Source organism: Sprattus sprattus (assembly GCF_963457725.1).
Source record: "Sprattus sprattus genome assembly, chromosome: 2".
Classification (NCBI taxonomy): domain Eukaryota; kingdom Metazoa; phylum Chordata; class Actinopteri; order Clupeiformes; family Clupeidae; genus Sprattus; species Sprattus sprattus.
The window spans coordinates 53,389,653-53,461,741 of record NC_137921.1 but is presented as its reverse complement, the minus strand read 5'-3'; the positions used below and the strand labels follow the sequence as shown (position 1 = coordinate 53,461,741).

The 72,089-nt window shown below is 39.8% G+C and overlaps 1 protein-coding gene and 1 pseudogene across 2 annotated transcripts; both read right to left on the bottom strand.

Moving 5' to 3' along the window:
* Positions 1 to 56,300: 56,300 nt before the first annotated feature.
* On the bottom strand, positions 56,301 to 61,347 carry LOC308382761 (cytochrome P450 2J2-like; annotated as a pseudogene). Its single transcript has 6 exons — positions 61,156 to 61,347; positions 58,413 to 58,550; positions 57,787 to 57,928; positions 57,295 to 57,482; positions 56,891 to 57,032; positions 56,301 to 56,476 (listed from the first exon to the last, which is right to left on the bottom strand). The product of its transcript is annotated as a cytochrome P450 2J2-like (transcript).
* A 4,815-nt stretch (positions 61,348 to 66,162) lies between these two features.
* Positions 66,163 to 71,525, bottom strand: LOC308360779 (cytochrome P450 2J2-like). The gene is made up of 9 exons (XM_080832893.1): positions 71,324 to 71,525; positions 70,708 to 70,870; positions 70,439 to 70,588; positions 69,687 to 69,844; positions 69,236 to 69,412; positions 68,639 to 68,777; positions 67,589 to 67,776; positions 67,203 to 67,344; positions 66,163 to 66,954 (listed from the first exon to the last, which is right to left on the bottom strand). Exons 1-9 carry the CDS (start codon positions 71,504 to 71,506, stop codon positions 66,779 to 66,781), a joined length of 1,476 nt encoding a protein of 491 aa, XP_080689019.1. The 5' UTR covers positions 71,507 to 71,525; the 3' UTR covers positions 66,163 to 66,778.
* Between the last annotated feature and the right edge of the window lie 564 nt (positions 71,526 to 72,089).

The following is a 72,089-nucleotide window of genomic DNA, read 5'->3' as shown; positions in this document are numbered from 1 at the left end:
CCCTTTTGACACTTGCGCTGGACGCAAGTGTGTTTTTTCCGCCGTTAAAATAGCAACTGCGCCATAGAGCCGCCCACACAGCTACTTGCGCTTGGCGCCGTCCTACTTGCGTTTCTGATCGGCAAGATAGGGCCCTTAGTGCATTAAGTCTAACAAGCTATATCTTACAATACACTTTAAGTAAAGCTGACTATGTAACCGCATTCATTCCAATATTGTTGCAGAGATGTTTCCTTTTACCAAGATAACAATTTCAATAATTCACTTAGCTCAGTAAGTCAGTATAACGAGACTCTGGAACTATTATGACTATGACCACAGAAAACACTGTACTATACAGATTTTGTTCTCAGATATCAGTCTGTGAGGCCCCTAAACAACATATGCGCACTCGGCCACTGCACTGCAGAGCAAGCACACTCTCGCAGTTCGTTCACGAAACGCATTCTAGTTAGTGTGCTTGCCCGAAGGGAAGCACAGTATTGTTATCGTCAAGTTTTCTTTATTTATTCCGTACGTTTTTCTTGCAGCTAACTACTCCTCGCCCGATTGAGCTAGAGACGCCATTCAAACACCAAAACGTCCGGCCCGATCCGGTGCAAGCTGCTATGACTTTTCGTGGCGATACTCTTTGCCACTCCTTTTTTATCCCTCTTTTTCATCCCCTTTTTCTCTCATTGACTAACATGGGGAAGGTTGAGCCATTGTTACGTCACGCACTCTAGCCAACTGACATTAGATCAGTTGACATAGGAGAAGCTCTCTTAAATGCCAGAAGTGGTTAGATAGAGAGTGCAAAATATTAAAACGAATGTAGTGGCAACAGTTTCAGGTACAGTTTATACACCCGCTCTAACAGTGTTAACCAGTATGTGAGTAACGTGGGTTTTATTAAGGCATAGCGTGTGTAATGTGTAGCTATTTCATTCCGTTTGTTAACCTTTCCGGCTGTCTGTATACCAGCAGCAGAGCGGAGCATTTCACTCCCCTGCAATCTCGGAATGAAATAGCTACACAATACACACGCTATGCTTTAATAAAATTCACGTTTTACGAGACACCAACAGAGGCACAACCGACAAGTCTTACCATTGAAGATCTTTGACGTTCGGTCTGAAACTTCATCCAGCCATCCAGGTTAATCCAAGTTGTTATGGAGAACGACAGTTGCATCAATCATCATCATTGCATCATGGAGAACGACAGTTGCATCAATCATATTTCATTAAAACTTCACACTTCTTACATTGGACATATCCACCAGCCTAATTAGAATCTGCATTGTCTACTGAGCAGAAAATTCTCCATACAGTAGATTTCCCTTCGTTTAGTATCATTTTAAACTTTCCAGATGACTGTGCCCTCGCTCGTCAAGTGATACGTGTCCAGAAACAAGGCTCCTTTGACTGGATAGCCAGAGCTAGCATAACTGCCATTGAAATCCAATGGTAATGCTACCTAGCTAGGTATGCTAATTGTCGGTATCCATCGTTAATCGTTAACCATCATGTCACTGGCTTTAATTTAAGAATGGCATGTTAGTAGTACATTTAGTAGTACATTTAATATCAGTACACTTGATTCATTACTGCTGATGTGTTACTTATATATGTTACTTATTAGCAGCTAGCTACCTAGCTAGCCACTGTGTTCCGATGTGTTTTCAGTTAGCGTTAGCGGCAAGCTAGCTGCTGTAATAGTTGAGTTGAGCTTCAGTTAAGACGCTGCGTACCGTACTTCATCATCACATTCGATTATTTATTACAAACAAATTCGAATTCAGCTGTAGGCATGAGATCTGTATCTTGGAGACTAATTGCATCCACAATGTAAGTACTGCAAGCTAGACTACTATGCAGTTGACACAACACAGGAGGTCCCTGGGCCTGAGAAGGGAAGGGAATGAGTTTAATGTGGCTATAATATGGAATTTTAAATGTGCCTAAAACTAGACTAAATTGTAATGAGTTTTCGAAAACTAGACTGAAACTAAGAAGGATAACTATGACTAAATGTGACTAAAACTAATATGCATTTTTGTCTTAAGACTGAATCTAAAAATAGCTGCCAAAATGAACACTGAGATAGGGGACCCCTTAATCTGCAATTCATGGTTGCTAGCTCTAATCAGATGTACTACCTAGGCTTATAAGAGAAGACTAACTTTGTATGGCAACGAACACCAATAACTAGAACTAATTTGACAGACTATAAACCAATGTGATACACGTGCTCTCTATCTATACAGTAAAAGTGTTGCTTACGTTTGATACTACACAGATAACTCTAACTGCATTAAGTCTAACATATAGGCCTATCTTACAATAAACTTTAAGTAAAGCTGGCTATGTAACCGCATTCATTCTAATATTGTTGCAGAGATGTTTCCTTTTACCAAGATAGCAATTTCAACAATTCACTTAGCTCAGTAAGTCAGTATAACGAAACTCTGAGATACCCTCATATGTCTAAACGTCAGTGGAGCCAAAATATAATGGTTGAGCTTGGTTGCTTGCTAAAATATATTGGAAGAAGGCCCCACTACACTGATTGAGTAGATGTAAATACCTGTTAATTCATAGGCACTTGTTCTCTCTGTCACAGAGCAAGCACACTCTCGCAGTTCGTTCACGAAACGCATTCTAGTTTATTAGTGTGCTTGCCCGAAGGGAAGCACAGTATTGTTATCGTCAAGTTTTCTTTATTTCTTTATTTATTTATTTATTCCGTACGTTTTTCTTGCAGCTAACTACTCCTCGCCCGATTGAGCTAGAGACGCCATTCAAACACCAAAACGTCCGGCCCGATCCGGTGCAAGCTGCTATGACTTTTCGTGGCGGTACTCCTTGTCACTCCTTTTTTATTCCATTTTTTCATCCCCCTTTTCTCTCATTGACTAACATGGGGAAGGTTGAGCCATTGTGACGTCACCCGCTCTATCAGTCGTTCTCCATTCAACTGTAGGAATATTAAGAGACACCTTCCAGGGCTCTACAGTGCGAGTATTTCACTCGCATAAATAGGTACGTGCAAACTTGAAAAATAATTTACAAGCACAGTGTGCGAGTGACAGACAGTTGTCAATACGGCGCCAAAAAGTGAAGCATTCCATTGATTTCACATGGAAACAACTGACAGGGTCGCGACTCCAGGGTTTTCGACGGGACCTGCGACGGGACCAACAGCAGCAGCAGCATAATCATCATCTGGATTTACTGACATTTTCGGTATATATAAACACATAATATCAATTGGTAACTGGTGTGTTGTATCCTGTTTATGTCTGATACTTTATAAACATTTATGTTTTACGTTAACTTATTACACTAGGCAGCAGTATTGTGAAGTAGAGCTAGAAATGGCTTTGCTAGCTCCCATATTGTAGCTCACACCAGCAACTGCTCAATTTAGGACAGAAAGGAGTTTGGTAAATTAGCTTGTAACTGTCAATGATAACTAGTTATTAGAATATATTAGCCAACGTTAAGTTGACTTCAAAGGGGCAGTCGAGTGTTTAGGTTGTGTCAGCTAGCTTGGAAAGCTAGCTAATAATTTTTGATTGAAGCTTCACGTTAGCCTCTGTAAACGTTTAGCTAGCTAACGTTAGCTAACTATGAGGTATCATATCCCAAGTAACTTGTTGTGACCGATAGCGTGAGTTAACATTAACCCGTGTCCTGGGAGTAATGATTCATGAGAGACCTTGAATCATTAGGTTAACTGAAAAACGTTTGAGGATGTACACACAGCGTAGCTGTTGTAGTGTGCTCAGTTTTCGAAAACTAGACTGAAACTAAGAAGGATAACTATGACTAAATGTGACTAAAACTAATATGCACTGAATCTAAAATAGCTGCTGAATCTAAAATAGCTGCCAAAATGAACACTGAGATGTATTAATTTTGGCAGCTATTTTGGATTCAGTCTTAAGACAAAAATGCATATTAGTTTTAGTCACATTTAGTCATAGTTATCCTTCTTAGTTTCAGAAGAGGTTTTTCATGGTTGCTAGCTCTAATCAGATGTACTATAGGCTTATAAGAGAAGACTAACTTTTTATGCCAACGAACACCAATAACTAGAACTAATTTGACAGACTATAAACCAATGTGATACACGTGCTCTCTAGCTATACAGTAAAAGTGTTGCTTACGTTTGATACTAGACCTACAGTCTAACTCTAACTGCATTAAGTCTAACATATAGGCCTATCTTACAATAAACTTTAAGTAAAGCTGGCTATGTAACCGCATTCATTCCAATATTGTTGTAGAGATGTTTCCTTTTACCAAGATAACAATTTCAACAATTCACTTAGCTCAGTAAGTCAGTATAACGAGACTCTGGAACTATTAGGCTATGACCAAATGTAACACACTAGACCCTTTCACAATAAACAAGCAAACAAACAAACAAAAACAGAACAACAAAGATACCCTCATATGTCTAAACGTCAGTGGAGCCAAAATATAATGGTTGAGCTTGGTTGCTTGCTAAAATATATTGGAAGAAGGCCCCACTACACTGATTGAGTAGATGTAAATACATGTTAATTCATTGGCACTTGTTCTCTCTGTCACAGAGCAAGCACACTCTCGCAGTTCGTTCACGAAACGCATTCTAGTTTATTTATTTATTCCGTACGTTTTTCTTGCAGCTAACTACTCCTCGCCCGATTGAGCTAGAGACGCCATTCAAACACCAAAACGTCCGGCCCGATCCGGTGCAAGCTGCTATGACTTTTCGTGGCGGTACCCCATGCCACTCCTTTTTTATCCCTCTTTTTCATCCCCTTTTTTCTCCATAGACTTGCATGGCAGAGGTCTCTGCCATTATGACGTCATAATAGGGTCATTAAACTGGCTTGCAGCTGTGCTTCTCACTGACACCTCCGCCAAATCCAAGGAACCGCATTTTCTCTGTCCCTCTCAATTCAACTTTGAAAAAGAATAAGAGGAACCGTATTTCTCTGTCCCTCTCAATTCAACTTTGAGAAAGAATAAGAGTAACTAGAATGCGTTTCGTGAACGAACTGCGAGAGTGTGCTTGCTCTGTTGTGGCCATGACCGAGAGAACAAGTGCCTTGGAATTGGGGCAGGTGTCAGCTCTCCAGCTCTCCCTGCTGGATGAGCATGCACAAATGAGTATGCACAAATGAGTATGCATGAGTGAGTATGCATGAGTGAGTATGCATGAGTGAGTAAACATGAGTGAGTATGCACGAGTGAGTATGCACGAGTGAGTATGCATGAGTGAGTAAACATGAGTGAGTATGCACGAGTGAGTAAACATGAGTGAGTATGCATGAGTGAGTAAACATGAGTGAGTACGCATGAGTGAGTACGCATGAGTGAGTAAACATGAGTGAGTAAACATGAGTGAGTAAACATGAGTGAGTATGCATGAGTGAGTAAACATGAGTGAGTAAACATGAGTGAGTATGCACAAGTGAGTAAACATGAGTGAGTATGCATGAGTGAGTATGCATGAGTGAGTATGCATGAGTGAGTAAACATGAGTGAGTATGCACGAGTGAGTAAACATGAGTGAGTATGCATGAGTGAGTATGCATGAGTGAGTAAACATGAGTGGGTATGCATGAGTGAGTAAACATGAGTGAGTATGCATGAGTGAGTAAACATGAGTGAGTATGCATGAGTGAGTAAACATGAGTGAGTATGCATGAGTGAGTAAACATGAGTGAGTACGCATGAGTGAGTAAACATGAGTGAGTAAACATGAGTGAGTATGCATGAGTAAGTATGCATGAGTGAGTATGCATGAGTGAGTATGCACGAGTGAGTAAACATGAGTGAGTATGCATGAGTGAGTAGAGCCCTGGTATGGAAGGTGTCTCTTAATATTCCTAGTTATACAGTTGAATGGAGAGGGACAGAGAGAGAAGAGGAACCGTGCGCAGGTGTCAGTGAGAGTTGTCAGTGAATCACAGGTGCAAGCCAGTTTAATGAACCTATTATGATGTCATAATGCCTCAAAGTTCTGCCATGCAAGTCTATGGAGAAAAAAGGTGATGGAAAAAGAGGAATAAAAAAGGAGTGGCAAGGAGTACCGCCACGAAAAGTCATAGCAGCTTGCACCGGATCGGGCCGGACGTTTTGGTGTTCGAACGGCGTCTCTATCTCAATCGGGCGAGGAGTAGTTAGCTGCAAGAAAAACTACTAGAATAAAAAAAATAGTAAAAAACGAAGAACAATAGTGTGCTTCCCTTCGGGCAAGCACACTAACTACAGTTTCTAACCTAGCTACCGTATTTCCACTTCGTTAAGGTGAGTTGAATGGCAGCATTTTCAGTGTACTGACTGAAATTTTAATGGTAGCAGCTAACATATAAATTAACGTTACGTTAACGTTGGAGACGCCATTTTCCTTAATTCAAGTTGTGAAGTAAACCTTTGAAGTAATTCATGAATTTAGTTGTGTGGATATAGTGAGCTAAGGCTTGTATTCCCACTACGGTAACGTTAGCTATCCTAGCTGTGTTAAGCAGCTGTAACATCTGAGTACGGGGCTAAAGGCTAACTAACACTACGTAACGGGAGTATCCACTGGCAGTTTCAGCTAGCCGTAACGGGGGATAATTTTCCTTAATTCAAGTTGTTAAGTAAACCTGTGAAGTAATTCATGAATTTAGTTGTGTGGATATAGTGCGCTAATGCTTGTATTCCTACTACGGTAACGTGAGCTATCCTAGCTGTGCGGGGCTATGCAAAAGTTGCTTATACTGAAAGAATGGTTAACTTGTGGCCGATAGCGTGAGTTAACATTAACCCGTGTCCTGGGAGTAATGATTCATGAGAGACCTTGAATCATTAGGTTAACTGAAAAACGTTTGAAGATGTACCTGGACACATCGTAGCTGTTGTAGTGTGCTCAGTTTTCGAAAACTAGACTGAAACTAAGAAGGATAACTATGACTAAATGTGACTAAAACTAATATGCACTGAATCTAAAATAGCTGCCAAAATGAACACTGAGATGTATTAATTTTGGCAGCTATTTTAGATTCAGTCTTAAGACAAAAATGCATATTAGTTTTAGTCACATTTAGTCATAGTTATCCTTCTTAGTTTCAGAAGAGGTTTTTCATGGTTGCTAGCTCTAATCAGATGTACTATAGGCTTATAAGAGAAGACTAACTTTTTATGCCAACGAACACCAATAACTAGAACTAATTTGACAGACTATAAACCAATGTGATACACGTGCTCTCTATCTATACAGTAAAAGTGTTGCTTACGTTAGATACTAGACCTACAGTCTAACTCTTAGTGCATTAAGTCTAACAAGCTATATCTTACAATACACTTTAAGTAAAGCTGACTATGTAACCGCATTCATTCCAATATTGTTGCAGAGATGTTTCCTTTTACCAAGATAACAATTTCAACTAGAAAATGTATTTCCTGAAGGAAATACCAGTGCATGAAATGCAAAAGTTAGGAAAGGAAGAAGAAAAGAAAGAAGAGTGAAAGAAGGAAAGAAGAGTGGAAGAAGGAAAGAAGAAAGGATAGAAGAGTGAAGAAAGGAGAGAAGAGAGGATGAAGGAAAGAAGAGTGAAAGAAGAAAAGAAAGAAGAGTGAAGAAAGGAAAGAAGAGTGGAAGAAGAAAAGAAAGAAGAGTGAAGAAAGGAAAGAAGAGTGAAAGAAGGAAATAATAGTTGAAGAAGGAAAGAAGAAAAGGAAAGAAGATTGAAAGAAGGAAAGAAGAAAGGAGAGTGAAGAAAGGAAAGAAAAGTGAAAGAAGGAAAGAAGAGTGGAAGAAGGAAAGATGAGTGGAAGAAGGAAAGAAGTGAAAGAGAAAAAGAGAGTGAAAATATTGAAAAAAGGAGATAAAAATGGAGTGAAGAAGAGAGATTGAGTGTGAGAGAAAGTAGACTGAGAGGGATAGAGAGAAAGATGGAGAGATGGAGAGAAAAAAAGTAGAGAATGGAAGGTGTCTTAATGTTCCTAGTTACAGTTAAATTGAGAGGGACAGAGAAGAGGTTCCTTTGATTTGGCGCAGCTGTCAGTGAAGCACAGGTGCAAGCCAGTTTAAAGACCCTATTATGATGTCATAATGGCCCAATGTAAGTCAATGGGAAAATTTCGATTCGTTTTTATTTAATATCTTAAAAAGTATAAAGTTTAGAAAAGTGAAAAATACATAGCATAAGTGTCCTTTACAAGACCTACGCGACAAAGTTTGAACGAAGTTTCTACGTTAAGCGGTTCGGGCTGAATTAATCGCAGAAAAAGGTAACAAGAAGAAGAAGAAGAAGAAGATGAAGCCTAGGAATAACAATACAGGGCATTTCATGCACTGTAATAATTCACTTAGCTCAGTAAGTCAGTATAACGAAACTCTGGAACTATTATGACTATGACCACAGAAAACACAGTACTATACAGATTTTGTTCTCAGATATCAGTCTGTGAGGCCCCTCAACAACATATGCGCACTCGGCCACTGCACTGCAGAGCAAGCACACTCTCGCAGTTCGTTCACGAAACGCATTCTAGTTCTTTCTCAAAGTTGAATTGAGAGGGACAGAGAAATACGGTTCCTCTTATTCTTTTTCAAAGTTGAATTGAGAGGGACAGAGAAAATGCGGTTCCTCCGATTTGGCGGAGGTGTCAGTGAGAAGCACAGCTGCAAGCCAGTTTAATGACCCTATTATGATGTCATAATGGCAGAGCGCTCTGCCATGCAAGTCTATGGAGAAAAAAGGGGATGAAAAAGAGGAATAAAAAAGGAGTGGCAAGGGGTACCGCCACGAAAAGTCATAGCAGCTTGAACCGGATCGGGCCGGACGTTTTGGTGTTTGAATGGCGTCTCTAGCTCAATCGGGCGAGGAGTAGTTAGCTGCAAGAAAAACGTACGGAATGAATAAATAAACTAGAATGCGTTTCGTGAACGAACTGCGAGAGTGTGCTTGCTCTGTGACAGAGAGAACAAGTGCCTATGAATTAACATGTATTTACATCTACTCAATCAGTGTATTGGGGCCTTCTTCCAATATATTTTAGAAAGAAACCAAGCTCAACCATTATTTTTTGGCTCCACTGACGTTTAGACATATGAGGGCATCTCAGAGTTTCGTTATACTGACTTACTGAGCTAAGTGAATTGTTGAAATTGTTATCTTGGTAAAAGGAAACATCTCTGCAACAATATTGGAATGAATGCGGTTACATAGCCAGCTTTACTTAAAGTTTATTGTAAGATAGGCCTATATGTTAGACTTAATGCAGTTAGAGTTAGACTGTAGGTCTAGTATCAAACGTAAGCAACACTTTTACTGTATAGCTAGAGAGCACGTGTATCACATTGGTTTATAGTCTGTCAAATTAGTTCTAGTTATTGGTGTTCGTTGGCATAAAAAGTTAGTCTTCTCTTATAAGCCTATAGTACATCTGATTAGAGCTAGCAACCATGAAAAACCTCTTCTGAAACTAAGAAGGATAACTATGACTAAATGTGACTAAAACTAATATGCATTTTTGTCTTAAGACTGAATCTAAAATAGCTGCCAAAATTAATACATCTCAGTGTTCATTTTGGCAGCTATTTTAGATTCAGCAGCTATTTTAGATTCAGTGCATATTAGTTTTAGTCACATTTAGTCATAGTTATCCTTCTTAGTTTCAGTCTAGTTTTCGAAAACTGAGCACACTACAACAGCTACGCTGTGTGTACATCCTCAAACGTTTTTCAGTTAACCATGATTCAAGGTCTCTCATGAATCATTACTCCCAGGACACGGGTTAATGTTAACTCACGCTATCGGTCACAACAAGTTACTTGGGATATGCTACCTCATAGTTAGCTAACGTTAGCTAGCTAAACGTTTACAGAGGCTAACGTGAAGCTTCAATCAAAAATTATTAGCTAGCTTTCCAAGCTAGCTGACACAACCTAAACAATCGACTGCCCCTTTGAAGTCAACTTAACGTTGGCTAATATATTCTAATAACTAGTTATCATTGACAGTTACAAGCTAATTTACCAAACTCCTTTCTGTCCTAAATTGAGCAGTTGCTGGTGTGAGCTACAATATGGGAGCTAGCAAAGCCATTTCTAGCTCTACTTCACAATACTGCTGCCTAGTGTAATAAGTTAACGTAAAACATAAATGTTTATAAAGTATCAGACATAAACAGGATACAACACACCAGTTACCAATTGATATTATGTGTTTATATATACCGAAAATGTCAGTAAATCCAGATGATGATTATGCTGCTGCTGCTGTTGGTCCCGTCGCAGGTCCCGTCGAAAACCCTGGAGTCGCGACCCTGTCAGTTGTTTCCATGTGAAATCAATGGAATGCTTCACTTTTTTGCGCCGTATTGACAACTGTCTGTTACTCGCACACTGTGCTTGTACATTATTTTTCAAGTTTGCACGTACCTATTTATGCGAGTGAAATACTCGCACTGTAGAGCCCTGGAAGGTGTCTCTTAATATTCCTACAGTTGAATGGAGAACGACTGATAGAGCGGGTGACGTCACAATGGCTCAACCTTCCCCATGTTAGTCAATGAGAGAAAAAGGGGATGAAAAAATGGAATAAAAAAGGAGTGACAAGGAGTACCGCCACGAAAAGTCATAGCAGCTTGCACCGGATCGGGCCGGACGTTTTGGTGTTTGAATGGCGTCTCTAGCTCAATCGGGCGAGGAGTAGTTAGCTGCAAGAAAAACGTACGGAATAAATAAATAAACTAGAAAATGCATTTCCTGAAGGAAATACCAGTGCATGAAATGCAAAGGTTAAGAAAGGAAGAAGAAAAGAAAGAAGAGTGAAAGAAGGAAAGAAGAAAGGAAAGAAGAGTGTAAGAAGGAAAGAAGAGTGAAGAAAGGAAAGAAAAGTGGAAGAAGGAAAGAAGAGTGGATGAAGGAAAAAAGAAAGGCAAGAAGAGTGGAAGAAGGAAAGACAAAAGGAAAGAAGAGTGAAGAAAGGAGAGAAGAGTGGAAGAGGGAAAGAAGAAAGGAAAGAAGAGTGAAAGAAGGAAAGAAGAAAAGAAAGAAGAGTGAAGAAAGGAAAGAAGAGTGGAAGAAGGAAAGAAGAAAAGAAAGAAGAGTGAAATAATGAAAGAAGAAAGGAAAGAAGAGTGAAGGAAGGAAAGAAGAGTGGAAGAAGGAAATAAGGAAAGAAAGAAGAGTGACAGAAGGAAAGAAGAAAGGAAAGAAGAGTGTAAGAAGGAAAGAAGAGTGAAGAAAGGAAAGAAAAGTGGAAGAAGGAAAGAAGAGTGGATGAAGGAAAAAAGAAAGGCAAGAAGAGTGGAAGAAGGAAAGAAAAATGGAAGAAGAAAATAAGAAAGGAAAGAAGAGTGGAAGAAGGAAAGAAGAGTGAACAAGAGTGGCTCTGGATGAAGAGATAAAGAGAGAGTGAAAATATTGAAAAAAGGAGATAAAAATGGAGTGAAGAAGAGAGATTGAGTGTGAGAGAAAGTTGACAGAGAGAAAGATGGAGAGATGGAGAGAAAAAAAATAGAGAATGGATGGTGTCTTAATGTTCCTAGTTACAGTTAAATTGAGAGGGACAGAGAGAGAAGAGGTTCTTTGGATTTGGCACAGGTGTCAGTGAAGCATACTAAGGCAGAAGGCAGTAACTTCTATGTTAAAGCTCAGTGGTATGATAACAATGGAATAATGACCCTATTAATTAATCAGTAGTAATACTATTTCATTTATCACAATTACCAATACAATGATTATACACACACACACACACACACACACACACACACACACACCATTGAATTATCACATTAAGCACATAAAACAATGAACTTGAATTGTCACATGAAACACATAAAACATCTATGTCAGTCCATTGGGGTGTGTGTGTGTGTGTGTGTGTGTGTGTGTGAGACTGAGAGAGAGAGAGAGAGAGAGAGAGAGAGAGAGAGAGAGAACGATAGAGAATGAGGCCCATTTTCCCCCTCCACATGCCCCCGCTCGCCAAGCGAAGTTACCCGATTTAGATGCACCTTTTTCGGACTAGCCACAGGCACTGGGTGGGGGAATAGCCCGATAGCTTAGCATATCTGCCATGCAATTCTAATGGTAATGCTACCTAGCTTGGTATGCTAACTGTCGGTAGCCTATACATCGTGAAATCAACCAAAATACTGATGTCACTGGCTTTAATTTGATAATGGCATGTTAGTAGTACATTTAATATCAGTACATTTGTTTAATTACTGCTGATATTTTACAAATACGTCAAAAACTCATTTTTGACCAAACTTGAAGTTACGGTCTTTTGCCTTAGCACGGCAGAGAGTAAAGCACAGGTGCAAGCCAGTTTAAAGACCCTATTATGATGTCATAATGGCCCAATGTAAGTCAATGGGAGAAATTTATATTCGTTTTTCTTTAATATCTTAAAAAGTATAAAGTTTAGAAAAGTGAAAAATACATAGCATAAGTGTCGTTTACAAGACCTACGCGACAAAGTTTGAATGAAGTTTCTACGTTAAGCGGTTCGGGCTGAATTAATCGCAGAAAAAGGTAACAAGAATAAGAAGAAGAAGAAGCCTAGGAATAACAATACAGGGCATTTCATGCACTGTAATAAAGAAAACTTGACGATAACAATACTGTGCTTCCCTTCGGGCAAGCACACTAACTAGAATGCGTTTCGTGAACGAACTGCGAGAGTGTGCTTGCTCTGTTGCGGCCATGACCGAGAGAACAAGTGCCTTGGAATTGGGGCAGGTGTCAGCTCTCAAGCTCTCCCTGCTGGATGAGCATGCACAAATGAGTATGCACAAATGAGTATGCATGAGTGAGTATGCATGAGTGAGTATGCATGAGTGAGTAAACATGAGTGAGTATGCACGAGTGAGTATGCATGAGTGAGTATGCATGAGTGAGTATGCATGAGTGAGTAAACATGAGTGAGTATGCACGAGTGAGTAAACATGAGTGAGTATGCATGATTGAGTAAACATGAGTGAGTACGCATGAGTGAGTACGCATGAGTGAGTAAACATGAGTGAGTAAACATGAGTGAGTATGCATGAGTAAGTATGCATGAGTGAGTATGCACGAGTGAGTATGCATGAGTGAGTATGCACGAGTGAGTAAACATGAGTGAGTATGCATGAGTGAGTAGAGCCCTGGTATGGAAGGTGTCTCTTAATATTCCTAGTTATACAGTTGAATGGAGAGGGACAGAGAGAGAAGAGGAACCGTGCGCAGGTGTCAGTGAGAGTTGTCAGTGAATCACAGGTGCAAGCCAGTTTAATGAGCCTATTATGATGTCATAATGCCTCAAAGTTCTGCCATGCAAGTCTATGGAGAAAAAAGGTGATGGAAAAAGAGGAATAAAAAAGGAGTGGCAAGGAGTACCGCCACGAAAAGTCATAGCAGCTTGCACCGGATCGGGCCGGACGTTTTGGTGTTTGAACGGCGTCTCTATCTCAATCGGGCGAGGAGTAGTTAGCTGCAAGAAAAACTACTAGAATAAAACTAGAAAATGCATTTCCTGAAGGAAATACCAGTGCATGAAATGCAAAGGTTAAGAAAGGAAGAAGAAAAGAAAGAAGAGTGAAAGAAGGAAAGAAGAAAGGAAAGAAGAGTGGAAGAAGGAAAGACAAAAGGAAAGAAGAGTGAAGAAAGGAGAGAAGAGCGGAAGAAGGAAAGAAGAGTGAAAGAAGAAAAGAAAGAAGAGTGAAGAAAGGAAAGAAGAGTGGAAGAAGGAAATAAGAAAAGAAAGAAGAGTGAAAGAAGGAAAGAACAAAGGAAAGAAGAGTGAAAGAAGAAAATAAGAAAGGAAAGAAGAGTGGAAGAAGGAAAGAAGAGTGAACAAGAGTGGCTCTGGATGAAGAGATAAAGAGAGAGTGAAAATATTGAAAAAAGGAGATAAAAATGGAGTGAAGAAGAGAGATTGAGTGTGAGAGAAAGTTGACCGAGAGAGAAAGATGGAGAGATGGAGAGAAAAAAAAGTAGAGAATGGATGGTGTCTTAATGTTCCTAGTTACAGTTAAATTGAGAGGGACAGGGAGAGTAGAGGTTCCTTTGATTTGGTGCAGCTGTCAGTGAAGCACAGGTGCAAGCCAGTTTAAAGACCCTATTATGATGTCATAATGGCCCAATGTAAGTCAATGGGAGAAATTTATATTTGTTTTTCTTTAATATCTTAAAAAGTATAAAGTTTAGAAAAGTGAAAAATACATAGCATAATTGTCGTTTACAAGACCTACGCGTCAAAGTTTGAATGAAGTTTCTACGTTAAGCGGTTCGGGCTGAATTAATCGCAGAAAAAGGTAACAAGAATAACTAGAAAATGCATTTCCTGAAGGAAATACCAGTGCATGAAATGCAAAAGTTAAGAAAGAACGAATAAAAGAAAAGTGAAAGAAGGAAGGAAGAAAGGAAAGAACAGTAAAAGAAGGAAAGAAGAGTTGAAGAAGGAAAGAAGAAAGGAAAGAAGAGTGAAGAAAGGAAGAAGAGTGGAAGAAGGGAAGAAGAAAGGAAAGAAGAGTGAAGAAAGGAAATTAGAGTGGAAGAAGGAAAGAAGAGTGGAAGAAGGAAAGAAGAAAAGAAAAAGGTAAGAAGAGTGGAAGAAGGGAAGAAGAAAGGAAAGAAGAGTGGAAGAAGGAAAGAAGAAAGTAAAGAAGAGTAGAAAGAAGGAAAGAAGAAAGGAAAGAAGAGAGGAAGAAACAAAGTAAGGAAAGAAGAGTGAACAAGAGTGGCTCTGGATAAAGACAGTAAAGAGAGAGTGAAAATATTGAAAGAAGGAGAAAAAAAGAGTGAAGCAGAGAGATGGAGTGTGAGAGAAAGTAGAGTGAGAGTGATAGAGAGAAAAAAAAGTAGAGTATGGAAGGTGTCTATTAATATTCCTAGTTATACAGTTGAATGGAGAGGTACAGAGAGAAGAGGACCCTTGGAGGCTTGCCGCAGGTGTCAGTGAAGCACAGGTGCAAGCCAGTTTAATTACCCTATTATGATGTCATAATGGCCCAATGTAAGTCAATGGGAAAATTTAGATTCGTTTTTCTTTAATAACTTAAAAAGTATAAAGTTTAGAAAAGTGAAAAATACATAGCATAAGTGTCCTTTACAAGACCTACGCGACAAAGTTTGAATGAAGTTTCTACGTTTAGCGGTTCGGGCTGAATTAATCGCAGAAAAAGGTAACAAGAATAAGAAGAAGAAGAAGCCTAGGAATAACAATACAGGGCATTTCATGCACTGTAACTAGAAAATGCATTTCCTGAAGGAAATACCAGTGCATGAAATGCAAAGGTTAAGAAAGGAAGAAGAAAAGAAAGGAGAGTGAAAGAAGGAAAGAAGAAAGGAAAGAAGAGTGTAAGAAGGAAAGAAGAGTGAAGAAAGGAAAGAAAAGTGGAAGAAGGAAAGAAGAGTGGATGAAGGAAAAAAGAAAGGCAAGAAGAGTGGAAGAAGGAAAGACAAAAGGAAAGAAGAGTGAAGAAAGGAGAGAAGAGTGGAAGAGGGAAAGAAGAAAGGAAAGAAGAGTGAAAGAAGGAAAGAAGAAAAGAAAGAAGAGTGAAGAAAGGAAAGAAGAGTGGAAGAAGGAAAGAAGAAAAGAAAGAAGAGTGAAATAATGAAAGAAGAAAGGAAAGAAGAGTGAAGGAAGGAAAGAAGAGTGGAAGAAGGGAATAAGGAAAGAAAGAAGAGTGAAAGAAGGAAAGAAGAGTGTAAGAAGGAAAGAAGAGTGAAGAAAGGAAAGAAAAGTGGAAGAAGGAAAGAAGAGTGGATGAAGGAAAAAAGAAAGGCAAGAAGAGTGAAAGAAGGAAAGAAAAATGGAAGAAGAAAATAAGAAAGGAAAGAAGAGTGGAAGAAGGAAAGAAGAGTGAACAAGAGTGGCTCTGGATGAAGAGATAAAGAGAGAGTGAAAATATTGAAAAAAGGAGATAAAAATGGAGTGAAGAAGAGAGATTGAGTGTGAGAGAAAGTTGACAGAGAGAAAGATGGAGAGATGGAGAGAAAAAAAAATAGAGAATGGATGGTGTCTTAATGTTCCTAGTTACAGTTAAATTGAGAGGGACAGAGAGAGAAGAGGTTCTTTGGATTTGGCACAGGTGTCAGTGAAGCATACTAAGGCAGAAGGCAGTAACTTCTATGTTAAAGCTCAGTGGTATGATAACAATGGAATAATGACCCTATTAATTAATCAGTAGTAATACTATTTCATTTATCACAATTACCAATACAATGATTATCACACACACACACACACACACACACACACACACACACACACACACACACCATTGAATTATCACATTAAGCACATACAACAATGAACTTGAATTGTCACATGAAACACATAAAACATCTATGTCAGTCCATTGGGGTGTGTGTGTGTGTGTGTGTGTGTGTGTGTGTGTGAGAGAGAGAGAGAGAGAGAGAGAGAGAGAGAGAGAGAGAGAGAGAGAGAGAGAACGATAGAGAATGAGGCCCATTTTCCCCCTCCACATGCCCCCGCTCGCCAAGCGAAGTTACCCGATTTAGATGCACCTTTTTCGGACTAGCCACAGGCACTGGGTGGGGGAATAGCCCGATAGCTTAGCATATCTGCCATGCAATTCTAATGGTAATGCTACCTAGCTTGGTATGCTAACTGTCGGTAGCCTATACATCGTGAAATCAACCAAAATACTGATGTCACTGGCTTTAATTTGATAATGGCATGTTAGTAGTACATTTAATATCAGTACATTTGTTTAATTACAGTGCATGAAATGCCCTGTATTGTTATTCCTAGGCTTCTTCTTCTTCTTCTTCTTCTTCTTCTTCTTCTTATTCTTGTTACCTTTTTCTGCGATTAATTCAGCCCGAACCGCTTAACGTAGAAACTTCATTCAAACTTTGTCGCGTAGGTCTTGTAAACGACACTTATGCTATGTATTTTTCACTTTTCTAAACTTTATACTTTTTAAGATATTAAATAAAAACGAATCGAAATTTTCCCATTGACTTACATTGGGCCATTATGACGTCATAGTAGGGTCTTTAAACTGGCTTGCACCTGTGCTTTACTGACAGCTGCGCCAAATAGCCAACTGTCCGTTGGCACTTTACAATTGAAGTCTCATTCTGGCTGTGCTGCTGCCTCTTGCGGGAGTCCAAACAGGTACGTTTTAAATCAACCTTTAATTAAATTAAAATGATGCGCGAATTTTATTCTGAGTTGTGTTGTGCAGTAGGCCTATGTTGTACGTCGTTTAATGGAGAAAGCGACCTAGACATTTACACAAAGCTTTTCAGTCATTAGAGAAAGCTAGCATCAGTCAGGCAACCTATTCAAACAGGACAGGCATGTTATCTTCTGACTGTTGGTATTGTGTTAAAGTAACACAATGCAACAATTATACGTCATGATTAGGGTTAGGATAATCAGTTTAACCTAAAAATAACAGCTTGAAAAAAATTGGGGCGCTACAATGACTCTTAATATGGAGAATTGCATCCGCGCCATTGCTATGCAGGGTCTATAGGCACATAACTTCGTTTTGTAGTTTTGCCGCCCAACTTTCCACTGTCTGCTGAACTAGTAAGCTTATTTGCCATCTTGCTTTGTCTTGTGTTGCACTTGCTTGACTGTGTAAGGACAGTTGTTGAATAACTAGTTTGTAATAATGTCAAAGTCAGCACATTTCAAGAGATTTCGTCAGTTTTAGCTGATAGCATATAGCTAGCGTATAGCTATTGATCCGTTGTGCTGCTTTAATTCGTGTTTGCCAGCTTGTTACAGATACAAAAAAGACATTATGGTATTAATGCTAACTCAAAATTGTGGTTGCAACATTAGCTGACATTTTATGCCATCTTTCAGAAGTGTAGTGTTACTACACAGTGGTAGTCATGCTCCGTCTCTGCTCCAGGTAGCAGGTGAGCAGGCTGGTTTAGTAGGGACAGAGAGAGAGCGGGGCCAGCGACAGGTTGCTGCTCGGTTCTGCCTGCCCCACCAGTGGCAGCTGCTGATCTTTCAAAGAGGGGGAGCTCATTTTTTGCGTACATCATACGAATATTAGCATTGTCTGCCATCGTGTGTAGTTTGTTACCTGGCTCGTTCACACTTACGACCAGTGGCGATTTCTTTAAAGCTTGGCTTCCCCTAATAGGTGGTGGGCCGAGGTGCGATTTCGTGCATTTTAACGTTTCCTGGATATGGAGAAGCCATGTTTTTGTAAATATGTTCTACGTTTGTATTCACGTTTAGACAAAAATTGTTGCCACTTGCAGTTATTGCTTATTAAGTCGTTATCGATAACTTTATTCCCGAGGCAAATGGAGAGGGCAGCTACACTTTGGGTCCGATAATCGTGACGTTTTGTCGTTGTTATCCAATCGCGTTCTTGGAATTGCTCCAGTGAAGTTAATGATCAGTCCAACAACACTGTTTACATCTTTGTCCATGTAGTGTGAATTGTGGAATATATGGGTCATTTTTAGACGTTTTTGATTCAGTTTTCAAATCGAGGTGATAGCGGCTTTTTCTTGTTAAACAAAGGGTATTGTAATCTTAAAAACAAAAAGACATTGCTCTGTGGGGAGCCTTTTCATAATGTTGTCAGACACTGGTAATGATATGAGCCTGTCAGTGACACAAAAAGCACCTCCAGTGGATATACCTTCACAGTGAGCAATCGTAATCGTAGCAATCATTTTGGATATTGAAAAGGACAGCTGCCTGCATGTTTACTCTACTTCTTATATGTCAATTACATCTTGTAATGTTTCATGCAACTCTTGTTTCAGACATCTGACATCACTGCACATAGACAAACTGCAGCTTTAAAGGGCCTTCCCTTGTATCTCCGTGAGAGTCAGGAGAAGCTCTTCAGGAACTGTGAGTGGCTATGAATAGAAATTGTAAATATGTTATTATACTGTATTTATAGTGCTGTATTTAACGTTGTCTTCAACCATAACCTCTCTGTCCTCCTGGTTCCCTAACCATGTCCAGAGTGTCTTCTGTAGTTTCACTGTCCTGCCCTTGACTTGATGTAGCCTAATTGATGTCATATGATGTGTGTATGAGGGTTACATTTTTGATTGTGGTGTATGGGATGGAAATAGTTAATATGTCAAACTCATAATTAATTCTATTTGGAAAAAAAATGTTTATACAATATTTTGAGTTATTTTAGATTAAGAGCTTATTCTGATTCACAGTATTTTAATTACTAATGTCTTGCAATTCATGTTTTGGTGTTTTCTGTCTGTCAACACAAGGACACTGACCCAGAAGAGGGACAGACGAAAGGCCTCATTGTGGGTATCCTCACTGTGTTGGAGGATGATAGCAGAGCAGTCTCTAAAAGTGTCAGGAATGTTGCTCTTGTGTTGGAAGAAGAGATTGTCCTCCAAGATCTCCCTTACCTGCCAACTGCATTTGCCTACCTTGTTGGACTGATCTATACATTAAACCTTAGTTACCCAAAGGATTTGAAATACACCTTTGAAACTGTCCAAAAGGTCATAATGGAACTGGGGTCGGACCTCTCTGCAACGGTCAGATCCCTAAAAAACAAACTTCTTCAGTGAAGTAAAGTGTTGGATCTGGAATTGTTCCCTTCTGTCCATCCAACACCATGTTAATTAATCAACTGTTGTGTATTCTCGATCTCCCACTTTACATTTACTTGGATCTGGAATTGTTCCCTTCTGTCCATCCAACTCCATGTTAATTAATCAACTGTTGTGTATCTCGATCTCCCACTTTACATTTATTTTGCATCTTATTTTGTTTAGTTTTTTCTGAAACATTTTTTTTTTGGTTGGTTTTTCTGAAACATGTTACATGGTCTCGATAGTTTGCATTTACTTGCCCCTTTTGGAAGGGATTTGATACAGTATAAATAAAACAAATGTTTTGAATGTATATGTTGCGTCTGTAATTATCTATACATTTGATTAGAAGTTCCTGGTTATAAATTATAAAGTTGAGTTACATTATAAACTATTGCAGTGTGCGATTTTAAATTCCTCTTAAATTATTCTGCTATACTAACTAAACCCATTTAAAGTGAATTCTGTATAAGAACTCATTACAATGTAAAATTATAAATTACTACAATTTACAGGACAGTTAGCTGAAGTGAGGATTAAAAGTTATTACAACGTTAAATAATAAGTTAGTACAATTTAGGGGAGAGTTAGCAGAAGTAAGGATTAAAAGTTATTACAATGTTAAATAATAAGTAAGTACAATTTAGGGGAAAGTTAGCACAAGTAAGGATTAAATGTTATTACAATGTTAAATAATAAGTAAGTACAATTTAGGGGAGAGTTGGCACAAGTAAGGATTAAATGTTATTACAATGTAAAATTATGAGTTAGTAGAACTTACTCTTGAGTTGACCAAAATCAGAATTCAGAGTTGAGCAAACTCAAAAGCAAAACTTAAAATTTTACTGAAGTTTGTTGCCTTAAAATTTTGAGTTCACCCAACTTTTTTTTTTTTTTTTACAGTGATAGGAACATTAAGACACCTTCCATTCTCTACTTTTTTTCTCTCCATCTCTCCATCTTTCTCTCTATCCCTCTCAGTCTACTTTCTCTCACACTCAATCTCTCTTCTTCACTCCATTTTTATCTCCTTTTTTCAATATTTTCACTCTTTTTCTCTTTCACTCTTCTTTCCTTCTTCCACCTTCTTTCCTTCTTTCACTTTTCTTTCCTTCACTCTCCTTTCTTCTTTCCTTCTTTCACTCTTCTTTCCTTTTCTTCTTTCCTTCAACTATTATTTCCTTCTTTCACTCTTCTTTCCTTTCTTCACTCTTCTTTCTTTTCTTCTTCCACTCCTCTTTCCTTTCTTCACTCTTCTTTCTTTTCTTCTTTCCTTCTTTCACTCTTCTTTCCTTCATCCTCTCTTCTCTCCTTTCTTCACTCTTCTTTCCTTTCTTCTTTCCTTCTTTCACTCTTCTTTCTTTTCTTCTTCCTTTCCTAACTTTTGCATTTCATGCACTGGTATTTCCTTCAGGAAATGCATTTTCTAGTTACAGTGCATGAAATGCCCTGTATTGTTATTCCTAGGCTTCTTCTTCTTCTTCTTCTTCTTCTTCTTCTTCTTCTTCTTATTCTTGTTACCTTTTTCTGCGATTAATTCAGCGCGAACCACTTAGCGTAGAAACTTCATTCAAACTTTGTCGCGTAGGTCTTGTAAACGACACTTATGCTATGTATTTTTCACTTTTCTAAACTTTATACTTTTTAAGATATTAAAGAAAAACGAATATAAATTTCTCCCATTGACTTACATTGGGCCATTATGACATCATAATAGGGTCTTTAAACTGGCTTGCACCTGTGCTTTACTCTGCCGTGCTAAGGCAAAAGACCGTAACTTCAAGTTTGGTCAAAAATGAGTTTTTGACGTATTTGTAAAATATCAGCAGTAATTAAACAAATGTACTGATATTAAATGTACTACTAACATGCCATTATCAAATTAAAGCCAGTGACATCAGTATTTTGGTTGATTTCACGATGTATAGGCTACCGACAGTTAGCATACCAAGCTAGGTAGCATTACCATTAGAATTGCATGGCAGATATGCTAAGCTATCGGGCTATTCCCCCACCCAGTGCCTGTGGCTAGTCCGAAAAAGGTGCATCTAAATCGGGTAACTTCGCTTGGCGAGCGGGGGCATGTGGAGGGGGAAAATGGGCCTCATTCTCTATCGTTCTCTCTCTCTCTCTCTCTCGCTCTCTCACACACACACACACACACACACACACACACACACACACACACACACACACACACACACACACACACACACACACACCCCAATGGACTGACATAGATGTTTTATGTATTTCATGTGACAATTCAAGTTCATTGTTTTATGTGCTTAATGTGATAATTCAATGGTGTGTGTGTGTGTGTGTGTGTGTGTGTGTGTGTGTGTGTGTGTGTGTGTGTGTGTGTGTGTGATAATCATTGTATTGGTAATTGTGATAAATGAAATAGTATTACTACTGATTAATTAATAGGGTCATTATTCAATTGTTATCATACCACTGAGCTTTAACATAGAAGTTACTGCCTTCTGCCTTAGTATGCTTCACTGACACCTGTGCCAAATCCAAAGAACCTCTTCTCTCTCTGTCCCTCTCAATTTAACTGTAACTAGGAACATTAAGACACCATCCATTCTCTATTTTTTTTTCTCTCCATCTCTCCATCTTTCTCTCTGTCAACTTTCTCTCACACTCAATCTCTCTTCTTCACTCCATTTTTATCTCCTTTTTTCAATATTTTCACTCTCTCTTTATCTCTTCATCCAGAGCCACTCTTTTTCACTCTTCTTTCCTTCTTCCACTCTTCTTTCCTTTCTTATTTTCTTCTTCCATTTTTCTTTCCTTCTTCCACTCTTCTTGCCTTTCTTTTTTCCTTCATCCACTCTTCTTTCCTTCTTCCACTTTTCTTTCCTTTCTTCACTCTTCTTTCCTTCTTACACTCTTCTTTCCTTTCTTCTTTCCTTCTTTCACTCTTCTTTCTTTCCTTATTTCCTTCTTCCACTCTTCTTTCCTTCCTTCACTCTTCTTTCCTTTCTTCTTTCATTATTTCACTCTTCTTTCTTTTCTTCTTTCCTTCTTCCACTCTTCTTTCCTTTCTTCACTCTTCTTTCTTTTCTTCTTTCCTTCTTTCACTCTTCTTTCCTTTCTTCTTTCCCTCTTCCACTCTTCTCTCCTTTCTTCACTCTTCTTTCCTTTTGTCTTTCCTTCTTCCACTCTTCTTGCCTTTCTTTTTTCCTTCATCCACTCTTCTTTCCTTCTTCCACTTTTCTTTCCTTTCTTCACTCTTCTTTCCTTCTTACACTCTTCTTTCCTTTCTTCTTTCCTTCTTTCACTCTTCTTTCTTTTCTTCTTCCTTTCTTAACCTTTGCATTTCATGCACTGGTATTTCCTTCAGGAAATGCATTTTCTAGTTCTTCTTATTATTACAGTGCATGAAATGCCCTGTATTGTTATTCCTAGGCTTCTTCTTCTTCTTCTTCTTCTTGTTACCTTTTTCTGCGATTAATTCAGCCCGAACCGCTTAACGTAGAAACTTCATTCAAACTTTGTCGCGTAGGTCTTGTAAACGACACTTATGCTATGTATTTTTCACTTTTCTAAACTTTATACTTTTTAAGATATTAAAGAAAAACAAATATAAATTTCTCCTATTGACTTACATTGGGCCCTTATGACATCATAATAGGGTCTTTAAACTGGCTTGCACCTGTGCTTTACTGACACCTGCGCCAAATCCAAGGAACCTCTTCTCTCTCTGTCCCTCTCAATTTAACTGTAACTAGGAACATTAAGACACCTTCCATTCTCTACTTTTTTTTCTCTCCATCTTTCTCACTATCCCTCTCAGTCTACTTTCTCTCACACTCCATCTCTCTTCTTCACTTAATTTTATCGCCTTTTTTCAATATTTTCACTCTCTCTTTATACAGAGCACTCTTGTTCACATTTTTCTTTCCTTCTACCACTCTTCTTTCCTTCTTCCATTTTTCTTTCCTTTTTCCACTCTTCTTTCTGTTCTTTTTTCCTTCTTCCACTCTTCTTTCCTTCTTCCACTTTTCTTTCCTTTTTTTCTTTCCTTCTTCCACTCTTCTTTCCTTCTTTCACTCTTCTGTCTTCTCTTCTTTCACTCTTCTCTCCTTTCTTCACTCTTCTTTCCTTTCTTCTTTCCTTCTTCCACTCTTCTTTCCTTCTATCACTATTCATTCCTTTCTTCTTTCCTTCTTCCACTCTTCTTTCCTTCTTTCACTCTTCTTTCCTTCTTCAACTCTTCTTTTCTTTTTTCTATCCTTCTTTCACTCTTCTTTCTTTCCTTCTTTCCTTCTTCCACTCTTCTTTCCTTTCTTCACTCTTCTTTCTTTTCTCTTTCCTTCTTTCACTCTTCTTTCCTTCGTCCACTCTTCTTTCCTTTTTTCACTCTTCTTTCTTTTCTTCTTTCCTTCTTCCCTTCTTTTTATCTTATTTCCTTCTTTCACTCTTCTTTCCTTCGTCCACTCTTCTTTCCTTTTTTCACTCTTCTTTCTTTTCTTCTTTCCTTCTTCCCTTCTTTTTATCTTATTTCCTTGTTTCGCTCCTTCTTTCACTCTTCTTTCTTTTCTTCTTCCTTTCTTAACTTTTGCATTTCATGCACTGGTATTTCCTTCAGGAAATGCATTTTCTAGTTCTTGTTACCTTTTTCTGCGATTAATTCAGCCCGAACCGCTTAACGTAGAAACTTCATTCAAACTTTGTCGCGTAGGTCTTGTAAATGACACTTATGCTATGTATTTTTCACTTTTCTAAACTTTATACTTGTTAAGATATTAAAGAAAAACGAATATAAATTTCTCCCATTGACTTACATTGGGCCATTATGACATCATAATAGGGTCTTTAAACTGGCTTGCACCTGTGCTTTACTCTGCCGTGCTAAGGCAAAAGACCGTAACTTCAAGTTTGGTCAAAAATGAGTTTTTGACGTATTTGTAAAATATCAGCAGTAATTAAACAAATGTACTGATATTAAATGTACTACTAACATGCCATTATCAAATTAAAGCCAGTGACATCAGTATTTTGGTTGATTTCACGATGTATAGGCTACCGACAGTTAGCATACCAAGCTAGGTAGCATTACCATTAGAATTGCATGGCAGATATGCTAAGCTATCGGGCTATTCCCCCACCCAGTGCCTGTGGCTAGTCCGAAAAAGGTGCATCTAAATCGGGTAACTTCGCTTGGCGAGCGGGGGCATGTGGAGGGGGAAAATGGGCCTCATTCTCTATCGTTCTCTCTCTCTCTCTCTCTCTCTCTCTCTCTCTCTCTCTCTCTCTCTCTCTCTCTCTCTCTCTCTCTCTCTCTCTCTCTCTCTCTCTCTCTCTCTCTCTCTCTCTCTCTCTCTCTCTCTCTCTCTCTCTCTCTCTCTCTCTCACACACACACACACACACACACACACACACACACACACACACACACACACACACACACACACATACACCCCAATGGACTGACATAGATGTTTTATGTGTTTCATGTGACAATTCAAGTTCATTGTTTTATGTGCTTAATGTGATAATTCAATGGTGTGTGTGTGTGTGTGTGTGTGTGTGTGTGTGTGTGATAATCATTGTATTGGTAATTGTGATAAATGAAATAGTATTACTACTGATTAATTAATAGGGTCATTATTCCATTGTTATCATACCACTGAGCTTTAACATAGAAGTTACTGCCTTCTGCCTTAGTATGCTTCACTGACACCTGTGCCAAATCCAAAGAACCTCTTCTCTCTCTGTCCCTCTCAATTTAACTGTAACTAGGAACATTAAGACACCATCCATTCTCTATTTTTTTTTCTCTCCATCTCTCCATCTTTCTCTCTGTCAACTTTCTCTCACACTCAATCTCTCTTCTTTACTCCATTTTTATCTCCTTTTTTCAATATTTTCACTCTCTCTTTATCTCTTCATCCAGAGCCACTCTTGTTCACTCTTCTTTCCTTCTTCCACTCTTCTTTCCTTTCTTATTTTCTTCTTCCATTTTTCTTTCCTTCTTCCACTCTTCTTGCCTTTCTTTTTTCCTTCATCCACTCTTCTTTCCTTCTTCCACTTTTCTTTCCTTTCTTCACTCTTCTTTCCTTCTTACACTCTTCTTTCCTTTCTTCTTTCCTTCTTTCACTCTTCTTTTTTTCCTTATTTCCTTCTTCCACTCTTCTTTCCTTCCTTCACTCTTCTTTCCTTTCTTCTTTCATTATTTCACTCTTCTTTCCTTCTTCCACTCTTCTTTCCTTTCTTCACTCTTCTTTCTTTTCTTCTTTCCTTCTTTCACTCTTCTTTCCTTTCTTCTTTCCCTCTTCCACTCTTCTCTCCTTTCTTCACTCTTCTTTCCTTTTGTCTTTCCTTCTTCCACTCTTCTTGCCTTTCTTTTTTCCTTCATCCACTCTTCTTTCCTTCTTCCACTTTTCTTTCCTTTCTTCACTCTTCTTTCCTTCTTACACTCTTCTTTCCTTTCTTCTTTCCTTCTTTCACTCTTCTTTCTTTTCTTCTTCCTTTCTTAACCTTTGCATTTCATGCACTGGTATTTCCTTCAGGAAATGCATTTTCTAGTTACAGTGCATGAAATGCCCTGTATTGTTATTCCTAGGCTTCTTCTTCTTCTTCTTCTTCTTCTTCTTCTTCTTCTTCTTCTTCTTATTCTTGTTACCTTTTTCTGCGATTAATTCAGCCCGAACCGCTTAACGTAGAAACTCCATTCAAACTTTGTCGCGTAGGTCTTGTAAACGACACTTATGCTATGTATTTTTCACTTTTCTAAACTTTATACTTTTTAAGATATTAAATAAAAACGAATCGAAATTTTCCCATTGACTTACATTGGGCCATTATGACGTCATAATAGGGTCTTTAAACTGGCTTGCACCTGTGCTTTACTGACAGCTGCGCCAAATAGCCAACTGTCCGTTGGCACTTTACAATTGAAGTCTCATTCTGGCTGTGCTGCTGCCTCTTGCTGGAGTCCAAACAGGTACGTTTTAAATCAACCTTTAATTAAATTAAAATGATGCGCGAATTTTATTCTGAGTTGTGTTGTGCAGTAGGCCTATGTTGTACGTCGTTTAATGGAGAAAGCGACCTAGACATTTACACAAAGCTTTTCAGTCATTAGAGAAAGCTAGCATCAGTCAGGCAACCTATTCAAACAGGACAGGCATGTTATCTTCTGACTGTTGGTATTGTGTTAAAGTAACACAATGCAACAATTATACGTCATGATTAGGGTTAGGATAATCAGTTTAACCTAAAAATAACAGCTTGAAAAAAATTGGGGCGCTACAATGACTCTTAATATGGAGAATTGCATCCGCGCCATTGCTATGCAGGGTCTATAGGCACATAACTTCGTTTTGTAGTTTTGTCGCCCAACTTTCCACTGTCTGCTGAACTAGTAAGCTTATTTGCCATCTTGCTTTGTCTTGTGTTGCACTTGCTTGACTGTGTAAGGACAGTTGTTGAATAACTAGTTTGTAATAATGTCAAAGTCAGCACATTTCAAGAGATTTCGTCAGTTTTAGCTGATAGCATATAGCTAGCGTATAGCGATTGATCCGTTGTGCTGCTTTAATTCGTGTTTGCCAGCTTGTTACAGATACAAAAAAGACATTATGGTATTAATGCTAACTCAAAATTGTGGTTGCAACATTAGCTGACATTTTATGCCATCTTTCAGAAGTGTAGTGTTACTACACAGTGGTAGTCATGCTCCGTCTCTGCTCCAGGTAGCAGGTGAGCAGGCTGGTTTAGTAGGGACAGAGAGAGAGCGGGGCCAGCGACAGGTTGCTGCTCGGTTCTGCCTGCCCCACCAGTGGCAGCTGCTGATCTTTCAAAGAGGGGGAGCTCATTTTTTGCGTACATCATACAAATATTAGCATTGTCTGCCATCGTGTGTAGTTTGTTACCTGGCTAGTTCACACTTACGACCAGTGGCGATTTCTTTAAAGCTTGGCTTCCCCTAATAGGTGGTGGGCCGAGGTGCGATTTCGTGCATTTTAACGTTCCCTGCATATGGAGAAGCCATGTTTTTGTAAATATGTTCTACGTTTGTATTCACGTTTAGACAAAAATTGTTGCCACTTGCAGTTATTGCTTATTAAGTCGTTATCGATAACTTTATTCCCGAGGCAAATGGAGAGGGCAGCTACACTTTGGGTCCGATAATCGTGACGTTTTGTCGTTGTTATCCAATCGCGTTCTTGGAATTGCTCCAGTGAAGTTAATGATCAGTCCAACAACACTGTTTACATCTTTGTCCATGTAGTGTGAATTGTGGAATATATGGGTCATTTTTAGACGTTTTTGATTCAGTTTTCAAATCGAGGTGATAGCGGCTTTTTCTTGTTAAACAAAGGGTATTGTAATCTTAAAAACAAAAAGACATTGCTCTGTGGGGAGCCTTTTCATAATGTTGTCAGACACTGATAATGATATGAGCCTGTCAGTGACACAAAAAGCACCTCCAGTGGATATACCTTCACAGTGAGCAATCGTAATCGTAGCAATCATTTTGGATATTGAAAAGGACAGCTGCCTGCATGTTTACTCTACTTCTTATATGTCAATTACATCTTGTAATGTTTCATGCAACTCTTGTTTCAGACATCTGACATCACTGCACATAGACAAACTGCAGCTTTAAAGGGCCTTCCCTTGTATCTCCGTGAGAATCAGGAGAAGCTCTTCAGGAACTGTGAGTGGCTATGAATAGAAATTGTAAATATGTTATTATACTGTATTTATAGTGCTGTATTTAACGTTGTCTTCAACCATAACCTCTCTGTCCTCCTGGTTCCCTAACCATGTCCAGAGTGTCTTCAGTAGTTTCACTGTCCTGCCCTTGACTTGATGTAGCCTAATTGATGTCATATGATGTGTGTATGAGGGTTACATTTTTGATTGTGGTGTATGGGATGGAAATAGTTAATATGTCAAACTCATAATTAATTCTATTTGGAAAAAAAATGTTTATACAATATTTTGAGTTATTTTAGATTAAGAGCTTATTCTGATTCACAGTATTTTAATTACTAATGTCTTGCAATTCATGTTTTGGTGTTTTCTGTCTGTCAACACAAGGACACTGACCCAGAAGAGGGACAGACGAAAGGCCTCATTGTGGGTATCCTCACTGTGTTGGAGGATGATAGCAGAGCAGTCTCTAAAAGTGTCAGGAATGTTGCTCTTGTGTTGGAAGAAGAGATTGTCCTCCAAGATCTCCCTTACCTGCCAACTGCATTTGCCTACCTTGTTGGACTGATCTATACATTAAACCTTAGTTACCCAAAGGATTTGAAATACACCTTTGAAACTGTCCAAAAGGTCATAATGGAACTGGGGTCGGACCTCTCTGCAACGGTCAGATCCCTAAAAAACAAACTTCTTCAGTGAAGTAAAGTGTTGGATCTGGAATTGTTCCCTTCTGTCCATCCAACACCATGTTAATTAATCAACTGTTGTGTATTCTCGATCTCCCACTTTACATTTACTTGGATCTGGAATTGTTCCCTTCTGTCCATCCAACTCCATGTTAATTAATCAACTGTTGTGTATCTCGATCTCCCACTTTACATTTATTTTGCATCTTATTTTGTTTAGTTTTTTCTGAAACATTTTTTTTTTGGTTGGTTTTTCTGAAACATGTTACATGGTCTCGATAGTTTGCATTTACTTGCCCCTTTTGGAAGGGATTTGATACAGTATAAATAAAACAAATGTTTTGAATGTATATGTTGCGTCTGTAATTATCTATACATTTGATTAGAAGTTCCTGGTTATAAATTATAAAGTTGAGTTACATTATAAACTATTGCAGTGTGCGATTTTAAATTCCTCTTAAATTATTCTGCTATACTAACTAAACCCATTTAAAGTGAATTCTGTATAAGAACTCATTACAATGTAAAATTATAAATTACTACAATTTACAGGACAGTTAGCTGAAGTGAGGATTCAAAGTTATTACAACGTTAAATAATAAGTTAGTACAATTTAGGGGAGAGTTAGCACAAGTAAGGATTAAATGTTATTACAATGTTAAATAATAAGTAAGTACAATTTAGGGGAGAGTTGGCACAAGTAAGGATTAAATGTTATTACAATGTAAAATTATGAGTTAGTAGAACTTACTCTTGAGTTGACCAAAATCAGAATTCAGAGTTGAGCAAACTCAAAAGCAAAACTTAAAATTTTACTGAAGTTTGTTGCCTTAAAATTTTACTGAAGTTTGTTGCCTTAAAATTTTGAGTTCACCCAACTTTTTTTTTTTTTTTTACAGTGATAGGAACATTAAGACACCTTCCATTCTCTACTTTTTTTCTCTCCATCTCTCCATCTTTCTCTCTATCCCTCTCAGTCTACTTTCTCTCACACTCAATCTCTCTTCTTCACTCCATTTTTATCTCCTTTTTTCAATATTTTCACTCTTTTTCTCTTTCACTCTTCTTTCCTTCTTCCACTCTTCTTTCCTTCTTTCACTTTTCTTTCCTTCACTCTCCTTTCTTCTTTCCTTCTTTCACTCTTCTTTCCTTTTCTTCTTTCCTTCAACTATTATTTCCTTCTTTCACTCTTCTTTCCTTTCTTGACTCTTCTTTCTTTTCTTCTTCCACTCCTCTTTCCTTTCTTCACTCTTCTTTCTTTTCTTCTTTCCTTCTTTCACTCTTCTTTCCTTCATCCTCTCTTCTCTCCTTTCTTCACTCTTCTTTCCTTTCTTCTTTCCTTCTTTCACTCTTCTTTCTTTTCTTCTTCCTTTCCTAACTTTTGCATTTCATGCACTGGTATTTCCTTCAGGAAATGCATTTTCTAGTTACAGTGCATGAAATGCCCTGTATTGTTATTCCTAGGCTTCTTCTTCTTCTTATTCTTGTTACCTTTTTCTGCGATTAATTCAGCCCGAACCGCTTAACGTAGAAACTTCATTCAAACTTTGTCGCGTAGGTCTTGTAAAGGACACTTATGCTATGTATTTTTCACTTTTCTAAACTTTATACTTTTTAAGATATTAAATAAAAACGAATCTAAATTTCCCCATTGACTTGCATTGGGCCATTATGACATCATAATAGGGTCTTTAAACTGGCTTGCACCTGTGCTTCACTGACAGCTGCACCAAATCAAAGGAACCTCTTCTCTGTCCCACTCAATTTAACTGTAACTAGGAACATTAAGACACCTTCCATTCTCTACTTTTTTTTCTCTCCATCTCTCCATCTTTCTCTCTATCCCTCTCAGTCTACTTTCTCTCACACTCATCTCTCTTCTTCACTCCATTTTTATCTCCTTTTTTCAATATTTTTTACTTTCCTTCTTCCACTCTTCTTTCCTTTCTTCTTTCCTTCTTCCACTCTTCTTTCCTTCTTTCACTTTTCATTCCTTTGTTCACTCTCCTTTCTTCTTTCCTTCTTTCACTCTTCTTTCCTTTCTTCTTTCCTTCTTCAACTATTATTTCCTTCTTTCACTCTTCTTTCCTTTCTTCACTCTTGTTTCTTTTCTTCTTCCACTCTTCTTTCCTTTCTTCACTCTTATTTCTTTTCTTCTTTCCTTCTTTCACTCTTCTTTCCTTCATCCTCTCTTCTCTCCTTTCTTCACTCTTCTTTCCTTTCTTCTTTCCTTCTCCCACTCTTCTTTCCTTTCTTATTTCCTTCTTTCACTCTTCTTTCTTTTCTTCTTCCTTTTGCATTTCATGCACTGGTATTTCCTTCAGGAAATGCATTTTCTAGTTACAGTGCATGAAATGCCCTGTATTGTTATTCCTAGGCTTCTTCTTCTTCTTCTTCTTCTTCTTCTTCTTCTTATTCTTGTTACCTTTTTCTGCGATTAATTCAGCCCGAACCACTTAACGTAGAAACTTCATTCAAACTTTGTCGCGTAGGTCTTGTAAACGACACTTATGCTATGTATTTTTCACTTTTCTAAACTTTATACTTTTTAAAATATTAAAGAAAAACGAATATAAATTTCTCCCATTGACTTACATTGGGCCATTATGACATCATAATAGGGTCTTTAACTGCTTGCACCTGTGCTTTACTCTGCCGTGCTAAGGCAAAAGACCGTAACTTCAAGTTTGGTCAAAAATGAGTTTTTGACGTATTTGTAAAATATCAGCAGTAATTAAACAAATGTACTGATATTAAATGTACTACTAACATGCCATTATCAAATTAAAGCCAGTGACATCAGTATTTTGGTTGATTTCACGATGTATAGGCTACCGACAGTTAGCATACCAAGCTAGGTAGCATTACCATTAGAATTGCATGGCAGATATGCTAAGCTATCGGGCTATTCCCCCACCCAGTGCCTGTGGCTAGTCCGAAAAAGGTGCATCTAAATCGGGTAACTTCGCTTGGCGAGCGGGGGGATGTGGAGGGGGAAAATGGGCCTCATTCTCTATCGTTCTCTCTCTCTCTCTCTCTCTCTCTCACACACACACACACACACACACACACACACACACACACACACACACACACACACACACACCCCAATGGACTGACATAGATGTTTTATGTGTTTCATGTGACAATTCAAGTTCATTGTTTTATGTGCTTAATGTGATAATTCAATGGTGTGTGTGTGTGTGTGTGTGTGTGTGTGTGTGTGTGTGTGTGTGTGTGTGAGATAATCATTGTATTGGTAATTGTGATAAATTAAATAGTATTACTACTGATTAATTAATAGGGTCATTATTCCATTGTTATCATACCACTGAGCTTTAACATAGAAGTTACTGCCTTCTGCCTTAGTATGCTTCACTGACACCTGTGCCAAATCCAAAGAACCTCTTCTCTCTCTGTCCCTCTCAATTTAACTGTAACTAGGAACATTAAGACACCATCCATTCTCTATTTTTTTCTCTCCATCTCTCCATCTTTCTCTCTGTCAACTTTCTCTCACACTCAATCTCTCTTCTTCACTCCATTTTTATCTCCTTTTTTCAATATTTTCACTCTCTCTTTATCTCTTCATCCAGAGCCACTCTTGTTCACTCTTCTTTCCTTCTTCCACTCTTCTTTCCTTTCTTATTTTCTTCTTCCATTTTTCTTTCCTTCTTCCACTCTTCTTGCCTTTCTTTTTTCCTTCATCCACTCTTCTTTCCTTCTTCCACTTTTCTTTCCTTTCTTCACTCTTCTTTCCTTCTTACACTCTTCTTTCCTGCTTTCACTCTTCTTTCTTTCCTTATTTCCTTCTTCCACTCTTCTTTCCTTCCTTCACTCTTCTTTCCTTTCGTCTTTCATTATTTCACTCTTCTTTCTTTTCTTCTTTCCTTCTTCCACTCTTCTTTCCTTTCTTCACTCTTCTTTCTTTTCTTCTTTCCTTCTTTCACTCTTCTTTCCTTTCTTCTTTCCCTCTTCCACTCTTCTCTCCTTTCTTCACTCTTCTTTCCTTTTGTCTTTCCTTCTTCCACTCTTCTTGCCTTTCTTTTTTCCTTCATCCACTCTTCTTTCCTTCTTCCACTTTTCTTTCCTTTCTTCACTCTTCTTTCCTTCTTACACTCTTCTTTCCTTTCTTCTTTCCTTCTTTCACTCTTCTTTCTTTTCTTCTTCCTTTCTTAACCTTTGCATTTCATGCACTGGTATTTCCTTCAGGAAATGCATTTTCTAGTTACTGCTGATATTTTACAAATACGTCAAAAACTCATTTTTGACCAAACTTGAAGTTACGGTCTTTTGCCTTAGCACGGCAGAGTAAAGCACAGGTGCAAGCCAGTTTAAAGACCCTATTATGATGTCATAATGGCCCAATGTAAGTCAATGGGAGAAATTTATATTCGTTTTTCTTTAATATCTTAAAAAGTATAAAGTTTAGAAAAGTGAAAAATACATAGCATAAGTGTCGTTTACAAGACCTACGCGACAAAGTTTGAATGAAGTTTCTACGTTAAGCGGTTCGGGCTGAATTAATCGCAGAAAAAGGTAACAAGAATAAGAAGAAGAAGAAGCCTAGGAATAACAATACAGGGCATTTCATGCACTGTAATAAGAAGAAGAAGAAGCCTAGGAATAACAATACAGGGCATTTCATGCACTGTAATAAATAGTAAAAAACGAAGAACAATAGTGTGCTTCCCTTCGGGCAAGCACACTAACTAGAAAAAGCATTTCCTGAAGGAAATACCAGTGCATGAAATGCAAAGGTTAAGAAAGGAAGAAGAAAAGAAAGAAGAGTGAAAGAAGGAAAGAAGAGTGGAAGAAGGAAAGAAGAGTGAAGAAAGGGGAGAAGAGCGGAAGAAGGAAAGAAGAAAGGAAAGAAGAGTGAAAGAAGGAAAGAAGAAAAGAAAGAAGAGTGAAGAAAGGAAAGAAGAGTGGAAGGAGGAAAGAAGAAAAGAAAGAAGAGTGAAATAATGAAAGAAGAAAGGAAAGAAGAGTGAAGGAAGGAAAGAAGAGTGGAAGAAGGAAATAAGAAAAGAAAGAAGAGTGAAAGAAGGAAAGAACAAAGGAAAGAAGAGTGAAAGAAGAAAATAAGAAAGGAAAGAAGAGTGGAAGAAGGAAAGAATAGTGAACAAGAGTGGCTCTGGATGAAGAGATAAAGAGAGAGTGAAAATATTGAAAAAAGGAGATAAAAATGGATTGAAGAAGAGAGATTGAGTGAGAGAAAGTTGACTGAGAGAGAAAGATGGAGAGAAAAAAAATAGAGAATGGATGGTGTCTTAATGTTCCTAGTTACAGTTAAATTGAGAGGGACAGAGAGAGTAGAGGTTCCTTTGATTTGGTGCAGCTGTCAGTGAAGCACAGGTGCAAGCCAGTTTAAAGACCCTATTATGATGTCATAATGGCCCAATGTAAGTCAATGGGAGACATTTATATTCGTTTTTCTTTAATATCTTAAAAAGTATAAAGTTTAGAAAAGTGAAAAATACATAGCATAAGTGTCGTTTACAAGACCTACGCGACAAAGTTTGAATGAAGTTTCTACGTTAAGCGGTTCGGGCTGAATTAATCGCAGAAAAAGGTAACAAGAACTAGAAAATGCATTTCCTGAAGGAAATACCAGTGCATGAAATGCAAAAGTTAAGAAAAAACGAATAAAAGAAAAGTGAAAGAAGGAAGGAAGAAAGGAAAGAACAGTAAAAGAAGGAAATAAGAGTTGAAGAAGGAAAGAAGAAAGGAAAGAAGAGTGAAGAAAGGAAAGAAGAGTGGAAGAAAGAAAGAAGAGTGAAAGAAGGGAAGAAGAAAGGAAAGAAGAGTGAAGAAAGGAAATTAGAGTGGAAGAAGGAAAGAAAAGTGGAAGAAGGGAAGAAGAGCCGAAGAAGATAAGAAGAAAAGAAAGAAGAGTGAAAGAAGGAAAGAAGAAAAGAAAAAGGTAAGAAGAGTGGAAGAAGGGAAGAAGAAAGGAAAGAAGAGTGGAAGAAGGAAAGAAGAAAGTAAAGAAGAGTAGAAAGAAGGAAAGAAGAAAGGAAAGAAGAGAGGAAGAAACAAAGTAAGGAAAGAAGAGTGAACAAGAGTGGCTCTGGACAAAGACAGTAAAGAGAGTGTGAAAATATTGAAAGAAGGAGAAAAAAAGAGTGAAGCAGAGAGATGGAGTGTGAGAGAAAGTAGAGTGAGAGTGATAGAGAGAAAAAAAAGTAGAGTATGGAAGGTGTCTATTAATATTCCTAGTTATACAGTTGAATGGAGAGGTACAGAGAGAAGAGGACCCTTGGAGGCTTGCTGCAGGTGTCAGTGAAGCACAGGTGCAAGCCAGTTTAATTACCCTATTATGATGTCATAATGCCCCAATGTAAGTCAATGGGAAAATTTAGATTCGTTTTTCTTTAATAACTTAAAAAGTATAAAGTTTAGAAAAGTGAAAAATACATAGCATAAGTGTCCTTTACAAGACCTACGCGACAAAGTTTGAATGAAGTTTCTACGTTAAGCGGTTCGGGCTGAATTAATCGCAGAAAAAGGTAACAAGAAGAAGAAGAAGAAGAAGAAGCCTAGGAATAACAATACAGGGCATTTCATGCCCTGTAATAAGAAGAAGAAGAAGCCTAGGAATAACAATACAGGGCATTTCATGCACTGTAATAAATAAATAAAGAAAACTTGACGTTAACAATACTGTGCTTCCCTTCGGGCAAGCACACTAATAAATAAACTAGAATGCGTTTCGTGAACGAACTGCGAGAGTGTGCTTGCTCTGTGACAGAGAGAACAAGTGCCTATGAATTAACATGTATTTACATCTACTCAATCAGTGTAGTGGGGCCTTCTTCCAATATATTTTAGCAAGCAACCAAGCTCAACCATTATATTTTGGCTCCACTGACGTTTAGACATATGAGGGTATCTCAGAGTTTCGTTATACTGACTTACTGAGCTAAGCGAATTGTTGAAATTGCTATCTTGGTAAAAGGAAACATCTCTGCAACAATATTGGAATGAATGCGGTTACATAGCCAGCTTTACTTAAAGTTTATTGTAAGATAGGCCTATATGTTAGACTTAATGCAGTTAGAGTTAGACTGTAGGTCTAGTATCAAACGTAAGCAACACTTTTACTGTATAGCTAGAGAGCACGTGTATCACATTGGTTTATAGTCTGTCAAATTAGTTCTAGTTATTGGTGTTCGTTGGCATAAAAAGTTAGTCTTCTCTTATAAGCCTATAGTACATCTGATTAGAGCTAGCAACCATGAAAAACCTCTTCTGAAACTAAGAAGGATAACTATGACTAAATGTGACTAAAACTAATATGCATTTTTGTCTTAAGACTGAATCTAAAATAGCTGCCAAAATGAATACATCTCAGTGTTCATTTTGGCAGCTATTTTAGATTCAGCAGCTATTTTAGATTCAGTGCATATTAGTTTTAGTCACATTTAGTCATAGTTATCCTTCTTAGTTTCAGTCTAGTTTTCGAAAACTGAGCACACTACAACAGCTACATCCTCAAACGTTTTTCAGTTAACCTAATGATTCAAGGTCTCTCATGAATCATTACTCCCAGGACACGGGTTAATGTTAACTCACGCTATCGGCCACAACAAGTTAACCATTCTTTCAGTATAAGCAACTTTTGTATAGCCCCGCACAGCTAGGATAGCTCACGTTACCGTAGTAGGAATACAAGCCTTAGCTCACTATATCCACACAACTAAATTCATGAATTACTTCACAGGTTTACTTAACAACTTGAATTAAGGAAAATGATCCCCCGTTACGGCTAGCTGAAACTGCCAGTGGATACTCCCGTTACGTAGTGTTAGTTAGCCTTTAGCCCCGTACTCAGATGTTACAGCTGCTTAACACAGCTAGGATAGCTCTGCTTAACACAGCTAACGTTACCGTAGTGGGAATACAAGCCTTAGCTCACTATATCCACACAACTAAATTCATGAATTACTTCAAAGGTTTACTTCACAACTTGAATTAAGGAAAATGGCGTCTCCAACGTTAACGTAACGTTAATTTATATGTTAGCTGCTACGGCTAACTATCAGTTTCCATTAAAATTTCAGTCAGTACACTGAAAATGCTGCCATTCAACTCACCTTAACGAAGTGGAAATACGGTAGCTAGGTTAGAAACTGTAGTTACTCTTATTCTTTCTCAAAGTTGAATTGAGAGGGACAGAGAAATACGGTTCCTCTTATTCTTTTTCAAAGTTGAATTGAGAGGGACAGAGAAAATGCGGTTCCTTGGATTTGGCGGAGGTGTCAGTGAGAAGCACAGCTGCAAGCCAGTTTAATGACCCTATTATGATGTCATAATGGCCTAGCGCTCTGCCATGCAAGTCTATGGAGAAAAAAGGGGATGAAAAAGAGGAATAAAAAAGGAGTGGCAAGGGGTACCGCCACGAAAAGTCATAGCTGCTTGCACCGGATCGGGCCGGACGTTTTGGTGTTTGAATGGCGTCTCTAGCTCAATCGGGCGAGGAGTAGTTAGCTGCAAGAAAAACGTACGGAATAAATAAATAAATAAAGAAAACTTGACGATAACAATACTGTGCTTCCCTTCGGGCAAGCACACTAATAAACTAGAATGCGTTTCCTGAACGAACTGCGAGAGTGTGCTTGCTCTGTTTTTCCTCTCATGTTTGCTCGTTTATTGTGAAAGGGTCTAGTGTGTTCGTTGGCATAAAAAGTTAGTCTTCTCTTATAAGCCTAGTTAGTACATCTGATTAGAGCTAGCAACCATGAATTGCAGATTAAGGGGTCCCCTATCAGTGTTCATTTTGGCAGCTATTTTAGATTCAGTCTTAAGACAAAAATGCATATTAGTTTTAGTCACATTTAGTCATAGTTATCCTTCTTAGTTTAAGTCTAGTTTTCGAAAACTGAGCACACTACAATAGCTACGCTGTGTCCAGGTATCCTCAAACGTTTTTCAGGTAACCTAATGGTTCAAGGTCTCTCATGAATCATTACTCCCAGGACACGGGTTAATGTTAGCTCACGCTATCGGTCCTCTCCAACCACATTAGCAACAAAATAAACTGGTGAGCTAACAAGTTAACCATTCTTTCAGTATAAGCTACTTTTGCATATCTACAACGTATAGGTCTAGGTAGCTTACGTTTAGCCCCGTACTCAGATATTACAGCTGCTTAACACAGCTAGGATAGCTAACGTTACCGTAGTAGGAATACAAGCCTTAACCCACTATATCCACACAACTAAATTCATGAATTACTTCAAAGGTTTACTTCACAACTTGAATTAAGGAAAATTATCCCCTGTTACGGCTAGCTGAAACTGCCAGTGGCGTGGATACTCCCATGGATGGGAGACGTTAGCTGCTACGGCTAACTAACTATCAGTTTCCATTAAAATTTCAGTCAGTACACTGAAAATGCTGCCATTCAACTCACCTTAACGAAGTGGAAATACGGTAGCTAGGTTAGAAACTGTAGTTAGTGTGCTTGCCCGAAGGGAAGCACAGTATTGTTATCGTCAAGTTTTCTTTATTAGTGTGCTTGCCCGAAGGGAAGCACACTATTGTTCTTCGTTTTTTACTATTTTTTTTATTCTAGTAGTTTTTCTTGCAGCTAACTACTCCTCGCCCGATTGAGCTAGAGACGCCATTCAAACACCAAAACGTCCGGCCCGATCCGGTGCAGGTTGCTATGACTTTTCGTGGCGGTACTCCTTGCCATGCCTTTTTTATTCCTCTTTTTCCATCACCTTTTTTCTCCATAGACTTGCATGGCAGAACTTTGAGGCATTATGACATCATAATAGGCTCATTAAACTGGCTTGCACCTGTGATTCACTGACAACTCTCACTGACACCAGCGCACGGTTCCTCTTCTCTCTCTGTCCCTCTCCATTCAACTGTATAACTAGGAATATTAAGAGACACCTTCCATACCAGGGCTCTACTCACTCATGCATACTCACTCATGTTTACTCACTCGTGCATACTCACTCATGCATACTCACTCATGCATACTCACTCATGCATACTTACTCATGCATACTCACTCATGTTTACTCACTCATGCGTACTCACTCATGCGTACTCACTCATGTTTACTCACTCATGCGTACTCACTCATGCATACTCACTCATGTTTACTCACTCGTGCATACTCACTCATGCATACTCACTCATGCATACTCACTCATGCATACTCACTCATGCATACTCATTCATGCATACTCACTCATGCATAGTCACTCATGCATACTCACTCATGCATACTCACTCGTGCATACTCGCTCGTGCATACTCACTCGTGCATACTCACTCATGCATACTCACTCATGCATACTCACTCATGCATACTCATTTGTGCATACTCATTTGTGCATGCGCATCCAGCAGGGAGAGCTGGAGAGCTGACACCTGCCCCAATTCCAAGGCACTTGTTCTCTCGGTCATGGCCGCAACAGAGCAAGCACACTCTCGCAGTTCGTTCACGAAACGCATTCTAGTTTATTTATTTATTTATTCTCCCCGTTTTTCTTGCAGCTAACTCCTCCTCGCCCGTTTGAGCTAGAGACGCCATTCAAACACCAAAACGTCCGGCCCGATCCGGTCCAGGTTGCTATGACTTTTCGTGGCGATACTCTTTGCCACTCCTTTTTTATCCCTCTTTTTCATCCCCTTTTTCTCTCATTGACTAACATGGGGAAGGTTGAGCCATTGTGACGTCACGCACTCTAGCCAACTGACATTAGATCAGTTGACATAGGAAAAGCTCTCTTAAATGCCAGAAGTGGTTAGATAGAGAGTGCAAAATATTAAAACGAATGTAGTGGCAACAGTTTCAGGTACAGTTTATACACCCGCTCTAACAGTGTTAACCAGTATGTGAGTAACGTGGGTTTTATTAAGGCATAGCGTGTGTAATGTGTAGCTATTTCATTCCGTTTGTTAACCTTTCCGGCTGTCTGTATACCAGCAGCAGAGCGGAGCATTTCACTCCCCTGCAATCTCGGAATGAAATGGCTACACAATACACACGCTATGCTTTAATAAAATTCACGTTTTACGAGACACCAACAGAGGCACAACCGACAAGTCTTACCATTGAAGATCTTTGACGTTCGGTCTGAAACTTCATCCAGCCATCCAGGTTAATCCAAGTTGTTATGGAGAACGACAGTTGCATCAATCATATTTCATTAAAACTTCACACTTCTTACATTGGACATATCCACCAGCCTAATTAGAATCTGCATTGTCTACTGAGCAGAAAATTCTCCATACAGTAGATTTCCCTTCGTTTAGTATCATTTTAAACTTTCCAGATGACTGTATTGCCCTCGCTCGTCAAGTGATACGTGTCCAGAAACAAGGCTCCTTTGACTGGATAGCCAGAGCTAGCATAACTGCCATTGAAATCCAATGGTAATGCTACCTAGCTAGGTATGCTAATTGTCGGTATCCATCGTTAACTCGTTAATCGTTAACCATCATGTCACTGGCTTTAATTTAAGAATGGCATGTTAGTAGTACATTTAGTAGTACATTTAATATCAGTACACTTGATTCATTACTGCTGATGTGTTACTTATATATGTTACTTATTAGCAGCTAGCTACCTAGCTAGCCACTGTGTTCCGATGTGTTTTCAGTTAGCATTAGCGGCAAGCTAACTGCTGTAATAGTTGAGTTGAGCTTCAGTTAAGACGCTGCGTACCGTACTTCATCATCACATTCGATTATTTATTACAAACAAATTCGAATTCAGCTGTAGGCATGAGATCTGTATCTTGGAGACTAATTGCATCCACAATGTAAGTACTGCAAGCTAGACTACTATTACTATGCAGTTGACACAACACAGGAGGTCCCTGGGCCTGAGAAGGGAAGGGAATGAGTTTAATGTGGCTATAATATGGAATTTTAAATGTGCCTAAAACTAGACTAAATTGTAATGAGTTTTCGAAAACTAGACTGAAACTAAGAAGGATAACTATGACTAAATGTGACTAAAACTAATATGCATTTTTGTCTTAAGACTGAATCTAAAAATAGCTGCCAAAATGAACACTGAGATAGGGGACCCCTTAATCTGCAATTCATGGTTGCTAGCTCTAATCAGATGTACTACCTAGGCTTATAAGAGAAGACTAACTTTGTATGGCAACGAACACCAATAACTAGAACTAATTTGACAGACTATAAACCAATGTGATACACGTGCTCTCTATCTATACAGTAAAAGTGTTGCTTACGTTTGATACTACACCTACAGACTAACTCTAACTGCATTAAGTCTAACATATAGGCCTATCTTACAATAAACTTTAAGTAAAGCTGGCTATGTAACCGCATTCATTCTAATATTGTTGCAGAGATGTTTCCTTTTACCAAGATAGCAATTTCAACAATTCACTTAGCTCAGTAAGTCAGTATAACGAAACTCTGAGATACCCTCATATACGTCAGTGGAGCCAAAATATAATGGTTGAGCTTGGTTGCTTGCTAAAATATATTGGAAGAAGGCCCCACTACACTGATTGAGTAGATGTAAATACATGTTAATTCATAGGCACTTGTTCTCTCTGTCACAGAGCAAGCACACTCTCGCAGTTCGTTCACGAAACGCATTCTAGTTACTCTTATTCTTTCTCAAAGTTGAATTGAGAGGGACAGAGAAATACGGTTCCTCTTATTCTTTTTCAAAGTTGAATTGAGAGGGACAGAGAAAATGCGGTTCCTTGGATTTGGCGGAGGTGTCAGTGAGAAGCACAGCTGCAAGCCAGTTTAATGAGCCTATTATGATGTCATAATGCACAGAGTTCTGCCATGCAAGTCTATGGAGAAAAAAGGGGATGAAAAAGAGGAATAAAAAAGGAGTGGCAAGGGGTACCGCCACGAAAAGTCATAGCAACCTGCACCGGATCGGGCCGGACGTTTTGGTGTTTGAATGGCGTCTCTAGCTCAATCGGGCGAGGAGTAGTTAGCTGCAAGAAAAACGGGGAGAATAAATAAATAAACTAGAATGCGTTTCGTGAACGAACTGCGAGAGTGTGCTTGCTCTGTGACAGAAAGAACAAGTGCCTATGAATTAACATGTATTTACATCTACTCAATCAGTGTAGTGGGGCCTTCTTCCAATATATTTTAGCAAGCAACCAAGCTCAACCATTATATTTTGGCTCCACTGACGTTTAGACATATGAGGGTATCTCAGAGTTTCGTTATACTGACTTACTGAGCTAAGTGAATTGTTGAAATTGCTATCTTGGTAAAAGGAAACATCTCTGCAACAATATTAGAATGAATGCGGTTACATAGCCAGCTTTACTTAAAGTTTATTGTAAGATAGGCCTATACGTTAGACTTAATGCAGTTAGAGTTAGTCTGTAGGTGTAGTATCAAACGTAAGCAACACTTTTACTGTATAGATAGAGAGCACGTGTATCACATTGGTTTATAGTCTGTCAAATTAGTTCTAGTTATTGGTGTTCGTTGCCATACAAAGTTAGTCTTCTCTTATAAGCCTAGGTAGTACATCTGATTAGAGCTAGCAACCATGAATTGCAGATTAAGGGGTCCCCTATCTCAGTGTTCATTTTGGCAGCTATTTTTAGATTCAGTCTTAAGACAAAAATGCATATTAGTTTTAGTCACATTTAGTCATAGTTATCCTTCTTAGTTTCAGTCTAGTTTTCGAAAACTCATTACAATTTAGTCTAGTTTTAGGCACATTTAAAATTCCATATTATAGCCACATTAAACTCATTCCCTTCCCTTCTCAGGCCCAGGGACCTCCTGTGTTGTGTCAACTGCATAGTAGTCTAGCTTGCAGTACTTACATTGTGGATGCAATTAGTCTCCAAGATACAGATCTCATGCCTACAGCTGAATTCGAATTTGTTTGTAATAAATAATCGAATGTGATGATGAAGTACGGTACGCAGCGTCTTAACTGAAGCTCAACTCAACTATTACAGCAGTTAGCTGCCGCTAACGCTAACTGAAAACACATCGGAACACAGTGGCTAGCTAGGTAGCTAGCTGCTAATAAGTAACATATATAAGTAACACATCAGCAGTAATGAATCAAGTGTACTGATATTAAATGTACTACTAGATGTACTACTAACATGCCATTCTTAAATTAAAGCCAGTGACATGATGGTTAACGATTAACGAGTTAACGATGGATACCGACAATTAGCATACCTAGCTAGGTAGCATTACCATTGGATTTCAATGGCAGTTATGCTAGCTCTGGCTATCCAGTCAAAGGAGCCTTGTTTCTGGACACGTATCACTTGACGAGCGAGGGCAATACAGTCATCTGGAAAGTTTAAAATGATACTAAACGAAGGGAAATCTACTGTATGGAGAATTTTCTGCTCAGTAGACAATGCAGATTCTAATTAGGCTGGTGGATATGTCCAATGTAAGAAGTGTGAAGTTTTAATGAAATATGATTGATGCAACTGTCGTTCTCCATAACAACTTGGATTAACCTGGATGGCTGGATGAAGTTTCAGACCGAACGTCAAAGATCTTCAATGGTAAGACTTGTCGGTTGTGCCTCTGTTGGTGTCTCGTAAAACGTGAATTTTATTAAAGCATAGCGTGTGTATTGTGTAGCTATTTCATTCCGAGATTGCAGGGGAGTGAAATGCTCCGCTCTGCTGCTGGTATACAGACAGCCGGAAAGGTTAACAAACGGAATGAAATAGCTACACATTACACACGCTATGCCTTAATAAAACCCACGTTACTCACATACTGGTTAACACTGTTAGAGCGGGTGTATAAACTGTACCTGAAACTGTTGCCACTACATTCGTTTTAATATTTTGCACTCTCTATCTAACCACTTCTGGCATTTAAGAGAGCTTCTCCTATGTCAACTGATCTAATGTCAGTTGGCTAGAGTGCGTGACGTCACAATGGCTCAACCTTCCCCATGTTAGTCAATGAGAGAAAAAGGGGATGAAAAAGAGGGATAAAAAAGGAGTGGCAAAGAGTATCGCCACGAAAAGTCATAGCAACCTGCACCGGATCGGGCCGGACATTTTGGTGTTTGAATGGCGTCTCTAGCTCAAACGGGCGAGGAGGAGTTAGCTGCAAGAAAAACGGGGAGAATAAATAAATAAATAAATAAAGAAAACTTGACGATAACAATACTGTGCTTCCCTTCGGGCAAGCACACTAATAAAGAAAACTTGACGATAACAATACTGTGCTTCCCTTCGGGCAAGCACACTAATAAATAAATAAAGAAAACTTGACAATAACAATACTGTGCTTCCCTTCGGGCAAGCACACTAATTACAAAATCTTTTTGGCACTGTCTTAACTTCCTTTCTAAAGAGCCAATCGGCGCTCTTTGCAGATTTTCTAAAGCGCCAATCAACACATTGTTACAAGCCTGGCTCAGGGCATGGAACAGAGACGGGAATGCCACACTTTCAGGAACGATGTATATATTATATTTATTAAAGTAAATCAAACTGAACAGAATGGTTTAAGTAAAGTCAGTATTGAAGTAGTAATTGGAAAATAAAAGTGTCAGCAATCAGTATTGTGAGGTGAAGTGAATAAGCAAAACAAAGTCGGTGCGGGAGAGACGAAGCAGCGGCCGCCTCCTCTAGTCTCATCTGACGCGCTTTTATGGTCCCGACCGGGAAGCAATTAGGGCAACACCCAACACCTGCGCCCCGCTCACCTGTACGAGATAGATGAAGCACACAGAGGAGGAGGAGCCAGGCAAAGCCGTGACACCTCCCCCCTTACAACAGAGGCCTCTCAAAGAGAGACTCTGTAAACTTGCTCACCCCTCCCCGAGCACCCAAACAGCGAAACAAATAACAACTTCCTAACATACATCTCAATAATAAATAGTATTATTATTTTAAATATGAACAAATAATCAAATGTTAGAAATACTCAACTTCGTCTAGGGGTCATGGCTTGGACACATCATCCAAGCCGTCAAAGCAGATGAAAAATGGATCTCTTGAGGTCAGCTGGCCCCATCCACTCAATCCCTTCCCAGCAATTCAAACCACCCTCCCTCGAACCCAATGCTCCAGCAAATCCCGGTACCTGGAAAGCCAAATTTTAAGGAGACTAGGCAGAGAGAGAGGAGATGAAATACAAGAAAGAAATAGAGAGAACAAGACAATGGCTCACTCCGGCTCACACGGGGCACGGGACAAGGCATCAGCTATGATGTTGTCCACACCCCGAATGTGCCGGATCAGTATGCTATATGGCTGTAAAAACAACACCCAGCGCATAAGGCGCTGACTTGGGCTCTTCAAAGAATGCAAGAAGGTCAGGGGATTGTGATCTGAATAAATGGTAACAGGAACAGCGCCCCCACTTAAATAAACATCAAAGTGTTGTAACCCCCATATTAAAGCCAGTGTTTCTTTCTCAATAGTAGAGTAATTTAACTGATGACGGTTAAACTTCTTAGAAAAGAAACACACAGGCCGGTCTACCCCTTGCTCATCCCTCTGCAGGAGTATGGCCCCAGCACCAACGTGGCTAGCGTCGACCTGCATCTCAAATGACTGGTCCATGCGGGGAGCCATTAACACCGGAGCAGAGGTTAACAACAACTTCACATTCTCGAAGGCGGCTTGACAATTTTCAGTCCACTCAAATTTAACCCGGCCCTTTAGAAGGTCAGTCAATGGGGCAACGACAGTGGAAAAGTTCACACAAAAGCTACGATAATATCCAACCATTCCTAGGAAGCGTCTGAGCTCAGATTTGGTAGCGGGAACAGGGAAGTTATCGATAGCCACCACCTTCGCATGCACAGGCCTCACCTGGCCTTGCCCAACAACCTTCCCTAAATAAACAACTGTCGCCTGGGCCAACTCGCACTTAGCGAGATTGACAGTGAGTCGAGCTTCAACTAGCCGCGTTAAGAGGGCCCGGATACGCTCAAGATGTTCGGTCCATCCGTCACTGTACACAACCACATCATCCAAATAAACAGCGCATCCCTGTAAACCAGAGACTACGCCGTTCATAAGTCGCTGGAATGTGGCGGGGGCATTTCGTAATCCAAAGCTCATAACGGAGTAGGAATACAGGCCAGACGGTGTTATGAAGGCCGAAACCTCCTGAGCCCGAGGTGACAAAGGGACCTGGTAATAGCCTTTAAGTAAATCAAATTTACTTACAAACCGGGCTGATCCTACCCGGTCAACACAATCCTCAACCCTGGGGAGCGGAAAAGAATCTGGCTTTGTGATGTCATTTAGCTTCCGATAATCGGTACAGAATCTATACGTCCCGTCAGGTTTATTAACTAGAATGCAAGGTGAAGCCCAACTGGAATAAGAGGGTCCTGCCAAACCATTATCCAAAAGATACTTCACCTCTGCCTCTAGGTGCTGCTGTTTCTCTGGTGACACCCGATAGAACCTCTGTCTTATCGGTGCAGCATCACCCACATCAATGTCATGCTCGATAAGATGAGTGCACGAAGGTGTATCTGAAAACAAAGCAGGGAAGTCAAAAATCAAAGACTCAACCTCTGATGCCCTCCCCTTGGACAAATGCCCAAGTAGTGTGTCCAGGTCGGACAACTTCTCGGAGTTCCTCAACCGAGGCTGGAGCACGCAGTCATCTGGGCTTACCACATCCTCCTCACCACATGCTGCCACCATGTGGGGAGAGAAGCTGGACATCCCTGATACTGCAACCAAAGCAACTGACTGAACCTGGTCACCAGTCTCTGCTGCCCCAGAAACTGGAGACCTGGTGTAGTAGGGCTTCAAAAGGTTAATGTGACAGAGTTGCGTATTACGCCTACGGTCAGGAGTCGAAACTAGATAGTTCAGGTCTGACACCTTCCGAACCACTGTGTAAGGACCCGTGTATTTAGCAAGGAAGGGGGAACCAGCTATTGGCAACAATGCCAGAACCTGATCTCCAGGACTGAACACCCTCGACTCAGACCGGCGGTCATACCAACTCTTCATTTTCTCTTGAGCCTTGGTCAGATTCTCTGTAGCCATCTCGCAAGCCAAAAACAATTTCCGACGGAAACCGTTTACATACTCCAACAAATTAGTGGGACTCTCAGGACACTTCAGCTCATCCTGCAAGACAGCTAAAGGCCCACGAACTCTATGGCCGAACACCAAATCATTAGGTGAGAAACCTGTGCTCTCCTGTGTTACCTCACGTGCTGCAAGCAATAACCACGGAAGACCTTCCTCCCAGTCTTTATTGAGCTGAACACAGTAACCCCTAAGCAGTGACTTGAGCGTCTGGTGAAAACGCTCCAGAGCGCCTTGGCTCTGGGCGTGATAAGCACTACTAAGCTGATGTTTTACACGCAGCTGCTCAAGCACTTCTGCAAACATACGTGATGTAAAATTAGAGCCCCTGTCACTCTGAATAGTCTGAGGGATGCCAAAGATTGAGATGAACTGAGAGAGAGCCTTCACCACAGACTTAGTAGAGATTGTACGTAACGCATAGGCAGCGGGGTACCGGGTGGACTGACACATCACAGTCAGAAGGTACACACACCCTGACTTAGATGGAGGCAAAGGTCCAACACAATCAATTAGCAAATGCTCAAATGGGCTCCCCAAAGCTGGAATAGGGTAAAGCGGAGCTGGCTTGATCACCTGATTAGGCTTTCCAGTTAACTGACACGTATGGCAAGTCTTGATGAAGCATGCCACATCCTTCTTTAGGCAAGGCCAATAGAAGTACTTCATAAGTCTGTCATACGTCTTGCGCACACCCAAATGGCCTGCTACATCACCATGGCCTGTCTGTAGAACCAAGTCTCTAAACTTCACAGGTACTACTATCTGGAAAACAGGATCCTCAAACACATCATTAGTCTGAGGCGTCCACTTACGGACCAACAACCCATCCTGCACAAAATAACCCCTTGCTGCACTATGTAGCTCCTCAGCAGGACAAACCCCAGCAAACAGTTCACTCAATGTCGAGTCCTCCTTCTGAGCTACAACAAAATCACTAAATGACAAAGATGGTAAATCTGGCAAAACAATAGGCTTTAAAACAGGCTTACTATTCTCTAGAACCTCAGCTCCAGAGGCACGGTTCATGGCACGTGTTACTGCACATGCAGTGAATACCTCAGGTAAGCTCTGCAGGCTACTATCAGCACCTGATGGAATAGATGGAACACTCCTAACCACCACAGGTGGCGGTACGTCACGCCAGACACGCTCTCCTGCCAAGTTGTTACCCAAGATGAGATGCACGCCATCTACAGGCAATGAAGGGCGCACAGCCATGACTACCTCACCCTGCACCAGGTCTGACTGTAGCTCAATTCTATGCAGAGGAACAGTTACAACCTGCAACCCAATTCCTCTTACTAGAACATTACCAATGCTGGAATCACTAGAAAAAGGCAAAACAGACTCTAGAAGAAAAGATTCTGATGCCCCTGTGTCTCTGAGAATCTTAACTGACACCTTTTCAGAGCTGCCCACCAATGATACAAAACCATCTGTAATGAAAGGAGAGTAATCATTAACATCTGGCTTCATTACATCAGAACGACTATTCTGGCTAGATCCAAAAAGGCTGTCAGCAGACAAATTAGATGAGGCCACGCCCACTCCAGGTTTAGACCTAATCTCGGAGTGAACGATTGCAGATTTTGCGCGCACACCAGAAACAGCCAACGCAACAGGTCTCGCCGCGCCTGGTTTGCTCCTCTGGCCTCTGCCTTTCAAAACTGGACATTCATTCTTCCAATGCCCCTTTTCTGAACAGTAATGACAGACACTGGGTTCTGCCCTACCACGAAACTGTTCTCTCACAACAGAGTGATAAGTAGGAGAATCAGAAAACCCCGAACGTTCACTGAAACGACCAGAACGCTGCTCGCGGTAGCCCTTACCTGGATTGTATTCTTTAGGATTATGCCTGTGCGTCAAAACATATTCATCACATAAAACTGCAGCATCGGTTGCTGTTGTTACCTTCCGCTCATTTATATATAGTGCGATTCGCTCGGGGAGGATGTTTCTAAATTGCTCCAAAACAATCAAATTGCACAGCTCTTCAAAGGTAGCAACGCCTACTGCAGCGCACCAACGAGTGAAATGACCATTAAGCTCTCTTGCTACCTCCGTATAATGCTGTTTTTCTCCCTTCTTCCAGTTACGAAATCGCAGTCTATATGCTTCTGGAACTAACTCGTATCTTTTCAGCACAGCATCTTTCACGTTCTTATAAATCTTTCTTTCAGGCACCGACAAAGCAATAAACGCCTCCTGCGCTTTTCCAACTAGAACGCCCTGGAGCAACAATGTTCGTTCAGAATCACTCCAACCCCGATCATCTGCCACACTTTCAAAGAGTGAAAAGAACACGTCCAGATCCTTCTCATTAAATTTGGGAAGCAATCTGGTCATATTAGAGATATCAGGGGTGCGCGCTGGCCCAGTCGGAACAGCGCCACCGATGTCACCTGTAATTTTTCCTTCTGCAATCAACTTCAACCGTTCTAATGCAATTTCTCTCTCAGTCTTAATCTTATCGTATTCAAGTTGACGCTCAGCTTCTTTCTCTCTACGTTCTGCCTCACGTTCAGCTTCTTTCTCTCTACGTTCTGCCTCACGTTCAGCTTCCCTTTCTCTTTGTTGCATCTCTAACAACTCTTTTTGTTGCTCAAACGTAAGACCAGAATTACTGCGAGACTCACCCCCTGCTGCAAGAAGTGTTGAAGCACCTTCAGGCTCCAAATCCTCCATTGAAGCTATTGATGGGAGAACTTTTCTTTCAGCCAATTTAGATTTTACAGCCTTCCTTATCAGCGCCAACTTTGCTCCTTTTCTCAAACCCAACTCAAAATTATAATGTTCACAAACTTTTCGCAACTGCTCCTTAGTCAATTTATCAACAACCGGATCTGATGGAGCAGCGAGAAACTCATCCACAGTATCCATTCATTACTGAAATCAGCCACCTTGTTTACCCACTAAACCAAATTGAGTTTATTCTACTTCTAACAATGTTAGCCTAAGTGCGGCCACCACTACAGCTACAAGACAAAACACACGGAGCTGCCCTGCACAAAACCTCGATCCACTTCATGCATACCCCACGAACAGAGATTTTTAGTCACGATATCAGTGGCGCCTAACTTCCCCGACAAAATGCCGTTAAAGCAGACATCCACGACTGTGCCCTCCGCCCAGGATATAGCACAAAAACAAATAACTAAAATAACAAACAAAAACAACAAACAAGTTTAATGCAGGGGTTTGCAAAGCTCCGATGGCTACACCATCAATTCAATTGACACATTTTGTCCTGCAAACACAGCGAAGGCCCGCACTTACCCAACAAAGGACCACCGCCAACCTGGCTGTATTTAAAACAACTCCAGGCACCAAAAACCAAATTTTCTCTTCGTCTCCCGCAGCGACGTAACACAACCCAATCACTAAATCAAAACTAATCGGTGTGTGACTTTCCCAATAATCGGTAATGCGTTTGTTTCCCAATCAAACTCACTGCGCCGGATCACCGCAGGATCCGAATACAGTTTACAAATGTAGACACGTTAACCAAACGGCCTACAATCCTTAGTGCGTTTTACAACGAACCTAAACTACTCAAAATCAATTGAGGAATGCAAAAGAAACCGCATATTTACCAATCACTGGTTCAAAATCCCGAACGAGAACCCCAATTCTGTTACAAGCCTGGCTCAGGGCATGGAACAGAGACGGGAATGCCACACTTTCAGGAACGATGTATATATTATATTTATTAAAGTAAATCAAACTGAACAGAATGGTTTAAGTAAAGTCAGTATTGAAGTAGTAATTGGAAAATAAAAGTGTCAGCAATCAGTATTGTGAGGTGAAGTGAATAAGCAAAACAAAGTCGGTGCGGGAGAGACGAAGCAGCGGCCGCCTCCTCTAGTCTCATCTGACGCGCTTTTATGGTCCCGACCGGGAAGCAATTAGGGCAACACCCAACACCTGCGCCCCGCTCACCTGTACGAGATAGATGAAGCACACAGAGGAGGAGGAGCCAGGCAAAGCCGTGACAACATTGTATCCTGTACTGACTAGCCAATCAGTGCTAGCTTGCTGGGAACTGGGAAAGTTGAGTGAAACGGTGTATGCAGCTGTCATGGATCAGAGACCGAGAAATGGCACAAGTAAGAAGTCCTATATTTGGAGTTGTTAATAAAGTCATTGTAAAACGCACAATCAGTCAGTGGTTTGCACTCCACACTTCGTTCCACCTGTTTCAAAGATCCCTGTGGTTGTATGGAAGATATTAGGATCTGCTTTGGTAGCTAACGAAAGCTAACGTTAGCATTTTCGTGATTGATCTCCTATTCACATTTTATTAAGTTAACCATGAACAGTATTCATATGACCCATTATCACGATGAGAACATTTAGCAGACAGACTGCTATTGTCTTGTTCTCCAGACACGCAAAGTGATGGTGGGGGTATACCGTTAAGTGCATCCTCAACAACTGGATAATGACCAGCCTGATTTCAAAACCACCTTGCAATGTCATTTTCGTTTCTTTTCATGGCACTTTGGGGTAGCCTATTTGTTACCATTTTCTGAAGTCTTCTTTATTGTGTATTTTTTGTGGAAGCGAGTTTTCTAGCGTCTCAGTGGAGGCAGCAAGCGAGACCAATTTCTTAGTTACAATGCGTTCTGCACCCAAGCGATCTCTGAATCGCCAGAGCCTAAGATTAACTAAATAGTACAGGTGTTCATCAGCCCTTTGGGCCAGACATAAGGCATGCTTGTTAACCTGTTACTGCAGTGGGATATTTCGCCTTAATTTGGAACGATTTGTACTTACACATAATAACACTCAATATCTGAAGTTGTACACATGATACAAAGATCATTCATATCTTAAATTGAAGAAGACAAATGGGCCAAGACATGCATTCACCTCCTGACTTTTATTTTCATCATTAAGTATCAATTTCAAAGCATCATATACAGAACAAAATGTCAAAAATGTAAAAAACGCCTTTCATTTTTATGTTTGACAGTGTGTGGATGGTTTCAAGGGAAGAAAATTCTGTCATGTTCTATATTTCCTGATTCAACATGTTCCTGAGAAACAAAGTACAAATTTTGGAGCAGATATCTAAAAATGTCCAGGTGTTGCACAGCAATATCTAAATGGTGCATTCAGGCGTCTCCAAGTGTCCAAAACCTCTCCAAGCTCTCCAAATGCATAAAAAAAATGTTCTCATTGTATATCATTGTTTTTTTTCGTTGTACAGACATATATAACTCCATTTTAGACTAATATTATAATTTCTTTTGAAATTGGATTGTGTCACTGTTGGAGGCTATGCAGCTGGTAGTAGTGGTGGTGGCGACGGGGGTGGTGGTGGGGGTGATGCTGATGCTGGAGCTGGAACTGGAGCTGGGGCTGGGTCACTGCAAGATAAAAACGTTGGACAATATAAATATTTTGACTGGGTCATGCCTTACAATTGAATTTTGCTTCATGTTATTTACTAAGCTAATGCACAAATATGTAAAATGTAAACATATGTAAAAAACACCATAGTCAAGCTGAAGTGTGATAATAACATAGGCATTATGCATTTAGCAGATGTAAATAAAACATTTCTATGCGTTTTGAGGCAAGAAGCAGGTTGTGCTATGTTAGTATGTTGTAGTCTACATTGCAGCTACGTAAATACAGCAGCAGCATGGTAACCAATATCCATTACTAGCAAACTACATCCCACAATGATAAAAAAAATAAAGCACTAAAGAGAATAAGGCATATGCATAGCTTACTGGTATGCACTGAAAAGTAGTTGGTTTAAATTACTTACGCATCGAGGATGGCATCGATTCCATTCACTCTTCCAATGAGTCCATGCTAGCATGCTAGTCCATGCTGAGTCCATGCTAGCATGCTAGTCCATGCTTAGTCCACTGGCTTCCCCGAAAATCATCAAAAATCATCCATTGTATTTCACTCATCTGCAATCCTCGTCTTGCCATGATGGATGAGTACAAGGGAGACAAATTGCAGCCAAAAATATGCACAAACAAGCCCTCAGGATCGTGTGGACCAAACCACTTGCTGTGCGCATTTGAAGGTAAACAAAATGGCCCATTTACGCACCGGGAGCGCAGCTGAGACTCTTGAGTTGCGCTTTCAAAAATCTAAACTCCAGGACTGAGCAATCACGGCAAATGACCTACCTACTTTTTTGTTAGAATCTCTATTATTCGGTAAAACAGGTGTCAATCACTACTGAGAAGTCTTACAAGAAGTGTAAAGTGATATGATAGGACATGCCTGAGCAGCTGCATGATTGAGAGCTGATGCCATTGGTGGTAATGCCTGTCACTCATGACAAACATGTGTTTAACAGCCAATAAAATCCAAAGATTCTGAAAGAGGGGGTCTTAAGCTTTGTAACGATATATAACATCACGTGATAACTTCGTGTAGTGTTTTCAGGAAGAGAGCGAGGAGATCGCCATCAGAAACATACAAGAAAGTGAACGTTTTTTCTCAATGTCGTGAGCAAGTGAATAAACAACTTTATGGACATAACCATGCAGTTCAAGTCTGTTTTTTTAGATGTTTTGAAGGTAAATGAATGTTCTATAACGTTATTTAAGGTACGGATAATGCAGAAACACATTTAAATGGCTTAGTTATGGGAGGAGGCTGCTCCATATGTAAAAAATGAGGATGTGTCATGGTGTGTTTAAAATTGTATTTATTTGTAACGGATGCATGTAGACAACTGAAAATCGGTTTACACATAGTTGGATTACCACAAAAAAATATTAAATGGGAGTTTGAATCATATTTTCAGAAATAGAATTTTCAGGATTTGTTTTGGCGATTTATCCAGTACGGGCCCGCCCCCGGGTCCATTAGGGGGCGTTAAAGCAGTAACAGGTTAAACTTCCCCCAAGGCGTTCGTACACCGAATTTTATTCAAACCATGCGGGGGAGACCCCAGATCTCTCCCTAGGCACAGTAGGCAGCGCGGTGGCAGATTTAGGTTATAAGTATTGAATAATAATGAGCGGGCCAGCAGTTGCCAGCAAGCTAGCGCTGATTGGCTAGTCAGTACAGGATACAATGTGTTGATTGGCGCTTTAGAAAATCTGGCAAAAGCTCTGATTGGCTCTTTAGAAAGGCTGTAAAAAACAGTGCCAAAAAGATTTTGTAATTCGTAACAGAAATCCGTAATGCGTAACTGAAATCCGTATCTGCAGATAGATTTTGAAAGTGAAGATAGTTTTTGAAAGTGTAGATACATTTCGTATTTGAAATATGTATCTGTAAATAGATTTTGAAAGTGAAGATAGTTTTTGAAAGTGTAGATACATTTCGTATTTGAAATCCGTATCTGTAGATAGGTTTTGAAAGTGTAGATGGTTTCACAGATACTTAATCTATATTACAGATACAAAATCTATATTACAGATTACAAACTATTTATGGCATTGATCTGATTCCATATTGTTGCACCTTAATCATTTTCTACAAACATGATATGCTATGTACGGTGTAGTAGACTGAGACTCTATTCACTACTGCACAAAAACTAGACACGTTTGCAAAACTAGACGTTTGCAATGAAGTAGGTAAAACAACTTTCGCCAATATCTCCGGAAGGGAGATGGGCTGTGTGCTCAAATTTCCTGGGATCAAAGAAGACGTTAGTATTCATGTGCAAACTAAAAATCACGTCTCAGGATTGCTGCGCATGCAAGTTATTTCGGGTGTCTCAACTGTAACTAATACCACTGTCAAATAATTATGAGTTCAGTAAAAGACGGAACAAACACAGTTTTCTACCGTTGTTGAAACACATCCACGCTTAGACTCGTTTTCTTTCCATCTGGGAGTGGTTATTCAAAGAAAATATTAAGAACTATATGCTGATAGAAAGAAGGGAACTTTAAGCCACTACACTGCCTGTGCACGATGCGGATCCACGTTGATGTTGTTAGTAAACAAACCAGGTGGGAGCACATCTCCGTGGTCTTTGGGCATGCCCGAGGCAATGTAAACGCTTCACATTTGGCACATGTAAACACGTAACGACAAGAGCCGTTTCCCTTGAAAATGTTCACACCTACACGCTAATACTATACGATAAACTGTTCTGATCGCAGTGGCACATGTATAAGGCCCTAGTGTCACACCTATGTGAGGTCCAGCCAATTGGTGCTAGAAGTCTCACAATTAGTGAAATGTGGATCAGTGTGCAGTGAATGTGATTGTAGTAAAACGACACCTGTGTCCGGAAGGTCCATACACTGGTCAGTATTCAGTAATCATTTTGGTCAAAAAAGCCAACTTATATTGACCATGATTGATTTAAAAAGCAATAAAAGGGTAAAACATCCAAGGAGGTGAATACTTATGCAAGGCACTCTATGTCCACAATAAAGCTCAAATTTGAATCTTTCCCTACCTCTTTTTCTATATAAGGTGGACCCAGACTTTCACTGCAGAAATGTATGTAGCCTATATTAATTAGTGTGCTTGCCCGAAGGGAAGCACAGTATTGTTGTTGTCAAGTTTTCTTTATTTATTCTCCCCGTTTTTCTTGCAGCTAACTACTCCTCGCCCGTTCGAGGTACAGACGCCGTTCAAACACCGAAACGTCCGGCCCGATCCGGTGCAACCTGCTAAGACTTTTCGTGGCGGTACTCCTTGCCACTCCTTTTTAATTCCTCTTTTTCCATCACCTTTTTTCTCCATAGACTTGCATGGCAAAACTCTAGCGTGCACCTGTGCTTCACTGACACATAGCAAGCACACTCTCGCAGTTCGTTCACGAAACGCATTCTAGTTAAGTATGCTGAATGTACTTCAAAGAAGTTGTGATTTTTTTTCATATGATTCAGTGACATAATCACATGGTGTATGTGGGCCACCATTCAGCCAACTAACTAACTAAAATTATAATCATAAAATAGTACTATTGATAATGTAAATGTATCATGAACTCTACAGTGAAGGAAATGGTAAAATAAATAATAAAGATGACATCCATGAGTTTCTATTTCCTTTTTTGGTCATTTAATTTTCTAACCATGGGTACAATATTACCTTTCTCTGTTTCAACTCTTTGGACACCTCACAAATGAAATTCGAAAGGGACATGGGGGGGGGGGGGGGGCTTTTGTAATCAGTTGTAATCGTAATCAGTAAACACAGTGTGACAGTTCATCTAAGCAAAAACAGTGTAGGTTATTAAACATATAAGCACATAATATTACTGTCAATCATATTTTAACCATTTTCCTGTTACAGATTTTGTTTTTCAAGAGAATAGCCTAAAATGAATGTCTGAATGAATGTTGTTGAGCAAAATGTATTGGACAGGTCATTTCTCTGTCAGCGTGTGTGTGCAAAGATTTTGAAAGGGTAGGGGCAGCGTGTGGCTCCCACATCTCCTTCCAGGCTTAACTCGACTCCATCTTGCGTGGAAAACCTAAATTTCTGAAACAGGCTCACGAAAAACAAAAAGAGCTCCATCTTAGCCAGCTTTTCCCCCAGACACACCCGCTTTCCTGACAGACCAAAAAAGCACAGAACCACCAGGGTGAGTGTCATTACTTATTTTAAGTCATGCTTACTTATCCACAAGGTATTCAACAACATAGGGAAGGTGTCAGAGACAGACTTCTGGCATTGAGTTAATCTATGGTGCTTTAAGTGTTGTGTTGTGTGTGACTAGTTAACAGAATTGTTCCACGAGGCAAAGGAAGAGCCTGAAGAGCAACAACCACTTCAACTGGTATGTAACGTTGAGAAGCACTTTTTGCAACTTCATCTTGGGTCCTAGGGTTTAAACATACATAGTTTATGACTATGAATTCACTATAGAAATGGTAGAAATAGTTAACCATTTGAAGAAAAATACAACTATTTAGACTGCACAAGAGCACAACAAAATGTCCTTGAATTGGACATTTAAATCCTACCTGCAGAGAAGGGCATGAAGGCGTCTCGTCTCCTGAACTTGCCCTCTGAGTCCAGGAAGTGACCCGGGTTGAATTCATCTGGTGTCTCCCATTCAGACTTATCATACAGCACTGAGCTCAGATTGGTCATCAGAGATGTCCCCTACAACAAAACGCATAAACACAACATAGGTGGAATTCCTTTGGCATTTCCCTCAGGCTTATCAAACATCACAGATTTTAGATTGTTTGTACATGCTGTACACTGCACACAAGAACACCTTTAACACCGATCACTTAGCTGTCAGTTGTAAGTATTTATTGTTCACAGGGGATGTGTTTGCAGAAATGTATAATTTTAAGGCAGGTTAAGGGATAATGCTAATTCACTCTTTTTCATCTTGAGTGAAAGAGACCAGCCACACCTTGGGTATGAAGTATCCTCCGAGTGTTGTGTCCTTCTCAGCCATCCGTAGAACGTTCAGTGGGACGATGTTCCCCATCCTCTGGATCTCGTGGACCACAGCTTCACTGTAGGGCATGTTGGCTCGGTCAGACATGCTGGGTTGGTGTGACTGACCAATAACACTGTCAATTTCTGCTTGCACCTTCTCTGCAGTTCAACAGGATGGTAAATACATACAATGGCACTTATACTTGCACACCTGACATTTAGTAATGCACTGAAACCTCCCATGACTACACAGCATGCTACATTCACACTTAGCCTGTTCCTATGGCAATCAAACCAGTGTGACACACCATACAGATATTTCATGGCTCAAAATTACATCTTAAGTTACACATTTGTAGACTTTCATCATTTACACTTGAATGAATTGCCTGTGGGATAAATTGCTGTTTCATTTGTAATCAATACACACTGAGAGTTACATAGGAACTGCCCTGGCTCTCACCCTGTACATCTGGGTATTTGATCAGGAACACCAGGGCCCACAGAAGGGTTGTGGAGGTTGTTTCTGTTCCAGCAAGAAACAGGTCCAGTGAGTTTAGAACCAGATTGGTCTCATCAAAGCCATCAGTGGGGTCACATGAACCCTAAAGTATAGAAAATAAACATAATGTAGCCCATAGCTGGCAGGTAGAGGCAGGCATATTAGAGGATATGCACTGTGGAGGATATGACAGTTTATTACTTATTTTAAGAAATCTTAACAAGCCAAATTTGCTTAGCGCACTGGCAGCCAAATTTGCTTGTTTTAAGCAGGATTTTGCTTAAAACAAGCAAATTTGGCTGCCAGTGCGTTAAGCACATTTGGCTTGTTAAGATTTCTTAAAATAAGTAATATTTGCTTGAAATAGGCAAAAATAACCTTACCAAGACAGCACTAGGTAAGTACAATTTAGCTAGAAACAAGACCAACTAGATTTTTTCATCTCAATATAAGAGTAATAACACTAGGTTAGAAAAGCTTTTTTGCAGTGTACATCTGTGGAACATGTGTCCCAAACATATACACACATGAAATGACACTGATTAATATAAAAATTTCTCACCATTTCCTGGGTAAATTCTTTCAGCCATTGAACTAAAGGGCCGGTCAACAAAGTTCTCTGCCTGACCCACAAGGGCCTCTTTCACCATCTTATAGCCTGTGACGAACACAGTCTGTTATTGGCCCAGACGCAAAGTGTAAATGTCGCCATAAACCTCAGCCAACTGAAAAGACAAAAATGTATAAGTTACCATTTCCTTTTATTTGTTCTGAAAGGAGAGCCCACTAAAGTTTTTGATTTTCGAACATTTAAGAGCTGTCCATTTATTTAAAGTTAAAATGCACTATAAAGCACTTGGCCTATCTCAGTGTAGTGTGGGTCTGCTACTGGACCAATCACCTTTTTATTATGGTTGACAGTGATATCTTTTGTTGGATAAAAACATGCTTCACAAAACAAACATTTTGTAAAGTAACCTCTAGTCTGGTCATAATTGCTGCAATTATTTTAGCAACTCCAACTGAGGAAAATTTGCAAATTTAAATCCTCAACACCTTTGCAGATCATAGTATGTGTTTAACTCCAGTAGCAGGCTATAGGTTGAGTATGGATTATAATTTTTTCTCCCCCCCAAAAAAATCTTGAAAATCTCGAAAAGTATAGGTTTTAGAGCTTAGAAACCTTCATAGTGCAGGTAAGAACTAGGATGTGATCTGAGGCGTAGCGCACGAAGTGAGTCGCCTCACCTGGTGAATGAGACGCGCTCGAGGCGCATTGCATCACTTAGAGGCAGGGCTCTAAACGTTGTTGAGACTCTTATTAAAGATCTTACTCATTCTTGTGGTTGAAAGTCGGTAACAAAACAGAGACAAAAACACAGATCTTAATCATTCTCGTGGTTGAAAGTCGGTAACAAAACAGAGTCGGTAACAAAACAGAGACAAATAGCTACACGGTCAAGCAATGTCATTTATTTCTTAAAAGTTGTTGAAAGAAATAGAAATAGAAAATACACACGGAGACGTGTAAATCACCCTGGCCATTGTCTTTGACTGAGGTGTCCCAGAATGTTTACACCTTTGACTGAGGTGTCCCAATGTGTTAACACCTCTCTCATCAATATGCATAGTGCTCTAGGTGAATAATAGTGTCACTCAGTGTGGACACATGCGTCCAATTTCCGATTTCAGTCCGATTTAAATTGGATATTGGACACATGTGACTCCCCAGAACTAGATTCATTGTGTCCAACTTGAGTCCGACTGGACTCCGATGTAAACCCCCAGACACACGATTCGATTCCGCTGGTAATTGGACTGGGCGCGCATGTGTCTCTCGTATCTGATTCAAATTGGACAACAACAACTTTTGCACGTGCTTGAGATCGTGCCCACAGACATATACATGCATCATATATAATGTATATGATATGATAAACGCTGCTAGACGCTCAGTTCTTGTGCTCCCTCTCATTCACGTTGAAATACTGAAAGCGAAAGTGAAACTTAGAAACTGGAACGCAACTGTTTGGGACAGAACGCGCTAATTCAGTGAACAAATATTTTCTTATTACTTTTCCACCCATTGTTAGTCATGTAATCCATTCATATCGATGTGAATCAATCAATACTAATACAACTTTAACTGTGGTGTGTTTTTGTTTCATTTCACAACGTATTTACTGTATAATCAACGGTTTTGTTTCATTTCACAACGTATTTACTGTATAATCAACGGTAGCAGATGTAAACATTCCGCATTTGATTTGAACTGATCTAGTTTTGTCACTTCCATGTGCTTTGAGATAGAGCAGTTAACCCCCCATGGAGACCCCATGGAGAGAATCGGATAGGATCGGAGTGCTGCCATCATGTGCCCGCACTGACTTTCTAAGTTACTTATTATTAGTATAGAAACCACACACAGTTTCTGAATGCTAAACTCACCAATGTGGACCAAACACCTCTGTTTACAAGGTTCAGAGTAAAAAAGAATACTTCCAAAATATGTACAATGTGTTTTTGTACAAAGTCTGAGCACCTCTAAAACAAGATTCAATTTTAGTGTCTTTAGATTTAATTTTAATAAAACACCTTTTTAATACATTCCTTTTACTGCCACTGTATTATTGCTGAGGTGTTCTAGAGTAGAGTATTCATTCATTAATTTTAATAAAACACTTTTTTTACTACATTCCTTTTACTGCCATTGTATTATTGCTGAGGTGTTCTAGTGTATTCATATCTACTTATTTAAAATTGTTGTCCCTATTCATGTATTTATCTCATATCATGCCTCTTACCTCATATTCATTGTATATATATCATATCATGCCTCTTACCTCATATTCATTGTACTTATATCTTATCATGCCTCTTACCTCATACACAGAAACAACAATCTGCACATATTCATTTACATATAACAAAATGTGATTTATTTCTGTTGAAAGAATTTGCTGGATTATTACGCCTTTTCATATCGTAAAATAAACAAGTCATACACACACAAAACACATAAAAACACCCAAACACACTGACAACCATGACTAATTCTGTGCCAAAACCTACTGAACAGTTCGGCGGTCATATTTTATAACGCTTTGCGTGACGTCTAGTTCATACTTAACCTATAGCCTGCTACTGGACTATTTAGCCTAGAACTTGAGTAACCTTAACCGTTCTCCTCTAGCCTAATTAATCATTACCAGGTGTGTCAGGATACTACGACAAGTCAAATTATATGAACTGACCGTACAAATGACTTTAAAATCACATTAAACCTACTCAATGTGTAAAAATGTGTGTAAAAGCAGGCAGTTCTCTCACCTTGGTCAGGTAAATATGTGGTTGTTTTGAATCGATGCTAAAGAGGTTTCCCACGAAGGGTAATGCCAATGGCCCTGGGGGGTAGTTAGGGGGTTTTCGATTCTTCAGATAGTCGGCAATTAGAAGGAATATCACGAGAAAAAGCAATAGACTCTTCAGGTCGAGCGATTCGAGCACCAGACTAAGATGCATGATCGAGACTAGGTAAGTGACAGACCGAGTTATCGTCCTGTGAAAGTTCCTTAAAGGCACCCAGTGCAACTTTATGTAAACATTCAATGAAAAATAAACATTTAATTTCTAGTCTTTTTTGCACGTAGTAAGTTTCAATAACTCCATACCATTACATATCGACATTCAAGGAGCAAAGATGAGACGTCGTTGTGTGGTGAGAACTGATAGAAAATCGTAAACAACAACAATCGCCGGTGGGGAGAAGCCATTTTTCCATTGACTGGAACCTGCTTTATTTATTGTAGGTTACCAAAAAATAAAGAAAATGGCGGCGATTGTTGTTGTTATCGATTTTCTATCAGTTCTCACCACACAAGGACGTCTCATCTTTGCTGCTTGAATGTCGGTATGTAATGGTATGGAGTTATTGAAACTTACTACGTGTAAAAAAGACTAGAAATTGAATGTTTATTTTTAAGCCTCGAAAGTTGCACTGGGTGCCTTTAACTGAGGAAACGACGATTCATTATAGGACGATTCATTATAGGGCTAAAACAAACCAAACGGGTTTATAAAAACGTGACGCTATAGCAAAACCATTGTTTCCTATGGTTCGGCGCGCCTTTCGGGTGCGTCTTTAAAACGCGTTGGTGTGTTTCAGCCCATAGGAAGCAATGGTTTTGCTAGAACTTCATAGTTTTCGTTGTCTTAAATCAATATTCTGTTGTTGTCTCTCTCTCTATCTCTCTTTCAAATAACCGTGTAATCAAACTCGGTAGTCAAACTATTGCCATCTTGGATTTCACATGGGGTTTAATTTCGACAACACATCACTTGCGTTGAACGTCTGCTGCTCATGTCATGAAGTGGTTGCACTTTTAGGCTACTGGCCATAACATTAAACATGCGCAATCCAAAATATACAAAACAATATAGCACACTTCTATGCAGAAGCTCAGAAATGCCAAGCCCCCTGCACATTTCCTCAGATGCATCATGCTACACGTTATTGAATTGACTTCTTGAAAATGTCACATAAAAGGACTTTTTTTTAACAAGAAATTGGAGTTATGTTGGCTACTTACAGCTGAGACTTACACATTGCAGCCATTAGTAGAGCTATTAAAAGATACATTTCACATTGATTTACAGATGTTGCCTGATTTTAAAGGGGGAAATGGTGAGAGAAACACAATACCCCAGTTATGACAAGCAAGTTTAATACAGCAAAGTCGTTGAGCCCATACAAATATCCCTGACTACAGCCTCTGCTGCTGTGCCGACACAAACACCACTGTTGCCAGGGCTATGAAAACACAATGTGGGAGGGCGTGAAACTACGAAGCCCCTAAAGGGACATGAAAAAAACAAAAACGTTCTGGTGCCCACGCAAAACTTTCTCGTGCCCACCAGAAACGTTCTCGTGCGCACCTGAAACTTTTCTGGTGGGCACGTGAAACTTTCTTGAAACTTTCTGCATTTGAAACGGTCTTACAGACTGCAGGCTGCAGAAAACATGGCAATTCATGAATTAGTGCACCTTTATTTCAGTTTAGGACTGCTCTACAAAGACATCGTGGCATTACTTGCAAGCCGACATGGTTATATTTTGTCTGAAAGTCATTTAAGAAGAATTCTTAAATCCAATGGTTTGTTCAGGCGCCTGATGAAATGAGTTGGTCTCCTCGAAATAGTGCAGCCATCCCAATTCCACTCGGCGCGTTGTTTTGGCTGCGTTTTTGTTTCCCATTCCGTGACTCGCTTCTTCATGTCTGGTTTGAGTTATCCGCGCACCTATCCTTTGCCTCAGTTTTTGCACCAGAGAAGACCTTGCTGTTTCCGTTTCATCTGGTCTTGCGGCTGCCACCTCTCTCTGGCGGCAAAATGCTCTTAAAGCAAGCCGGTCACCATATCTGTAGATATATTTCCCCAATTCCGCATCACTCATCACACCTATGACATTGATGTCGATCTGTGAAAAGCAATATCCACATATTCACTTACATACTGTATGTAAAAATAAACAAATGAATGATTGGAATAGTTCAAAATGTGGGCAATGAATCTATAATCCATGAAAGTTCAACATTTTTGAAGGAATTATGGAAATACCAACTTTTTCATGATATTCTAATAATTTGGCCTGGAGCTGTATATGTGAAGAAAACAAAAAAGCTTCACCTTGTCCTCTTGTAGTTCTTTAATTATGCAGTCATCAATGTTTCTTCTTCTGAGAAATGCAAACATGTCATCTTCTGCTGCCGTCGCCATGTTCACTGTACCAATACCCTGTAATACAGTAAAGTAGTGTGTGTTTAACGTTCTTAATGCAAGTGTGCGTGTGTGTGTGTGTGTGTGTGTTTTAATGTTCTGAACACATGTATGCTTAATGTTCTTAATTGACCGTAATGTTCTAGAATCTACCAACTATGCGTAGCTGCACGACCTAGATTTTGTGGTTAACGTGGAAGTCACGTGCTAGCTTTTGATTTAGCTTTGGGGTTTTCGACAACTAGGCTACATCCTCAAAAACGGATGCATTTCCCCCAAATTCACAAGTACCGCATAACCACGGAAATAAAAGTAGAATAATTGTAGAATGATTAATTAGGCATAGGATACTTACTCTAATTAGTGTTTTATGTCCGTAGGCAGATCTGGGTCGATTCTAGACGATTCTCTGCCCGTCCTGCCTAGTTCTACTCTTTGTTTTAGCCTACTAGAATGAGTAGCCAAGTTTCTCGTGCGCACGCAAAACTTTCTCGTGCCCACGGGAAACTTTTCTTTTGAGCACGAGAAAGTTTCTGGTGCGCACGAGAAAGTTTTTTTTTTTTTTCATGTCCCTTTAGGGGCTCCGTATGAAACTGCATTGTCCTGTAAAGATTTTTTATTTTATTGAGACAGCTATTATTCATGTGTGCCTATAGCACAGATAAACTGCCAAGCAGGGGCCTTATAAGCAGACATGACTTACAGTCCAAGGGTATAAAAAGATGTGAACACATTGGAAAAACTACACCAGGGCCCTGGGTACTGTTCGGCGACGTTCGCTAAGCGGTTTAGCGAGCTAGATTCCAGGCTAAAAAAAGAGGACACCCCTTTATCGAGTTTGCCGAAGCAACTTTTGATCAATAACCATGGTAATTAATCGCTTAGCACTAACCTGCTGCAGGGCAGGCTAACCAAAGTTTAGCTGGCTAAACTTGCCACACCCACGCCAGAAGGAGAGATCCCATTGACAAGGAGTCATATTATAGTTTGATTAGCATAGGAAGAGTTCTTTGCGATCAATAAAGGGCCGTCCTCTTTTTTTAGCCTGGAATCTAGCTCGCTAAACCGCTTAGCGAGCGTCGCCGAATAGTACCCAGGTATTACGTATAACACACAAACTCTAATTGCTAACAGAAACTACACACTGACCGAACATAAGAGGAAAACAAATACACTCTTAATTCGAGCATTAATCACAGAATTACACACTCTATGGGCACATGATAGTATGGCGAAACAAGGAACTAATTCACATAAACACAGAAACGCATCCTTGCACTCTACAGTTTATGTGCTGCATGTCCTCTAACTGCCAGCACACTTACAGGACTTACACTGAAGTTTGTATGTATGTACTGTATGTATGTATGAATGCAATGTATGAATTTGTCCCATTTCCTCTGACATTATCTGCTTCTCCCATCCTTCTTTACATCGCCCCCACTTTCTATGGCTCTACCAGGCTGATGGGCCCCCCCTTGTTGAGCTGGGTTCTGCTCAAGGTTTCTTCCTGTTAAAGGTAAGTTGAGGGCAGCTTGAGACAATATTATCAATTGTTAATCAGTTGTTGCATAACTTTTGCACATATTTGGCAGAGATATAGTAAAAACATTTACATTTGTAATGAACGTTTACTATTTTTTTTAAGTGGCCCTACCCTTTTTATAATGGTCAGTTTACTTTGTCTTATCCCATAGGGAAATCCATGGGCTTTTATGTCCATTTATTGACTTGAGGATTATTTTCAGGGAGAGGCACAGGTAAGGCTTGGTTGGCTAGATTATCATGTAATGAACTATAATAGCAAGAGGCCATAATCAGGCACACCTGAGATTACTAACGGCTCTAATAGACTGTCCAAAGGTTTCACAGACAGCCCAGCGAGCTTTGTTAGATAGCTTGGGAAAACATGGTGGAAATGCAAAGTCATGGTCAACACTAAAGCGCTGCAGACTGCTGTTTTTGTCTCTGTGTGCTTAAGCACACCCTTGGGTTGCCTCCCCTGAGACAGAGCCGGAAGAGAGTAGTTGCTCTGTTGACGTGTGTGTGTGTATGTGTGTGTGTGTGTGTGTGTGTGTGTGTGTGTGTGTGTGTGTGTGTCTAGAGGGGGTAGGGCAGCTGGACTGCCTGTTATGTAAGCTGAGTTCAGGCCAGTTTTCCTGGAATATCTGAGGGTGAATAGAAGTGCACACATTCCTTTTATGCACTCACTTGAACCCCACTCCGAAAGGAGGCAACAATGTATTATCATCAGAGTATAAAATAGTAAAGGGCAAACAGTTTCTGTGAATCCTCACAATCTCACATTAAACTTTTGTTTTGGTCGATATCACTGTTTGACAGTTCTATACCTACACTACACACTTTTGAAAATGTTTTGTATTGTAGCTCACCCCCTTCAGAACCCCTAAAGCGAAATGTATACCCGCCACACCTGTCGTTGCGCAGGCCTAAGAGTAAAATCATATTTGTAATCAAGACTTAAACACATTAGAGGTTAGTGTTGCAGTCATTTTATTCAGTAGGCTTATCACTGTCAACTGTATAGCTCAGATACAACCATCAAACCTTTCAGCACTTACTGTGTGTCTTTCTGTACACCATTGGCTATACATTGGCTATTTTAAGGGCTAGTTAATGCATTGTTCTAAGCTGAGTCATCTGTGAAGTGGGTGTGGTCCTGGGAAATCAAGAAGTATTCTGGGTGGGAGAGGTGAGGAAGACACCTATGGTATCACACCTATGTAGGACACAGCATTCCAAATGGCAGGATTCTTATCCAGAGACCCCTACATTCTAACCTAAGTCTAATTAAGAGGGAAAAATACAAATAGTTATGAGATTTAATGGTTTATTGTCAATCATTAGTAATTCTGATCTTTAATCATGATTTGCAACTCCTCCAAAAGACAACATTAAGCAGGATTATACATTTTATAGGAACAACGATAACTGGGTTTTTCACAATTATTGACATACAGTACATGCAGAAATCTAAAGTGCAGATCAAGGGAAACATGATATCTTTACATTGTTCAGCAGTTATTTGAACATTTACATATGATACCAGATCAGTTTTATTTTGTGACTATTTTTGTTTGTTTGTTTGTTTGTTTGTTTGTTTGTGTGTTTCTGAAGTGGCGGGGGCTTGGCCAACACATCATGCACTTGGGCACCGTCAGCGTGGCTTGACACAGATCTTGTGGGGAGGAGGTGAGTAGGCGAAGCCCATCACTCCCTCCAGACCTAGCTCCACACCAGGGAGTGAGGAGAAGGAGAACCTCTGCATCAGTGAGGTGAACAGCAGGAAGAGCTCCATGCGAGTCAGCTGTTCTCCTAGACAAACTCTTTTCCCTGGGGACATTAATAATTCATGTTACAACATGAAGATAAATACCAGGCCTACATGCACATAGATCCCCAAATAAGAATCAAGAATCAACAACAACAACAATATTCTGTCTGGTGAGCGATTAATCATGAACTACCACTGCAACAGCATGTTTGATAATGACCTTGTGTGCTCAAATGTGTTACTGATGCGAATGTGTTTTGATAGATTAAGAAAAAGATTTATGGCTTGATAAACAATGTTTGGTCACCTGCTGAAAATGGAAGAAAAGCATCTCTTCGGCGGAAGTGGCCCTCAGCATTCAGGAAGTGGTCAGGGTTGAAGAGGTGAGGTGTTGCCCACTCATTTTTATCATTCAGCACAGACGACAGGTTTGCTGTCACCATTGTCCCCTAAACAGAACACATAACAATGTGCTGTTTTTTACTAGTTTGTTGCAAATAATTCATGCTGTATTCACAAAGGGCTTGGAGGCGTTTTAACAGTGTTCATACAGTCATCTCAAAAGTATGTTTCAATGCAGGATACTCACTGGTGTTATCAATGATCAATGGCTTACGCTTTATTGGTAACAAGGTATTGCTCTGATACTGGCTGGTCAAATGATTGTTTGTCCAAAGTTCAAAGTTTATTTACCTTGGGTATAAAGTATCCACCCAATGTGGTGTCCTTGGATGCCATTTTCGGAAATCCTAGTGGTAGAACATTGCCAAATCTCTGAGTTTCATGGATGACTGCTTCGGTATATGGCAGCTTTGGTCTGTCTGTCATATCAGGGAGCCGTGACTGACCAATCACACTGTCTATCTCAGCCTGGACCTTTTCTGCAGAAGAGAAGCAGACGTTATCACTTAGATATAGCCTCATAACGCTGATGTTTATAGTCTAGGAAACGTCTGATTACTCTATGTAGGCACTGTGGTCAGTATTAATGCATTAGCCTGGATACCAGACCGAACTTAGCCCCGCCCACAACATTTGAGGTCTGGAAGTTCGGTCTGGCACTGCTCCGTTGGGGAGAAATTATCAGAAGGCAGGATTCTGGCCGACCAATCAAATTGTCAGGGTGGGCTTTATACGATGATGGACAGATGATCAACCGTAACGTTATCAACTACGTCACCAACGCTTGGTTTGAGTTCGTATTTAACAAACATGGCTGCCGCTGGAGAGCTAAAATTTGGGGATTCAAGTCTGTTTTAGAAGACACTGACAGCGCATTAAATTTGAAAGAGGAACAGAGACACGCTATCAAGGTATTTGTTGATCGAAAAGATGTTTTTGCCGTCCCTCCTACGGGATACGGTAAAAGTTTAATGTATCAGCTGGCCCCGATGGTCATAGTACGTTGCTCTGACTGGTTCTAGGTATATCCAATTGAGCGAAGAGGCATTTTGTTTGAAACATGCCCCATAATCACAGCCCAATGGAGCAGTATCAGACTCATATTCTGACTAGAATTATCATCGTCAGGCTATTAATGCATTACAATAAAAATGAACCATAAGTTTTTCTCTTGTTACGACTGTTGTTGCAACTGGACATTACATGACATTACTGGTAAGGATAACCTCTAGAAAAATCAAATAAGCTTGAGGTAGATGAGCATTTTCATGGCCCTCAGTGACTATATTGGAATGAATGATTCTGACCATGCCAGTGGTCAAAACCATACTGATCACATACCCTGTATCTCAGGGTACTTCATCATGAAGTACAGGCCCCAGCGTAGCGTAGTGGCTACTGTCTCTGTCCCTGCCTCCACCATGTCCAGGGTGCAGACGACCAGGCAGTCCAGGTTAAATCCTGCCTCATCATCCTTACTCTGAGAGGCAGAGAGAAACGGGAAGGAAGAACATACTTATACAGGAACTGCGTATGGCTGTTTGTCTGGGCTCTGTAAAGCGTCTGGAGACGGTTTCATTTGTTTTAACGCTATATCAATAAAATTGAATTGAATGTCTGTATGATGGCAGAATAAGATATGGCTGAATCTCCCTTCAATGTCAGTCTAATTTAAAACGTCCATGAATGTTAATGTTGCCTAATGGTGTTCAATCTAAATCTAATGTAGTAAATCTAATGTAAAAAAGTGTTTAACAGAAAAAAAAACAATACATGTCCTGGATTCAGGGCCCAATCTGACAGTTTTCCAACAAGAACAAACTGCCTTAGGTCCTTAGGACCTTTCCATCTCACCAAGATAGACGTCCACATAATCACGTGGGTCTCACCTTCTCTATCTCACCCAGATAGACGTCCACATAATCACGTGGGTCTCACCTTCTCTATCTCACCCAGATAGACGTCCACATAATCACGTGGGTCTGACGGATCCCTGTCCTCAACGTGTTTCTGGATCTCCTGTCGCAGGAAGTCCGTGACTTTGGCGTAGTTGGAGTGAACGACCTGGTGGGGGCCTGGCAGGTAGTGGAAGAGCCCAGGGAAGGCGTTGTACAGCTGGGGAAGAGTCACACATCAACAGCGATTAACATGGGAATGTAGATTAAGTTTGTTTGTGTCATGCTGTGTATCAAACCTTTATTTGTCATGCTGTGTATCAAACGTTTATTTCATTAATTTATAATAATTATTGTGTGTGTGCTAAAAAAAAAGCTTTGTACACAGGCTGTTAATTCAGGAGGACAGGAGGGGTGTAAATAGATTGGCTGTTGAGCTTAAATGTCCAAAAACTTTAGCCAGCATCATGATTGTAACTTATAACAGCACCGACCTGTGCCTGCGCAGACCCAGCCAGAAAAACCGCCTCGGTGTCTGCCCGGAGAAAGTATTGGAACCGCTCATCACTGTAGTCAAACCGACGCCCAAAAACGACGGACAAGATAACATTTGCTGTTGCACTGTTCAGCTTCATCTGGGGATCAAATGGGTCTTCAGGACCAAATAAAAACAACAAAAAGGAACAAAGATAATCATCAAGAATGCTTGGAAATATTCTGCTGATGAGAATAGATTGACTGCACTACCACTTTTTTGTTTTGTTCAGCAGTTTCAATTTTGCACCTTTGCTTATAAATCCCTCCGGCCATTTTTCATGGGGACATGCTTCAACAACAACAAGGGGATGGCTTGCATATGCAACACATGTAGTCACTGTGTATAAAAATAAGGTACTGCTACTAATGAGTGTTGACTGCCAAAGAGAGCTTTCACTGACTTTGTCCCCTTACCTATGACACAGAGATAGTACATGTCAGAATGACAAATGGAATTACATACCCGACCTGACCACTCTTTGAAGTTGTACCTTCGGTCCACAGTCTCCCATTAATAATCACCAGCTTTACCAGCCATCCATTCACCTGGGTGCAGCCTCATTGATTTCTACTGACATTGCTTTAGTGGTATACGGGTCTCGGGTTACTCTGAGTATGTATTAATGTCTAAGCATGGGACTGATCTGTCTTTGACAGCGCAGTGTTGTTTGTGTTGTTGTGATTGTTGTTGTTTGTATGTGACTCTCACCTCGTTCCTCCTTGAAGGCTTCACACAGGTAGTGGCACTCTTGCTGGATGTGAAGCTCCAGAGTTTTCCTGCCTTCCCCAAAGTGTCTTAGATGGGCGTTGGCAAATTTCTTCTGTATCTTCCACATATACCCGTTACTCAAGGCAATTCCTTAATTCATGCAGATTAATACAGTTAAAATCTAAATGTTTAAGATACAGCATATGGCCATACGAAACATGCATGTCAACATTTCAATCATGCAGCACAATATTGGTTTCCTTACTCACCAATTCCTTTAAAGACCTTATGGAACAGAGGAACAACAGGCCGGTCTGCAAAACTGTCCAACTGAGTCACAAGGGCCTCCTTCACCATCTTGTATCCTGATATAAACACTGTCTTCTCATTGCCCCACCTCAGGCTGAAGACATCTCCATACACCTCAGCGAGCTTTACAAAGGAAACAGACAGTGTAACAGAAGGTCAGAGATATCCTTACACATCATTCTAAGTAAATGGACACACTTCTTTCTTTTCTTTTATTCACATGTTTTCTATTTCGTTTTTCAGTAAAGGTACAGTCCTCGATTCTAGCTAACGGTTGTTGATGTTTTAACTAATATTTGAGCTAAGGTTTAGATTTGAGCCAATTCAATTATACTCCTACCCTCTGTGGTCCAAAAGCAACATGCCGATTGGCTGGAAAAGTGTATGGCTTGAGCCAAGCCACTTTGTTTGTTTTCCATTTACAGAGCCAACATTGTGCACAGACACCAGTTTATTTTAAGTGCACAATCTAAAACTATGATTTGCTTTTTTTTTTTTTTTTTTTGTTTTTTACAAATGCTCAGTGCAAATGCATGAATGTGAAACAGCATATTGTTTTCTTTTTCCGTTTCTTACCTTTTCCATAGTTCTGAAATCTACTCCTGTGAAGACATTCCCAAAGACCGGAAGAGGCCAGGGTCCAGGTGGGTAATTTGTAGGGTTTTTGTTCCTGATCACATCCACCACAATCAAGAGAATACAGATAACAACTAACCATCCTTTTAAATCAAGCAAATATAGCACCATGTGCAGAATCATGGCTCTGTGTGTTGCACAGGGAGAGTCTTCCTATGTGAATGCTTCTCTGCTGTGAGTGGCTATTTAATCTGCGCTGTGCATTATGTAACCCATTCCACATTCTTCCTAAGAGTGAGGGGCTGTGGTGGGTGGAACTTCCTTTGTTTATAGAAATATGTGACAGCCTATTTATGCTTGATAACTCTCTGTAATGGGAGTGAAGTTCACTCAAAGTTAACTGCCTGAATAAAACTTGGAGTTGTGCCAAAAGTTATCCTTGTCCAAAATGAATCTCTGAGAAGACAGGCATCAGATGTTTGTCTCTGCACCATGAGTACCAGGCAGAGTCTGATTAGCAAAGGACATGTTCAGATGAAAAGAGTCATAGGAAATGTTTTCTAGCTGATGTCTGTTTGATTCAAACTGATATCCACAACAATAAATGCAGTTTGGAGGTGTGATCTGAATTTAGAGCACTTTTTAGTGTAGAGACACATGCCAGTGCTGGTCCCATGTGGATGTTCTCAGGAGAAGCAGTGGCTCACAAACATGTCTCGTATAGACTGACCTGGCAGCCTCCAGGTGTGAGAGAAAATGTGGATGT

Bases quoted from the DNA above. Each gene is read 5' to 3' on its own strand.
- LOC308360779 (XM_080832893.1), bottom strand. From the start codon at position 71,506: ATGATTCTGCACATGGTGCTATATTTGCTTGATTTAAAAGGATGGTTA. The intron at 69,413-69,686 runs GTCGGTGCTGTT...ACTCTTCCCCAG, and splicing joins CTGGGTCTGCGCAGGCACAG to CTGTACAACGCCTTCCCTGG. The intron at 68,778-69,235 runs GTGAGACCCACG...TCTGCCTCTCAG, and splicing joins ATCTGGGTGAGATAGAGAAG to AGTAAGGATGATGAGGCAGG.